Source organism: Centropristis striata, chromosome 21, assembly GCF_030273125.1.
Source record: "Centropristis striata isolate RG_2023a ecotype Rhode Island chromosome 21, C.striata_1.0, whole genome shotgun sequence".
Taxonomy (NCBI): Eukaryota; Metazoa; Chordata; class Actinopteri; order Perciformes; family Serranidae; genus Centropristis; species Centropristis striata.
Genome location: NC_081537.1, coordinates 6,123,685 through 6,178,684, shown reverse-complemented (window position 1 = coordinate 6,178,684; position 55,000 = coordinate 6,123,685). Strand labels below are relative to the sequence as shown.

Below are 55,000 nucleotides of genomic sequence, written 5' to 3'. Positions count from 1 at the left end.
ATCAAGATTAGACATCGTGTTACATTTCACAATACGTCTTGGACCCTGTTTAAACTTTTATTTAGCGATGACCACTTGCCACAAGTAAAAAGAAACCTGCTACTTTTTGTTTCCAGCTGGCAACCAACTTTTCACGTTCTTAACCAATTTATTTTTGGTTGAAATGCTGCAAATGCTTCAAAATTAGGTGTGAAAACCATATCATGTCAAGTCATGAATCTTTAACTTCCAGGTCCAAGTCCAGTCTGAAGTCATTTATTTTCCATCAAGTTGCAATTCATCAGCTACTCAAGTCAACTCGAGTCCAAGTCACAATGACTCATCTCTATATTATATCAGAAAACACATCGGGAGTGTTAATTCAACTCACAGAGTGTTAAATTTAACTTCTCATGGATTCTGAGTTAAAATTACACTTTGAAAAGTGTTAATATTTTAACACTTTAATAGTGTTTAATATCTAACACCCTTAGTGTTGTTTTATGACACCACATAAGTGCACTTTTAACTCCAAATTGTGTTATTCCTTTTCACTTTTAGTGTTAATTTTTAACATATATTGTGTTACTTTGACACATTAAAGTGTATTTTAACCCCAAAATCATGTTATTTACTTTCACTAATGTGATATTTAACAATCATTGTTTTGTTTTACGATACATTAAAAGTGCATTCTGTCTTTAGCCGAACATACAAGTCACAAAATCTGAAAATCAACTCCAACTGAAGTGAATCTAACTCAGGTGTTAACATGTAGCAACACTGGCAAAGCTTTTTGTTCACTAAAAGTGTTAAAACAACTCCAAAATCAACACTCACTAACTCAAAATGATTAACACTGAAAAAACAACACTACACATTTTTCTGTGTACTGTAAAACTAACTGTCTGTCTGCTTGTCTCCTAACAGAACAGTACCATCTGAATAACTCTGCTTACGGGCCGTTTGGACAAGGGCTTCCACACCCGCACAGCAACCACAGCACAGTAGGACTCAACAAATATACCTCCCTCAAAGCTGTGGGTAAGTCGGACACGCAAACACACACTCAAATGATGCTGAGTCCAACTGACACAGTAACCTTTAGAGTACAGTAGGCTGGCAGTGAGGGAGCCGTCAGCGGACCAGGGTCTCTTTGCCTCTTGGCAAACAGAGAGTGATCTTAAAGACGAGCCCACGCTGTTCCTGTCCATGGTGTCATAGCTCAGATCATGGAAACCGCCTCTACGTGAGACGAGTGATTGACTGACTGCAGTAGACTTTCTCAACAGTTCCTCATGGCTGATTCTCATGAATGTGGTGCAGCTCAAACACTGCAAAAAAGCCTAATTGTGTTTTTTGGCCTAAAACAGTGATTTAAGTTGGTAAAACTTGGAAATATAAATTATTGACATTTAGGGCAATAATGTAAGTTAGCACAACAAAGGAAGCCAGTTGTCTGCTCAAAAACAAGTTTGTGAGTTGTTGTTACTTATATCTTTAACCCTATAAAGCCAAGTGTATCATATTAGATACAGTCATTTTTGAGACCTCTACATCATCAAAAACCTGATGTATACATGTGTTGAAGATAAACAAACTGAGCAACAAATTGCACAAAAATACCAGATGTAGCAAAAATGATATGCAGATTCCACGAGTGGATCAGTCATTGCTGCATTAAAAAACTTCATCTCAGCAGATGTATGATGTTGTGTTATATGGAAAAAAATATGTATTTTGCATGTTTGAGGAAAAAGGAAAAGTCAAAGTCTTAATAGGTTAAAAATGTTAGGTTTTATATGTTTTTGTTAGTTCAAGAAAAACAAACTGTGAGCAACAAATTGCACAAAAAGACCTGATGTATCAAATATGATAAAGATTAGAATTCATATATGCAATTTATTTGTTTTTTAAAATTCGTCAGCAGGTTAATAAGCACTTAATTTAATTTTCTGGCAAATATTTCATGGTTCAGGCTTTATAGGGTTAAGTTGGGGTTCACAACAAGGGTCAATAGTTCTGCTAACTCTTATTTCTTTCTTGTGAAATGTGGGAAAGCGGTGAAATTCGGTCATTAGCGAAAGCTAGCGGCTAACAGATGCTAGCGGCTAACAGATGCTAGCGGTGCTGCTTGTTACAGCTACAAGAGTAGCCATTAGCGTATCAATGCTAACTCAAAATTGTGGTCGCAACATTAGCTGACATTTCATAGCAGCGTTACAATCGTGCCAATTCAGCACATTGCAGAAGTTAGCAGAAGTAAGGATTAAAAGTTAATACAATGTAAAATTATAAGTTTGTACAACTTACAGTTGAGTTGAAATCATAATTCAGAGTTGAGCAAACTCAAAAACAAAACTTAAAATATTTAGTTTAATTGTCCAACTTAAAATTTTATCGGTTTGTTGCCTTGAAATTTTGAGTTCATTCAACTTTTCTTTTTTTGCAGTGTAGCAAAAATCCAAGAGCATTGAATATATATTTTCTTTGACCCTTTATAACATATCTAAAGTCACTGTTTAATATGAATTAATAATCCATTTTTAAAAATGTAAGGTATTTTCTGACATTTTTAGAGACACTGTGAGCAACAAAATTCATTACCGTAACACATTTTTAAATAAAAAAACAACGGAAAAAAAATTCATACTTAAATATGCTCAAGGGTAGCTGGTATCACCAACATGTATTTTATTAAAATATACACATATTTTAATGCAAAAAAATTCTATCATTACCGTAACATTTAACCATTTTTTCTCATCAATTTTCATTCAGATTTTGTTCTTTATACATTGTTAAAATCCATTATATTTAATTATATTCTGTTATATTATACATTTTTAAACAAATGTTTATTTATTTTTATAAAGTTTATTAAATATTTATTGTGTATAAGTGTGGGGAAACTGACATTTTTGAAAATTACATTTTTATCTGGACGCATTACGGTAATGAATTTGTGAATCAAAAATATGTTTAAAAATATAGAAAATATTATTTTAACACAAAACAATGAATTGTGCCTCATTATGGCTATATTGTTCATTCATATAAAAGTGAAATATATTTAGTTTAATAAAGTATGTCCTTATAATCTTCACAGACAGAACTTAGACTGGCTTTATGAGAATCACCCTGTTAACAGGAGCTATATTACTGAAACCTTTGCTTTAATTATCAACAACACACTGATCTTATTAGAGCTAAAGTCTCTGTATAACAATATTTTAGCAGATGCTAACCAGACAGCAAAGGACAGAGCTCTATAATACATGTGTTCCATGTAACAAAACCTCTGGGAGCAACAATGAGGCTTTAGTGTGCGAGGAAACTACAACTGGGGCGGACATGATGAAAACTATGTGACTGCACTGAAAAAAATTGGAGGGACATTTACTTAAAAAAAGCTAGGCAAGTTTTTCCACACAGACAGTGTTTGTAATCTTTACTCAGGCTGTTTCTAAGTAATATTTATTTAATAGACCCACTTTTAAAAAAAATGAAAATACACAAGTAAATTGCAGATTCACTGATGTCCCTCAATTACATTTTACTTGAAATATCAACTAATTAAGCCAATGAACTGGTTTAGTGAATATTACTTGGAACGAATGATTCAATTTACATATAAAACTGAGGACACATAATAACAAACAATCACTAAGCAATGCACTACATGAAAAACTGCTATTTTAAAGTAAAAGCACTGAATTCATATTTCTTTGTAGAATTTATATAGATGATTGATTTTTTTCAGTGTAGTTATTGTCTCCGCTTGGTTTTAACTACACCAACTACTGTGAACCTTTAACTATACGTTACTCTTTTTACCATATTTTGTCATGAGTTCTTACAGTTGTGTATCATTAGTGGATGCGTCCTGATTTTGGTAGCTGAGTGTTCAGCAGTAGAAGCCTGAGATCACTGCCTATTTGTTACCAATATTAACTTTCCACAATTTTATCCAATTGACCAAATTTTAAGTCTAAAATGTATGCAATGCAACTGTAGTTAAAGAACAATGGAATTAACCCTCTGGAGTCTCCAAAAGCACCAAATCATGACTTCTTCATGACATCCAGACTAGAAAACAAAGCAGCGTGGAGCCCTACTGTAAATTTACCTCTAAAGTTCTAGTTTGATGATGACATACCAAGTAAAACTGGAGACAAGCTCAAATATATTTTGTATAAAATGATAGAACTGGATGGAACCCTCTTATATGTTATATTTGACACCTTTGTTCACATTTGCAACATTTCAAATTCTTTATAGAGCATGATAGTGTTTTGAAAGTTAAAAAAAAGATTCAAAATCACATTTTATGTTGGACTAAAGGACTAAAAAATACACAAAATGACCAAAAAATACACAAAATTACCCAAAAGACACACGAAATCACAAAAAAACACAGAAAATGACTAAAAAAAAGACACAAAATTACCCCCCAAAAAAGACACAAAATGACAAAAAAGACACAAAATGACAAAAAAAGACACAAAATGACAAAAAAAGACACAATATGACTAAAACATGACCAAAGAAAGACACAAAATGACAAAAAATGTTGCGCTAAACACACAAGACACAAATAAAATAGAGTCCCACTAGAATAAAAACCAGAGTTGATGACAGGATCGCACACAATCACAAGATCACATTTATGTTGGGTTTTCTTTGTTTCTTTTTGGTTTAAAATGTTGATCCAGTAAGTCAGAATAAAACATCAATTATTATTAGGTCATATAGGTGAGGTCATGCTGAAAAAAATATACCAACATGGCATTTAAACATTTTTTAAATGGTGTATACAGGCAGGATGAAAAGGATTCAGAAATGGACAAAACGGAGTTAAAACCGTCGCATTTACATTACTTTTTGCAGAAGCCCTTTATAAGAGTACACATCATATACTGCTCAAGTAATGCATGACTCATGATAATTTAATGCATAAATTACTGCAGGATGAATCATGAATTCAGACCCTTGCAGTTGCTCAGTCGTCCTGAAAGCAGAAAAGCACCTTTACTCATAGAAATATTACATTTTTCTTTTCATCAAATTCAAGATTAGATGCATGCATATACATGTTGCAGACCCAATAATGGAATATTCCACATTTACAACCTAGGCGGTTTAACAAGTAGGTGGTGTAACTGCAAAGCTACTCCAGTCTGGAAAAGAGGCTGTAGGGTTTTCACCAGGTAATCGTACAGAACGTTTTGTGTCTGTAAAGGTCACACACACACACACACACACACACACACACACACACACACACACACACACACACGTTGTTATCCGTGAATAGCAGTGGGTGTAATCCTGTACAGAACTACATTGAGTCACACGTATCAAATTAGAGCAAAACAATCCTCTTCGGGTGAGCCAAAGGCAAATCGCTGCTTGTCAACGTAGAATGTTTTAACCTTTTTTATCCATAGAAGTTTGAATGAGATTGAGTGTGATATTCGAGCAACAACCTGCTTCACACACTGTACATCAAGTCAGGGGCGCAGATGGGGCTTTTTAACTGGGGGGGACAAAGCTGTCAGCAAATTATTTCAACTCAATGAGTTATTTTTCCACTCCATGCCTTAACCAAAATGTGTTTTACATTCACAAACATTTTTAAATGAACTGTAGTGTAAACAACAACCAACATATTTACATAAATAAAAACAAGTTTGTGCATGAAATTCCCAGTGGAGCCAAACAAATTTACTGACTTGAAGCTGACTCAATGAAGGACCCAAAAACATCTCTCCTCCTTTCATCACCCTGAACATACTGCTGGGCAACTTCTTGTCTGTCCAGTCTGTGAAGCCTTTAGGACCAGTGTTTCCCACAGGATTTTCTCAGACTACGATGGGAATACCCAAACAAAGTAGTGGGGTCTGGGGGCATGCTCCCCCGAATAATTTTTGTCCTAAAAGCCTAAATTTGGTGCCTTTTGCACATTCTAATGCCACTATTCCATCTTAATCATTGCATATTTTTATTGAATTATTGTAAAGGAGAATAAAGGTTCTGTTATATTTAAGACATATTTTGACAATCTTCTTGTAAATTCTGTGGTGGACTCTGCTAACACATCCATGTGCTCTTATTGTGGTGCCTCTCACACATTCTAATGCCACTATTCCATCTTAATCGTTGCATATTTTTAATGAATTGTTGTAAAGGAGAATAAGGGTTCTTAAATGTTTTATTCAAGGCATCATATTTTGACAGTCTTGTAAATTCTGTGGTGGACACTGCTAACACATCCATGTGCTCTTATTTTGAAAACTACACGTGTTTGCTTTTATTTTGAAGGCGGGTCTAACACGTTCTTACCGTAACAACTTATGATGTGTTCAATTTACACTGAAAGTCGGAACTTGGAGCTTGGCACAATGTCGAAATTTCTGACATTTGTGTAGACCTTGAACGCACCATTAGCCGTACCACACAAAAACTCGTCCCTAGTGCCATTTGCATGAATGCATCAAGTACATTTACACTGCCTGGTAACAGCAGAGGCTTCTACAGACCTTTAGCTGTTGGCTAGTGTGGATTTGCATTTTCAGTGGCTTTAAATATATAATTGATGGCTACATATACATGCTACCAGTATATGTTCTGTAGCAGACCTGGAAAAATGTATGTAAAATACTCATGACCCTTCAAACAGTCACTGTAAGAATCAGTCCTTATTGTCACACATACAGTTTTAGCAAATGGTCTGCAAATAGAACATCCAGATATTAAACAACTTCATGTGAATAGGATTTTTATCAGTTTTAGTAACTGTTTTTTTTTTTAAAAATAGTATCGTTTGAGAAAAGATGAAACAAACAACTGTTGTTGACTTCAACTTTCGGACAAAAATGATGAAAACACACACAGAGACAAGGTTACTGTTCATGTAGCCAGGAAGCTAGCGGCGATGACCTCAGCTTTTACTTTATTTAAATAATTCTCTGTGACATTCATGCTAGCCCATGACACACACACGCATACACGCACACACTCCGGACTCAGGGCGAGGGTATTTATAACCCTTCATTGCAATGTCCCCACATCCTGACACACACATACCTTTACCTCCATCATCCTCACTCTTCCTCCCCCCCGTCGCTTTCTGCCTCCTCGTACTCCAGCGACAGAGGAATACCGCCAGTATTCACCTTGAGGCCATACTCCAATTGGAAATACTTAAATCACCAGCTTTCCCCTTTGATCTTCTTCAAACCCTCCCCCTCATCCGGACCATCCTTTGCTTTCTTTGATTCTCTCTATGTGTTATCTCTCCACTCATTTATTAAAGTCATTTTTCTGGACGAGAAAGTCCAATTTATTTGTAATTGGAGAAAAAGTAACCTGTTTTGTTCTTCTGATGGCTCACACTGACCCTTCCCACTAGGCACTGCTGTTAGACTTCATTATTTTGTCAACTTGTTTTATATCATACCATTTCATCCTTTCCTTGTCCTCCTTCAAATTTTCATCTTCTTCTTGCTCCTTTATTTCTAGTTTTCCATCCTAATGTGTCTCTCTTTTTACACTTGATCAGGTAAACTGTTTTAGTGGTGTTTCTTGTTATTATTGAGTTCTTTTTTTTTTTTTAAACAATATTTTCTATTAGTTTTCAAGTTTTACAGTAAAATTCGAACAAACAAAAGTAAATGATAACATACATAAAGAATGCCTTCATACACACACACACCCATTCACACCAGGTAAATTTGCACAAAATTATATATGTATACATACACGCACACATACATACACATGCATGCACACATATGCATACCTAAACAACATGTACATACATATATTCTTATAAACACACCCATATACAAACACAGGAATGAGTTATTAAACCTGGAAGTAAGTTAGCATGTTAGCATCCTGAGGGCTATCCTATCAAACTCAATGAATGATTAAGAATGGGTTTTTGATTAAATTCCTGAGGTCTGTGGTTAACATTAGATTAATAGATGTTTGCATTTATTTGTACGACACAAAACATGTTAGTAAATACCCCAACTTGTGAATTTTTAAGTTTTACGTGTCCTTAAAAAGTCAGTTGCTAACAAGTGGCTAAATTAGGCTACAGTGGTTGTCTTGGATATTAAACGTAATCACGCCGGACATGGATGGCAACTCTCTCACTAGTCTTCTTTACAGCCTCTAGTTGTGTGTTTCACTGCTCTTGCAAACTCTTGTAGATTGTAAAATATGTTAATAAACAATTTATCAGACTACAGATTTGCTAGCTTGTCAAAACCGCTGGTTAGCTTCTGAAGGATAACGCTTGTGACATTAAAGTCATGCAAACGTGGTGTAGTTAGCAATAGCATAACGTTAGCTTTTTACTTCTATCGGCTGCATTAACGCTTCAAACATCATTAAAGTGGTGTTCATTTATGAAGATTGTAGCCCATCAAATTTTAACATAGATAGGCTACAAAATCACAATTACTGTAGCTATCGTTAGCAAAATACAAATTGAAAGGCTGTACACTGCAAAAAAGGTGTGTCTAAAAACAAGATAAAAACACTAAATCTGAGGGAAATTATCTTGCTGCATGGACAGATAATTTCACTTGACAAGATTTCTTGAATTAAGATTGTTAATCTAGAAATAAGCATGTTGAACGCTTAAATAAGAAATTAACTCTTAAAACAAGATAAATTATCTAACACTTCTAAATCTAAAGGTTTTTTTATCTTGGTAAGAAACAAATAATCATCAGGTCACTCTGCTCGGGCCAGTTCATCGCTGCTTGCAGCTTTAATTTATCTTGTTTTAAGAGTTAATTTCTTATTTTAAGCATACAACATGCTTATTCCTAGATTTAATAATGTTAATTTAAGAAATCTTGTCAAGGGAAATCATCTGTCGATGCAGCAAGAGAATTTCCCTCAGATTTAGTGTTTTTATCTTGTTTTTAGACACCTTTTTTGCAGTGTACAGTGCTTCGTTAGTGACACTTAGTACACTACTTTTCACGGTGCACTGTGGGATAATTTGAGTCCACTATGTAGGGTATCACCATTCTCACTATACTGTGGGCAGCTCTACTGTATGGCAAACTCTCTATATAGTGTAGTGAGTAGTGAGTGATTCCAGCCTGAAGCAGCAGAATGTATTAAATTGAAATGGCTTTTACAATGTGAGCTAATTTCTCCCTTCCAAAGTAGCATGGTGTCCCTTTAAAAGTTTCCAAAATACTTTGAGAGAAGATGACATTGCTGACAGGTCGGAGCCGGGAGGACCCAACATAAATGCATCATGGATTAAGTGTGATTCAGTCGTCAGTGTTTGTACAATGACAGACTGTGTTTTCACATTGACAGTTCATTTTAGGCTACTTCTGCATGTGACTCACTGCTGCATCAGACTGTGACAAATTGAAAATGACTTGGAAAAGTATAAACAAGTTTAAGGAGACCAAATATAGCATGTGTTTGCTGTACTGGCCTAATTGTTAAAGGTTACAAACAGAGCACGCTACAGTAAATGAAAAGATTCAAAGTCTTTTCTGAGCCTGGAACCCAGTCAGATCTGCCGATTTCCTCCTGGGGTGACCCTCGCTGTGCCAATCACAACTGTTTATTTCATATAAAGGGGGGGTAATTTAATCGGATGATAAATGTCCATTAAACTCACATCAAACTGTCAAACTAGGCAGCGCTGATTGAATCCACATTCTGTTACTGTGTTGCCTATTTCTTGCCTCAAATGTTTTCAGATACACATTTTAATGAATGTTTAGCTGTAATTTGATCAGATCTTGAATTTGCATGGAGAACATGCAAATTTGCATGGGAGAACCAGGCCTAAAAGGGCCTGACTGTCAGACCCTGCTGCAGTAAAAGGAGTGGTTTTCTAACTGGGGGAAAGAACTTGCAAGGTCTGAAGCAGTGGTCCTCATATTGCAATTTTGTGACTCAACAGTAGTAACGTTACCTACTGCAAATCGGACCTGGGCAGGTCCCCGAATGCTCAAGCCTTGAGTCAAGGTCCAGAAGCGACCGGCTACCGTAATAACTGTTGTTCAAGTTTGTGCACAACATTTTTTTCTCATTCACGAAACGCTTTAATCTGGGACATTTTCGGAAATCTGGAAATCAGGGACGTCTGGTCACCCTAGACAGCAGTAACTCTCTAAAAATAGCTAACATTGGTAACAAGTATTTTTCTGATAAATGCATGAAGAGATAAAAAAAATATCTTGTGCTCATGTGACATTCCAATATAACTTTTCTTCTTTCACATTTTTTTAAATTGTAGCCCATCAAATTTTAACATAGATAGGCTACAAAATCACAATTACTGTAGCTATCGTTAGCAAAATGAAAGGCTGTACACTGCAAAAAAGGTGTGTCTAAAAACAAGGTAAAAACACTAAATCTGAGGGAAATTATCTTGCTGCATGGACAGATAATTTCACTTGACAAGATTTCTTAAATTAAGAGTCTGGTGCCCATGGAAACACTTTGTCCACAGGCACCGACACACAAAGTGAAAGTTCCTTGTAGTTGCTTCAACTGAGATTTAAATTGTGTCAGATAATACAAAATGAGCCACGTTCTCATAAACAGAAGTGATTCTACACTGCAAAAAAGGGGTGTCTAAAGTCTAAAAAGCTTATATGACATTCCAATATAACTTTTTGGTAACGCTTTATAATAAGGTCCTTAATAACCATTAATTAACAAGTAATAAGGCATTGTTCTGGCTTTAGATCCGGTAGTTGCAAAAAGCATAGTTAACTTATAGTTAACTTATAATAGATGAGCAATAAAGTATATTTTAATATCAATAAGCAAACAAAATAAGATTAATAAAGGCATGGCAAAGACATAATGGGTGGGTCATGGGTGTTTGTAATGCCATTATTAACACTTATATAAGCTTATAAACACACAATAATGTTAATAAGCATCTTGTAAGGACTTTCAAGGGCCTTATTACTTGTTAATTAATGGTTATTACAAGGACCTTAATATAAAGCGTTAACAACTTTTCTTCTTACACATTTTTTTAAATTGTAGCCCATCAAATTTTAACATAGATAGGCTACAAAAATTACTGTAGCTATCGTTAAAAAAACACTAAAGAAATAAAATAAAATAAATGAAGTTTTGAACACTTCAAAAAAGAAATTAACTCTTAAAACAAGATAAATTATCTAACACTTCTAAATCTAAGTTGTTTTTTTATCTGGGTAAGAAACAAATAATTTGCAGTGTATAACTTACTGATGAATACAACCTGGTCTCACAGAAATCCGTTAAATAGCCACGGATTTCGCTTAACTCAAAATCCGTGGAATAGCCACGGAATCACTCAAATTTCCGTGAAACTGACACGGATTTCGCTACAATGCAAGTTAATGACAGTCATATTTTTCTGGCGAGATCTTCTCCACAAAGTGATTATGTACATTCACTGAGTGAATATTTAGAAAATAAAACATATATTTCTCGCTAGAAATGTGATCAAAATCCATTTTTATGCAGAAACTAAGTCAAAATATTGATTTTTTTACTAAAAATGAGAGAACTGTCCGCCATGTTTTTTGTTCTGACCGCTGGGACCTTGAAAGTCACGTGACTTGGAACAAACTAATAGGAACAAATATCCATGGAATAGCCACGGGATATGACTGTCATTAACTTGCATTGTAGCGAAATCCGTGTCAGTTTCACGGAAATTTAAGTGATTCCGTGGCTATTTCACGGATTTTGAGTTAAGCGAATCCCTGACTTAGATGTTGCTTTTTCTCACCAACTCCTTTTCTCTGTTCCAGCTCACAGCGCGTCTCGCAGCTACTACAAGAGCTTCCCTCTCATGGACTTCTCCCAGTACCAGCCGGTGGCCCCTCCCTCCTTCCAGCCCGTTCCTGTCCCCCCCAAAGAGAAGTCGTACATCCACCAGCCGGTTTCAGCTCACCACGACCTCCACGCCCCGCTCTCCATCTCCATCCCCTCCGCCCACTTGGAGCACGCGCGCCTCCCCAAGACCACCACGCACCCGCTCCTGTCCAGCTCGGCCTTCAAAGCCTGGGAGCCCAGCGCCCGCCACGTCCACCGGCAGGCCTCCGCCCCGGGCCACGCCCCCACCACCGCGCACGGCTCCACCCGGAGACACGGCTACTCCACCCGGAGGCAGCAGAGCATAGAGAACATGACGGATCTCTTCAGCCAGCCCTACGGAGCCATGTATGTAGGAGGTGGAGGGGGTCCGGGGCAGGGGCAGCATGTACAGGGGCAACACCCACCTCAACCCTCCTACCACCACCACACCAGGCAGAAGAGCTACTCCACCCACAGCACCACTGAAGTGACTGTCTGAGCAGCGAGGCCTCAGAGAGTAACGTTGCTGCGTGTTAACTAAATGCCGGAGTTTGGGATAGTTGGCCGGTATTAAATAGGGAGAGATATTTGGATTTATGAGATGAAAAGCTGGGTTTTATTAAGTGAAAACAGTGAGATTCAGAAGAAAAAGGAGTATACCAGAAGCACCACTCGTATAATGCTGGTGAAGAATATAATTGGACTCATATAAAGTCTATGGACTGTCTTCCACTCAGGCTCCTAATGGTCACACAGCCTTCACAGAAGCTTTCATTGGGGTTGTACAGGTTTATAGTGCTAGGATAACAGAACTCTTACAAGTTCTTAGAGCTGGGAAGATTAATTTTGTCTGTGAAAAGTTTTTACATGTTGGCTTCCTGTCATATACGACAGGAAGGAACAGTGAGTTTGTGTTAGCCGGGGAACTCCGGGACAGTTTAGGAAGAGTAGGTTTAGGAAGATTTGTACACGTTGCTGGAGAATAACAACCTGGCTCATAGTCGGGTCATTAAACAACGAGCCTGGTGCTGATAACAACCGCAGCCAGAGGTTACACTTGTAAATGTTGTCTATTCAAACAGGCATTTGTGCTAAAACTAGGGTTGTCACGATACTAAAATGTTCAACTCGATACCGATACTCAGGAAAATATTCGATACCATTTTCGATACCACAAGGATAAAAACAAAGACCCCAAAATTTAACAGAAATATTTTTATTAACAAGAAAAATGCAACATGTAAAAAAATTAACAGAAGCACAGGTTAAATATTTATAATAAAAAACAGTTGTGCAAAAAGAAACTGAAACTACACTGTAAAAAATGTTTGTAGAAATTACAGTAAAACACTGTCAAATTGCATCAGGAATGGGGCGTAAAATTAAAAATTGTGTATCACCGTAGTAGGCACTTTTAATTACCGTAAATCAAGGAATAGCACAATTTTTACTTTTACTGTCATGAACTGTAGGAAACGCACAGTTTTGCTGTAAAAATATAACATTTTCCTGTAAAGTTAATGGAGATTTGCCATGATGTGTGAATGAATGACACAATTACCTTAAAAATAACGAGAATATTCAGTCTAAATTAGTTTAGACATTTTAGTTTAGATATTTAAATTTGCAGTAGAAAACCCCCTCACTGTATTTTTTACGGTGAAGTTCTGGCAACCACAGCTGCCAGTAATTTACCGTAAATTTAACAGATTATTTTTTACAGTGTATGATAACAAGCTTCAGGTCTGAGGTAGTGCAAAAAATAAATAAATACAATAAACAATAACAATTAGGACAATATTTACGGCTGTGTGTTGCTGTTTGGTTGCAGCTCGACTTTTCTCTGCTTCATTCTGGGAAAAATAACACTTTTCAGTCACCAACATTTATGTAAACTTATCAACTCTATATTTATGTATACTGACACTGTGTATACTGGGAGTATCGGTACTTTTGAAAATGAGTATCGTATCCAGATACAACGTTTTAGTATCGATACTTTTTTAAGTATCGATACTTTTGACAACCCTAGCTAAAACATACAGCTATTTTAATGTAAATGTGGTTTTTAAACCTTTAAGATGTATTTCTGTGGTTCACCTTCAGGAGTTAGACCTCAGGAACACAGATGTTTTTTTTGGTTTTTTTTCACCTTTATTGACCACAGTAGAAACTGTAACATGATTAATAAAATGTATGTCCCTCAGAACAAAATAAATAGAGAAAGTGAATTAGCATATTTTCCAAAATGCTGAACATTACTGTATGTAACAACAGGGACCTATGCTGCCCTACAAAGTATAACTGCAGTAACTATATTTTTGGTCAAAATTGAGTTATAACTAAAAATGAACTCCTTGATGTCTGTTTTATCTTGTGACAAAGTTTTAGATATTTTAATTTTGCTTTATTTCAGGGAAATAATGATATAAAAACAACAAAATCCAACTCAAAACCAAGCAGTAATTGCACTTACCACAGTCTGCTTTGGATATATATACTAATTTAATCATAAAAATAATAGAAATTATAAGTTTATTTGAAAGGGAAATTATTATCTAGATAGTGATGAAGTAAAAAAGTGAGATAAAATGATATTAAGACTAAAATATAACATTACTTCATAATATTAAGTCTGAAATACACAAATCTTTGAATCGAGTTGTTAAACACACTACCTAAAATACACTGAAAACAAAATATAAAAGCTGAAAGAAGACGACAACATTGTAGTTACTGCACTGTTTGTGCATTACTATTAGAACTTTTTACAGCTAAACCAGAGTGCAGTAACTACATTTTTGGGGTCAAAGGTCAAATAAATCATCATGATTTTTGAGCATAAAAATTACTTCATCAATACATGTAGAAATAAGTGTCATATCACTTACCTACATATAACCAATTTGGCTGGCCGGTTAAAACACGTTTTACCCTTTGCATAGTTACTGCAGTTAGACTTTATAGGGCAGTACTATATGTAACAACAGTTACCTGTACATTAGCAAGCTAACTGGACCAGAAATTAAACAGAAACATTAAATTAAAAAGTTATGTAAGGGAAAATAGCAAGCAGGTAATTTTGGTAATTAAGTCCTTGTAATAATCATTAATTAACAAGTAATAAGGCCCTTGTAAGTCCTTACAAGATGCTTATTAACATTATTGTGTGTTTATAAGCTTATATAAGTGTTAATAATGGCATTACAAACACCCATGACCCACCCATTATGTCTTTGCCATGCCTTTATTAAGTTTTATTAAGTTTGCTTATTGATATTAAAATATACTTTATTGCTCATCTATTATAAGTTAACTATAAGTTAACTATGCTTTTTGCAACTACCGGATCCTTATTACTGCCTTATTACTTGTTAATTAATGGTTATTAAGGACCTTATTATAACGCGTTACCGTAATTTTTGTGAAATAAACACAAATTGAGGGTTTTCTTAATAAGTGGGATTCAAATGTGTTTTAGACAGACAGGACATTGTGATCCTTAAACCACATGCCATTTTGTTTCAGTGCAATCATGAATCATGTCAAGGTAACACAGTTCAGGTCATTTCCAGGCCCCATAGATGCCTTTTTGTGCATTTCTTTGGAACCTGGTCTCACTAGGGAATCCGTGAAATAGCCACGGATTTGCTTAACTCAAAATCCGTGGAATAGCCACGGAATCACTCAAATTTCCGTGAAACTGACACAGATTTCGCTACAATGCAAGTTAATGACAGTCATATCCCGTGGCTATTCCATGGATATTTATTCCTATTGGTTTGTTCCAAGTCACGTGACTTTTAAGGTTCCGGCGGTCAGAACAAAAAACATGGCGGACAGTTCTCTCATTTTTAGTAAAAAAAAAATCAATATTTTGACTTAGTTTCTGCATAAAAATGGATTTTGATCACATTTCTAGCGAGAAATATATGTTTTATTTTCTAAATATTCAATCACTTTGTATGTTGGAATAGCCACGGGATATGACTGTCATTAACTTGCATTGTAGCGAAATCCGTGTCAGTTTCACGGAAATTTGAGTGATTCCGTGCACTGCAAAAACAGAAAAGTTGGGTGAACTCAAAATTTCAAGGCAACAAACTTCGATAAAATTTTAAGTTGGACAATTAAACTTAATATTTTAAGTTTTGTTTTTGAGTTTGCTCAACTCTGAATTTCTCTGGCAGGATTGTAAAGCTGCTATGAATGTCAGCTAATGTTGTGACCACAATTTTGAGTTAGCATTGATACGCTAATGGCTACTCTTGTAGCTGTAACAAGCAGCGCCGCTGGCATCAGTTAGCCGCTAGCATCAGTTAGCCGCTAACTTCAGTTAGCCGCTAGCTTCAGTTAGCTGCTAGCATCAGTTAGCCGCTAGCTTTCGCTAATGACCAAATTTCACAACAAAGAAATAAGAGTTATCAGAACTATTGTCCCTTGTTGTGAACCCCAACTTAAAGATATAAGTAACAACAACTCACAAACTTGTTTTTGAGCAGACAACTGGCTTCCTTTGTTGTGCTAACTTACATTATTGCCCTAAATGTCAGTAATTTATATTTCCAAGTTTTACCAACTTAAATCACTGTTTAGGCCAAAAAATACAAGTTGGCTTTTTTGCAGTGTGGCTATTTCACGGATTCCTGTGAGACCATGTTTGTTTTTTTGATAAGTTCCCTCCTGCTCTTCTTTTTAAAACCACATCGTCTCTTTTGCATCTCTCGCTCTACCTCCATGCGCAGCTGTTTTCTCCTCCTTTTCTTTTCTCAGCCCTCTCGGCCTCTTCTCCCACCCTCTTTCCACGACGAAGCGCTTTGCATTCTGTATACCATCAGGCCAAGCACACGGGGACAGCATCCCTGGGGTCACATTAACTCGACGGTGAGGACAATGCCACCATCACGTCAGCTCCCATCAGCCTCCATCCCGGCCGGAGAGAGAGAGAGGGAAGAGGAGGGAAGAGAAGAGGGGGGACAGTACAAGAGCCAGAGGCTGGGACTCTCTTTAGAAAAGAAGAGAAAGAGAGGAGAGAGAAGAGAAAAATAGAAAAACAAATGTACATGGCCGTGTGTTTTATTTCCTCAGGGGATGGAGAGGGGAAAGAGTCACTGTGGATTTGGGTCTCTCACTGCTAAGCTGTCTGGGTCATAACTCAGAGTGTGTGGATGCCTGTGTGTGATTTCCAGCCCCGGGGCGGTATTGCAGGGGGATTGGCTGAGGCACTTCCAGGCCTGGAGCATTAGACAGTTCTCATCTTGTCTCTGGATCCTGTACAGCAAAGGACAGCGTGCAGAGCTGCTGCTGAGACCATGCAACAGTTAATGCACAATCCAACGGACTTGTTGGTGAAAGTTTAAGACTACAACACCCTCAGGAAGTGCAGAACGAAGCGAGTTGTTAACGACGATTGCCGTGTGCAGAAATGCTTCCATAAGTTTCTGTAATCATGTTTGTGCTGAGAGAGGAGAGAGGGATTGAAACGTTTTATTAACCCTCTGAAATCTTGGAGCTGTTATGTCCGTGAAAAAATCTGGTAACGCTTTATAATAAGGTCCTTAATAACCAACATGATCTCACAGGAATCCGTGAAATAGCCACGGATTCGCTTAACTCAAAATCCGTGGAATAGCCACGGAATCACTCAAATTTCCGTGAAACTGACACGGATTTCGCTACAATGCAAGTTAATGACAGTCATATCCCGTGGCTATTCCAACATACAAAGTGATTATGTACATTCACTGAGTGAATATCTAGAAAATAAAACATATATTTCTCGCTAGAAATGTGATCAAAATCCATTTTTATGCAGAAACTAAGTCAAAATATTGATTTTTTTCACTAAAAATGAGAGAACTGTCCGCCATGTTTTTTGTTCTGACCGCCGGGACCTTAAAAGTCACGTGACTTGGAACAAACCAATAGGAAAAAATATTAACTTGCATTGTAGCGAAATCCGTGTCAGTTTCACGGAAATTTGAGTGATTCCGTGGCTATTCCACGGATTTTGAGTTAAGCGAATCCGTGGCTATTTCACGGATTTCTGTGAGACCAGGTTCTAATAACCATTAATTAACAAGTAATAAGGCATTGTTCTCGCTTTAGATCCGGTAGTTGCAAAAAGCATAGTTAACTTATAGTTAACTTATAATAGATGAGCAATAAAGTCTATTTTAATATCAATAAGCAGACAAAATAAGATTAATAAAGGCATGGCAAAGACATAATGGGTGGGTCATGGGTGTTTGTAATGCCATTATTAACACTTAAATAAGCTTATAAACACACAATAATGTTAATAAGCATCTTGTAAGGACTTACAAGGGCCTTATTACTTGTTAATTAATGGTTATTACAAGGACCTTAATATAAAGCGTTACCAAAAATCTTCACCATGCCATGTTGGTATCAGTTTTTTCAGCGTTATCTCACCTTTATGTCCTGATAATTAAATTTTAAGTTTGACTTACGTGATCAAAATTTTGAACCCGAAAGAAACAAAGGAAAACATAAAATCTGATCTTGAAAATTATGTTTCAAATACAGAAATTTACGTGTTGCAAATATGAACACAGGTTGCAAATATAACATATAACAGGTAAAATGAGGATAATATCTAGTTCTATATTTTTATACTGAATTTATTTGACATTATCTCCAGTTTTACTTGGTGGAATATCATTTTAAAAAATCTGGTATGGAGTTTCAAGGCAGAACTTTAGAAGGAAGCTGATGGAGAGACTCAATGTTGCTTCATTTTTATGTCTTCACGTCATGAAGAAGTAATGTGCAGGTTGTTTCATGAACTCCAGAGGGTTAATGTGTTAAATGCTTTTGTAGCAGCTGAATTAAGAGCCAAGCAAAAAAAATAAGTAATGGTGAAATACAGAAGGAACAAACATAATGCAATGTTACTTCATGACCAAACCCCTATTTGATGCTAAACTACATCCATATAAAGATAATTTACATTCTCGGGTCATCTCTGGGACACAGTTAACAGGTGCTACCTTAGACTTTAGAGCCACAGAACGGTTTGCAGAAAAAATGTTTCTGACGTGTCAAACTCAATTTCAATTTTTCAAATTTCCTGTTTTCCTGAGAGACATCAACTCAAGCCTGAGCTGCAGGATTAACTTTCCTCAAATCCTTTTCTATCATGTTGTGTATTAAAGAAGTATAACATGGCCACATGGGTCCAGGTACCAAAGTATAATCCCTTTTTCTGTCAAAACTTAAATATGAAAAACCAGAAACAGTGCCCACTTTTGCTTTTTTTGTTTTAAACCAAAATGGAAAAACGGATTTTGCTCTCAGCATTAAAAAAGGAAAAAAAACAAAATGAAATAACGGCCATAATTTGTTTTTTGCAAATTCCTTTTTTCATTTTTTGTTTGTCATTTATTAATATGACGGCAGACAGGAAGCAGGAAAAATAAAAGTCCTGTCAAGAGTAGCGCGCTAACTTATTATCAAGCATAAAATAAATAAAAATAAAATAAAATGAAATAACGGCCCAAATTTGGTTTTTGCAAAGTCCTTTTTTTTTTTCATTTTTTTGTTTGTCATTTATTAATATTATGGCAGACAGGAAGCGGGAAAATAAAAGTTGCGTGCTAACTTATTATCAAGCATAAAAAAGTTAAAAAAAATTAAATTAAATTAAATAACGGCCATAATTTGTTTTTTGCAAAGTCCTCTTTTTTCATTTTTTTGTTTGTCATTTATTAATATTATGGCAGACAGGAAGCGGGAAAATAAAAGTTGCGTGCTAACTTATTATCAAGCATAAAGAAGTTTAAAAAAACAAACAAACAAAACTTACCATCATACACTATTACAGGCTACTGTTCTCTTTCTACACCCATGTATGGTTCACATTTATTTTAGTCAAGTAAAACTATAACAGCTGGTTGTTTGGGAGAACGTGATACATAATTATTATTGATTATTAATTTTAATTATAACTAATGCCAGGCCTAAAGCCAGAAATGGAAGCTATCGCTATGAAAGAGTTTAAGTTTACTTAACTTTTTTTTTCCAATATAAATTAAGTAGGACATTAAAAGATTCCCTTTGATTAAATATATGTGTTATATAGCACACTCAGAACATTGTCATATCATTTAATAACAGCCATAGGCAGCGGGTGACGTTTAGGAAGACTATCTGATTTTTTTTAACTTCATTATGCTTGATAATAAGTTGGCAAGCTACTTTTATTTAGATGCAACTTTTATTTTCCAGCTTCCGGTCTGTCTGCCATCATAAATAAAATGAAAAACTTTTGTGCACCTCTGCAGTTTTATGTTTCTTTGAGTCTCCTCCTGGTTAGTAAGTGTCTCTTTGAGTGACATTTAGTAGGTGAAGGTCTCGGGGGGCCCCGGGCCCCTGACCAGTGGGCCCATCCACTTATTCACCCATGACTGTGACTGAGGCTTTTGGTAAACAACCAAACACTTTCTCTCTCACCAAACACATCTCATTCTCCTCCTCTCCATTTAACGCGAGTCAATTTCTCATTAGCGATGCAGCAGAGGATCCTGAAGCAGGAAATATTTCTCCTACTGAGGAGAAATATTTCCTGCTTCAGGATCCTCTGCTGCTTAATGTTGTGGAAATAAAATTGTTGAGATTTGCTGGTTTAGAGAAACAAAATCTGTTTTTATGAGCAAAAGAAGCTTCGTTCTTTGCCGTGAAAAAGTGCTTCCAATGTTTTTCTTGGAAATCATGCATTTTCCCCACCTAAAACAATCTTTTAATCTCTTTAATCTATTTATGATAAATGTTTCCCGTCTGTACATGATGAAACAATCTTTTCAATTTTTTTTTTAGGTTTTATGTAGTGCAAATGCCATTGGAAAAATCACGTGTTCTGCTTTATTTCTGAATATTGTGTAAATATGTTTATTTAATGAATTTTCCTATATATTTTGTTTGAATAAGGGCTGTATGAAATAAGTCATTTTAAGAGTATTTATTATAATTGCTGTTTTAACAGAATATATTATTTCATGTTAATGATTTTAGTAACATGGAACATGATGCATAGAGAGATCTACATTAGTTGTGCAATAGAGGGGGATAAAGTAGGCCTATTGTACTGTATGTCACATTATTGCAGTGGGTTTTTACACAAGTGGCAAAACACAGTGACACAAATTAACTGTAGTGTGGGACAAAGCAACTTTAGAGCCGACAGGTTGTCTAATGCATTGATTTCTTTTGTGCAATTACATAATGCTGACTGATATGTGGGACGCTGTGCAAAAACAAATAGTGGTGCAGATGAATCTGATTTGCATGCAGCAGTTTGTTTACAACTGGTTTGCACATGCAGAGATATTAAGCGCTGTGTAAGGATGCTGGGCTGTGCAATTTAAAGTTTATTTGCACCAAGTGTAAGGAGAGAACTCATCCCACCTTGCAGTATGTTTAATAAAAAAGAATATATGAGAGCAGAGCTATGATTAATGTATAAATACAAATAGCCAAATCAATCCAAAGTGTATTTGTGTGATATACAGTGTAGCATAAATATGTATATACTGTATGTACCTGTACTTCTTAATACAACAAAACTGCTAATTTATACCCAAAGTGTTCCATACAGGATTGTTTAGCAACTGATGCCACTTTTGAAGATATGAAATATTAAAGATTGTAAAATCAACAAAAGGCTATGGTTTGACTTGTGTTTGTATTAAAGAGACTAGTGCAGTGTCCGTAGGAAGTATCTTTCTGTCCGTATCATGCTTAGCTGTCAGTTCATAAAGTTTTGTTTTTACTGTTTTTTAATGGATCAAACTGGTGCAGAAGAAAGGGCTTAAATTAGCAACTTAGCATGCTAACAGTGAGCTAGCACATTACGCAGTATGCTGCACTAAAAGTAAATTAACATGAACCCAATTAGCTGATTTACTATAGGCCTACTGCATGTAAGTATCTCACATCAAATGATTATGGGCATTATGCTAAGAATTACATAGTAATGCAACATAAGAAGTGAATAAAGCAAAATCTCCGCTTAGCATGCTAATCGCGCTACAACAATGTCTGCAACTCCATAAAAGACTTACTTTTCATAAGGTACCACACCATCCAGCAAATAAACATTGAACACTGATATTTGTTGGAAACTATTAGAATATTATTGGAAAATCGAACCTTGTAGCCACTTTAAAACTCCAAAAGATAGGTAGGCTAAATAGACTTACAGATGAGATTTTTTTTGTCCTTTTTCACATCAATTCCTCTTGTTGTAGCTGCCATATATCTTTTGACTGCTGTCCTTGTTGTTCCCTAAATAGTCAATATTACTATAATACATACTAGTGCAGTGCACGTAGGAAGTATTTGTATTAGAAATAAGAAGTGAATAAAGCTAAAAATCCGATTAGCATGCTAATCGCGAATAACAGAATTTGCACATTACATGCAGACCACTACAACGTCTGCAACTCCATAAAACACTTACTTTTCATAAGGTACCACACCATCCAGCACATACACATTGAACATTGATATTTGTTGGAAACTATTTGAATATTATGGGGAAATCAAACCTTGTAGCCACTTTAAAACTCCTAAAGATAGGTAGGCTAAATAGACTACAGATGAGATGAGTCAGGGTGGAAATTCAGAGTGAATTGTGTTACTGACCAGGTGTAGGCCTATCACACAATGGGGCGGAGCTCCACTAAAAGGGGCGGGGCTAACCATAAAAGGCGTCCGATCGGAAACAGTGCAATGCTGCAACACCTCCTATGTAAATAATGATATTTTGAAAAATGAATTCAAAAATCTTCAAAATCGACGATGCACACCTTCGTGCCATGTGCAAGACACATACAAAATCTGAGGTCAGTCTGACTAACGGTCATAGAGATATGAACTAGACCAGTGGTTTCTGCTTTCACGGGACATCCAGTTTGTGTGGACTTTCGGTTTTAAGAGGTTAAATTTACACTTATATGCTAAATGACTTACTTTTGAAAAAAGCAGACATTCAAACTTGCATAAAGACTTAAGATTATTAAATCTAGATATCTTAATTTAAGAAATCTTGTCAAGTGAAATTATCTGTCTATGCAGCAAGATCATTTCCCTCAAATTTAGTGTTTTTATCTGGTTTTTAGACACACCTTTATTGCAGTGTGAAAAAAACCTAGACCTGTTATAGATTTACATTATCACAAATAAACCAAGACTTAATCAAGACTTTTTCAACCTGATATTTTAACCAGATTTTGAAAACTTAAACATTGATTTATACAGTCATGGATAAAATTATTAGATAATTGTTTTCTTCAATGAATTGTTCACTTTAAAGCCTGGTTTAATTACTTACTTTTGAAAAAAGCATTTGACATGCAAACTAGGAAGCCTTGCCATGTGTTGTGAGCTTGTAGATTGGCTTTTTCCTAATTTATAGGTAAAGATGTATATATTTAACACATTAGATTTATTACAGCCCTCAAAATTAAGTTGCCTTCGCTACCCCCCTGGTTGGGAATCACTGTCCTAGACACACACACACACACACACACACACACACACACACACACACACACACACACGCACACACACACACAGAAGCTTCTTGCTTTTGTAGATAGATGTGGGACCTTTGATTCTTTTGGGGAGAAAAATAAATCTTAATTGGGTCGGCTAAATACTCAACACAGGGAACAGACAAAGCTCCCTGCAGCCAAAAACGAAGTGACAACTTGAACTTGACAGAAACAAAACATCAGAATTAGTCAGTATGGCTTTAAGAGCCAATTTGAGATCATATGTGCCGACTCTTTATTATTATATTATAATAATAGGGCCATAATTAACAGTTATCTATTGCCAGGAGATTGTTTGACTGTGAGCCACAGAGCTTGTCCTCCAGAATAGATGGAGGTAAATGACAGTTGTTACAGTACATCTGCAATAATTCCCAAAAGGGATTTGAAGCAGTGACAATCACAAACATGTCCCAGTAACCAGAAATTCACCCGTCAATTCTACTAATGTAAACACATTAAAGATGCATGTGTTGCCTTGAGGTATCTGACGAATCAGCTGCCACCATAGACTGTATATAAATGAGCTAGTGAGCCTGTAGTGACACCATGTGGCTGCTCCGGGTACTACATGGGCAGAGCGATATCAATTCTAAGAAGACATGCAACTTTTATGAATCCAAAAATCTTGAAAACAGCAATCCAATCGATAATATTATCACATCTCGACTATTGCCCAGCAGTTTGGTCGAATGCCACTGGAGACATGTTAAATAAACTACAATGTATACAGAATAGAGCTGCCCGCACAATACTAAAGTGTGACTACAGGACAAATATTATCTCTATGCACAAGGAACTTAATTGGTTATTGGTCAAAGACAGACTATTGTACTCACTGCTAATTGTTATTAGAAATATATCTGTCCTAAAAGCACCTTTTATTTTGTTTAAAAACCTTGCTTTTAGTGCAGAGAGATAAATATATCACCAGACATGCAGCTGTAGGTAACTTTACATTACCTAAAGCAAGATCTAACGCCATCAAGCGCATGTTTCTGTATAGAGGTATGAAAGAATTTAATTCACTGCCTAAAAATATCAAACTCACCACTAACATAAAGCAATTCAAAATATTAATAAAACAGTATTTATCAAAATAAGAAAACATGGTATATTTATATGTAGTATATTTCTATAGATATATGATGTGTTATTATAATGTATATGCTGTAGAACGAAGGTGTATATACAACATATTTACTATGTGTTAGTAGATTTTGTAATGATGTATACATAGATGTAGAAATGTGTGTAATATGGATTAATATGTGAATAATTTTTGTTTTGTTTTATTTTTTATTTTTATTATGTTTTGTGTTTTTAACTGTATATTTGATACTGTTGGACCGCAGGAAGAATAGCTGTGGCTTTGCTGCAGCTAATGGGGATCTTAATAATAAACTAAACTAAACTACATCCATGGGGGTCGACATTTTTAATCCAACCAACTGCATTTTTTTTCTCTTTCTTTTCACAATACTATATTGTTAAAGTGTGGGAACAGTGATGAGTCATTCTTCAGATTAATTATTTTAATCAATTAAGACTTTTTACAGTCCAATTTATGAGCATTATAAGTGAGGCTTTGTGCTGCTGTGTAAAATTACAATCAAGACGATTTATTAATTTTAACATCCTGCAGACATCTTTTAAGCATCATCAAGTAGACATAGGTTAAACAGTATTAACAATAAATATATTAAAAATAGTAAAGAACAATCCCAAGAAAACTGTTCAGAAAGGAGAATAAAAGACACTCATGGCATCAACAATATTAGTTTTTCTTCAAGTAGGGATTTATGGCCCTGGAGTAATGCAGGCATCATTTCCGTTAATACAAACTATACAAAACTTCAAAATTTAATGCTACCAGGCACAAGTGCTGTGTATGCAACTATCTATCTTTATAAATATTCAAAGGCTTGGCAAGTAAATATGTGCAAGTGGTTGGTCCTGTGTTTCAAAAACACAATCCTCTGGTTGTTAAAGACTTCTAAATGAAGAATCTTAGGTTACATGTCCACTAAAGACAACCTGCTAGATTTGGTCAAACTGTATTTTCTACAATACTGAATACCAGTGGAACTGAATTACTGAGAGCTGTTCTTTTTTTTTTTTTTTTACTTTCACTTACTCTGGCCTAAGAGTGCAGTCCTGACATATTAATGACAAAAGGGGAAAAAAATCAAAACCAGCCTAAAAAGAATAATGATTGGCAGAACATGTACTACTATGTGTCTTTTGATAGAATCAGATGGCGATTGAAGAAGAAAAAAACAGTTATGAAAGTGAAGCGTTAAAACACAGAATTTAGCATTTCTTTGCCAAATTATAAATTATATATATATATATATATATATATATAGGCAAAAAGTTTGGAAGCAAATTTGTACAAAAAAGATCATACTTTCATTGCTATACTTTGCAACAAAATACATATGATTATTATATAGTCACTTATTAGAACACATTTTTACTATAATTATCAGGTCTTTGGGTTTTTATTGCTTAGACTTTGTGTATCCTTCTTTCCTTAATGTGTAAATCTGAACTATAGTTTCTTTACTCAGCTGCTTCAGTTTGAGCCATCTCTGTGGTAGTTTGTCAGAGATATGAACACAGTTGAGATTTATTTTGATTTTTGTATCCAAGCTCTAAAAAGCCAAATAGCTAAAGTGAATAATGCAAACTGTGATTTGTTTTTGACTTTTGCACTGAAGTTGTGACTCTTCCAAATCTTCTCAACCCTAAAACTAAGCCCTTCTTTTCTTTTGTTAACATTTATTCCGCAATGATCTGGTAACATCAATGTAAACCTAAAGGTAAATTGAGGAAAATGGTTAAATTCAATAAAGGTAAAGTATGATCATGTGGTAAACACATCAAAAAATCCAAAGAATCCATACCATACATATTGTAAACAGAAAATTTAAGTTGCTTCCAAACTTTTGGCCTGTAGTGTATATGCTATATATATGTTATATATATAGTGTATATGCTATATATAATATATATATATATATATATATATATATATATACTGTATATTGTGATTTATATTGTGATATATATACTGTATATTGTGATTTATTGTAATGAACAGCATCCCTGATGATGATGAGAGGCTCTTGACTCTGAAACCCATATGTGCACAGTAAACAAAAACACATGGTGTGTGAATGAGCACAGGGAGGTGAAGCACCATATAAGGTAAGGTGTACCCATATAAGGTATTAAACATCCGTTTTCCCCAAGCAGCAGATGCAGCAAAGGTATGATATGGTTAGTCAGGCTTTGCTCGTATAGTGCTGGTAAAGTAAGTACTGCTATACATACAAAGCGGCTTAACTGTTACATTAACATGTCAATCCATTTCTGTACTGGTCATCTATTGTAACATACTTTATAATAAACTGGCATAATGAAGCACCTCAGTACAGGATGAAGATATATATATTTTTTTTAAAGCCTTGTAAGAGTTCAAGTACAGGAAATAAGGATTTGGCCTCTAAAATATATTTAAGATCTGGAGGATATATACTGATTTGTTTAAACAACATTCACTCATGGCTGCATCCGATTTATGGCATCCAGAGTAGAAATCTACTCTTTGAAGGCCCCCTGATGTGTAGAATATGCAGAAAAAGAACAGACAGGCCTTTCCAAATGATGTCTTGTTAGATGGAAAAGTGACTTATGGCAAAGATCAAGCTGTCAACCACAGGCAGAGATATGATCAGAGTGTCTCCCTCCAACCAGAATCTCTTAAATGAAGGATTTTTTTATCGCTGTCCAGTTATGTTGTTGCCACCAGGATTTATGGCGACAGAATCCAGTATGGGACGGAGAGCCTGTCCAAAAGGCCTGAAGAGGAAACACAGTAGACAATACTGTTACACTGAAATCAAAAGGCCTGAAGGAAGTCTAAACAAAGTAGAGTATGTGAGCTTGGGAAGGGGAAGAGGAAATCATGATGGAGTCAAGGTTATAATAGTTTGGGATTTTTCATTAGTTTTTGTTGTAATTTAGTTTTAGATTTTTTTGTTTTTAAATTCAGTTAGTTTTAATTAGTTTTTAGAGTGAGTTTGCTAGTTTTAATTCGTTTTTATTTTTTGGAAATTGCTTAGTTTTTATTAGTTTTAGTATTAGTTTTTTTGTAATGGGGTATTTGTTGGGTGCGAGATTCAAAAAAGTCACAATAAATGTTTCCTTTATTTCCTTTGTCTGATCCATCTGAGCCCCAATAAGTTTATTAAGTCATAAAACCAGATAGATGAAATAGATTTCATTTCAACCAAAAAGGTTTCAAATGAAAAAAGTTGACAAAGACGAAAACGAAGGACATTTTCACTATAATTTTAGTTAGTTTTGTATCCACATAATACAGTTTCAGTTAGTTTTTTTTTTTTTAAACTCTCGTTTTTATTTTTATTTCAGTTAACAAAAATGTTTTTTCGATTCTAGTTTTTGTTATTTTGTTAGTTTTCGTTAACTATAATGACCTTGGATGGAATACAGCAAGACTCGTCTTTCAATTGAAAATAAATGACAGACAGACAGACAGACAGACAGACTTTCATGTGGTTCAATTTATAAACATGCATAATCATTTTTAAATTGATTGAATTTTTTTATTTTAAATCTTTGCCTGAAAGTAACCAAAGCTGTCAGCTAAATGTAGTGAAGTAGAAAGTAGAAAATGTGCTTCTAAAATGTATTGGAGTGGAAGTATAAAGTTACATATGTGGAAATAAATAAAGTACAGTACTCAAGTAAAGTACAAATACCTCAAACCAGTACTTGAAATGTACTTACATTCCACCACTGTTCATTTTTACTACAGTACTATTGCAAGCGATTGCTCTGTACTATTAATATTTCATAAATGCTACGATGCATGGCCATGTAACGTGTCTCAGTGTCTCCTCAGGGAGGTTTGAGTGGAACCAATCAAAGGAAAAATCCACCATCACATCTTCACACACAAGACATCAGCAATCTGGGCTGTTCACCCTCATACTTGACTGTATGTGCTGCGATTTCTTTTTTTCGCCTACACCTTTTTTAACTGGCCTACTTTCATTTAGTGTTTGTATCTTTACTTGTTTATATCCCCTAACAAAGCTGTTCTATTTCTGAGAAAAGGCCTGTGAAGGACTCACACCAGTATAGATTGGAGATAAATGACATTTAACAATAGATACCAACTACAGTGTCTGTATTCCTCCCTTTTACACTCATCCCTTTGATGCACAACATGGGTCTAAAGCAGGGGTGGGCAATTAATTTCCCCAAGGGGCCACATGACCAATACCACGAAGGTTGCAGGGTCCGGGCCAAAACTCTGAACTAAATTCTGCTCAATATTAATTTAATCGCTTTATAAAATACAGTAAATTATCTGGTTTTGAGCTGCTACTGATAAGAATACATGTTATGATAAAACTGTTAATGTGGAGTAAATCAAATATAGCAGCAAAAAGTAGTAAATACTCCAATCACTATATCACTAGTCCATTTATTTTAAACACAACTGTAAATGTCCTTTATAAAGCTTCCTATTTGTGTTTTTGTATTATATAGCTTGTTTTTCATGTTTGTACATTTTCAAGGTGTTAAACAATGTTGAGGTGCTTTTATTTTGAAAAAGTGCCGTCCTGTGTGAAACAGGTGCTTTCATTTTGAAAGGTAGTGACAGGAAATAACCGGTAGAACGGTTAAATGAAAAAACGAACGGTAAATAATAACGAGTGCGTCGTAATTCATATAAAGTTGATATAAAGGATCATTAATGCTTCTATAGTGGCTGACTGACAGGACACAAGGTTTGTTAAAGTTCATTTTCTTCTGTCATATATATTAGTGGCTATATTTGTTGTCTTAACTATAGTAAAAGTGTTGTTAGCTAGTGCTAATGTTTTCTCAAATAACTTGTTTTTGATCATCATACATTGTTTTAATTTCTTACTTTCTGAATAAAAACCCCTTTTTGTATCACTACGCTTCTAATGCACAACATGGGTAAAAAATTCATTATGGGGTATTGTGTGTATAATTTTAAGGAAAAATGAATTTAATCAATTTTGGAATAAGGCTGTGACATAAAAGTGAAGCGCTGTGAAAACCTTCCAGATACACTGTATGTGTGACAAAATGATACATAAACATGTTAAATATATTAAATATATGAGTGTTGGGCCCCTGTTACTGCTAAAGTAATTATTTGAAACAAATTACTATTATTATAGTATTAGGTCATAGGTCATTTTTGACCCATGTGTGTAAAATTGATGTAATAATACAAAAACGATTTTACTTCATAAAGTATGAAAGGAAAAATCGATATAATGATCAGTTGTAATAATAAAAATCTTCTTATTCATGTTTAGTCAGACATCACCTGGAATAACAGCAGCCAACAAAATGAATACAAAGTGCGCTCAAGAGCGGTTTTCTGTTTTTTTAATGTCGAGCTACAACTAGTCTAGTAATAAATGAGTCAGGTGACAGAAAAATAATAGCTAACTTTATTAGAAATCGATTAATTATTTATTTGTTTTATATGATATTAAACTGAATATCTTTGTGTTTCAGACTCATAAAACAAGACATTTAAAGATGTCATCTTTGACTTGGACATTTTTCACTAATTTCTGATATTTTATCGCCCAAAGGATTAGTTAGGAAAATAATCAGCACCTAACAGCATTTGAACTAGGGCTGGGCGATATGGCCCTAAAAGAATATCACGATATTGCAGGCTATTTTTGCGAAAACGATATTCTTGACGATATTAGGAAATACTTAAAAAGATAGAAAATATGATTTTTTTTGTAGTCTGTATAAATAATTAAAAATCTAAAATGTAGTTTGAAGTGCAAATCTCAACAGTTGCCAAATACAAAAAAATTTACTCTTGACTCTTGAGTATGAGCAAATAATAAAAAATAACCAGTTAGGGGTTCCGGGGGCATATTTTAAGGACATTTTGTAAAGGAGAATAAAGGTTATTGTATGTTTTATTTAAGGCATCTTATTTTGACAGTCGTCTTGTAAATTCTGTGGTGGATTCTCTTAACACACTGTGCTCTTATTTTGAAAGCTGCATGTGTTTAGCGACAGGGAGTACGTCACTTTTTGTGATTTAAACAACTTTAACCAGTAGGAACGTTGCCAATATCATGATATGCATTTTTTTTAACCATAAAAAAAATATACCGATATTATCGTGAAAGATACAAATATGGCACACCCCTAATTTGAACCACTATCCTGTCTTGAACTGAATCCAAGTCCACCTAGTCACTGTAGCCAAATGTGTCGCTATCTACCATAGAGAACTTGCAAAGATGGAAACCAAAACTGCTTTAAGTTACAACCGAGTTCTCCAGCACTTTGGCTTAGGTTTGGAGTCATAATGGTATCAGATTTATATGTATTACATTATAATATCAAGGTTTCTTGTGTTGAGTCAGTATAAGCAAGGATACAGTTGAAGACAGAGAGAAAAATGAGAAGAGCATTGGCGATGTAAGAACAGTTTAATGGCGTTCATTGACTCACGTGGACAGCACTTCAGACGGGAGGTCTGTAATGTTCGGTGGGATGGTTTGGCCCGTGAGGAACTGAGCCACCTCGTTGCTGAAAGTGTTGCAGTTGTGCTCAAACAAGTTGTACGTGCCACATCTGTGCACCAAGAGAATGCAGAAGAGAGAAAAAGAGACATGAATTTAGAGGCCAGACAGGGTGGAAAAGATCGGTTGAGGAGCAGAAAAAGACAAGACAGACATTTTTAAAGAGGGATTAATTAACTGAGAGTTGTGTAAATTTAAATGATATACATTTTAAGTAAACTGGATTAAAGATAATGTCAAAAACCTTTTTATTACGCCCAAACCATTTGGTAAAACCAAGAGCAATTTCCACACGAAAATGTGGTTATATTCCTGACAGATTAGGGCAGCGGTAATGCATTTGCTTCACAATTGTGTTTTTTTCACTTCTTCTTCGTAATTCTTGATATAGTAGTTTGAACTAGAAAATTTCCTCTGGGGAAATTTTGAAAGGGCCACAGGGGCTACTGCCGGTGTGTGTACACTATGATGAGATTCTTCAGAGATTTCAAACTATGCCCTTTAACCTCAAAGTGTGTGTGTGTGTGTGTGTGTGTGTGTGTGTGTGTGTGCGTGTGTGTTAGTAATTAAAATCACATAAAGTTACTGTGTGTGTGTGTGTGTTTGTGTGTGTGTGTGGAGTGTGCATGCTTACGCGCATGTGTGTGTGTGTGTGTGTATCTGTAACTGTAATCACATCAAAGATCAAAGGCAATCAGATCAAAGCAATCAACAGAATTAACTGGCACCTGTTCCACCTGTTTTCTCCAAAAATGATCATGGTCATTGAACAAGGATTGATAAAAAACTATATGACCTATCGAAACGTGGATTAATACACCGATACACAAGACTTGTGTCTACTGTTTAAAGTTTAAATGGAGTCTCTAGGTGAAATTATGCCGGAGAAGTAGACGTTTCAAAATCTCCAATTATTGTTCTTTTTCACTCATTTTTTGTCGGCCGTCCCATTCATTTCAAAGCAAAATTTTGGGCAGTTTTTCACGACTTACGTCCAGGACGTTGGTGAGCCTTACCTGTATGTGGACTCTTCCAGTGAAGCCAGGTACTCCATAAATAGGTCCTCAGGCACCTCAGTGGAGCCCAAGCCCAATATGGCGTCCGGCTGACCCATGGTGGTGCCACCCTAGGATGCAACACATACACCTCATTATGCCTTGTCCCAAACAATTTGACCTCTTGATAGTTTAATTCCTAAGTGTTTGCATTTTCCTGTGCAGCACATAAGTGTCAACCTGTTTATAATGCATGCTCTTTGTATTTGAGGAGAGGATGAAGCAGATACTTACAGGTCGACAATTGTGGATGCCTTCTGCCATAAAGAAGAACTCCTTTCCATGGACCACAATGCCAGTGTGCCTATAAAAAACCAGAACATCTTATTCCAATAAGAGTAAGCCTATGACAGTACTTAACCACAGTTAACAGGATATTTAATGTAGGGCTGCAACTAACGATTATTTTCATTATCGATTAATCTGTCGATTATTTAAACAATTAATCGATTAGTTGTTTGGTCAACACAATGTTGAAAAATATCAATCAGTGTTTTCCAAACCACAAGACGACGTCCTCAAATCTCTCGTTTTGTCCACAAACCAAAGAGATATTCAGTTTATTGTCATAAAGGAACAAAGAAATATAATATTTAGGGGAAAAAAGTTGCAAATTTACTAGATTAAAGTGGCAAATCTACAAGAAAGAAACCGCAGATTTAAGAGATTTAAAGTGGCAAATCTGTGCGAAAAAAGTCACAGATTTACGAGAAAAAAGTGGAAAAAACAACAACTTTTTTCTTGCAGATTCACCACTTTAAATCTCATAAATCGGCACATTTTTTTCTCGTAGATTTTCCACTTTAATCTAGTAAACTTTTTTACCATTAATTTGTGATTTTTTTTTTGGTCACAAATTTGAGATTTTTCCTCACAAATTTGCAACTTTTTTTTTTACCATTAATTTGAGATTTTGTTTCTCATAAATGTGTAACTTTTTTACCATTAATATGAGATTTTTTGGTCATAAATTAGTAACTTTTTTTTCAAAATATTACCCCCCTCCCCCGGGTCCATATGTTGTTGTTTTTTACATATTCCACAGTCCACATTCTGGCTGTATGTAATACCCTCCAATATTCTCTAGGGTTGAAATTTGGAATTTGCAAGTATTTCAATGAGTGCCCTATTAAGGGTTAATAATCGATTATTGTTTGATTAATCGAATGATTGTTGCAGCTCTCATTTAATGACAAAATAAGTCTGTAAAAAGCTCTACTCACCAGATCCCATCAAGCTCTCTCCCTGTAATGATAAATATATATATATATATATATTATTAATTCAGAATGGACTTGTTAGTTTTATTAGTTGGCAGGAACAGGGCCGGTTATTCCTACAGGCCACCAAGGCGGCTGCCTAGGGCGCCAAATTGGCAGGGGGCGCCCTTAAGCACACATCTTTGTTTTAACAACATTGATTAACGAAACATTTTTTAAAAAGCATGGGCAATAAAACCCTCATTGAATTAAATGAACATGCCCCAACCCATATTTCGAATGAAAATGTAATATTATATTATATAAAATATGATACGTGCATGGGTGTCGTCACTCGTCATGACGATGCAGTTGCAAGTCACAAAACACTAGAAGTAGATCACGCTAACGGTCATAGAAGGTCAACTAGCAAAATGAAAAGGACCAAACTGTCTGGTGCACAGGGGCGAAAACGAAGAAAAGAGGAGGAGGAGAATAATATATGTATGTATTTTCATCTCAGACATTAGTTCCAAAGTTTCTAAAAATAAAAATGTTCTGAGACCATTACCTTGCTTGTAGTTCATGTATCAAATATTAGTGTACAGCATAATACATATAACATAGTGTACCTATATCAGAATGAATATGAAGGGGGGGGGCGCAAAATCTCAATATCGCCTAGGGCAGCCAATGGGCTAGAACCGGCCCTGGGCAGGAACTTCATATCGCAGGCCTGAGGCGCATCCCCGCTCTCTCCTGGTGTGTCCCCCGGCCTGGGCGCACTGCCTCCGGCTTTCAGGAAGCAGCAGGTAGCTCGTCAGAAACTCACCTAACATGAGAGGACTGAGCTGGCGGGCCATGCCTCTGGACAGGTCGTAAATGTACAGTTCCACTGGGTAAGAGCTGGTTTGGTCCATGTTAGCAAAGAGGAATTACTTCAAAATGACAACAACAGCTAACCTGACACTAGAGTTAGTGACTCACTCCCACCGTGAGGTTGGCTAGCTTGCCGGGTAGCTAGCAAACAAAACTTTAAATTAAAAACAAAAAGTTTTTCGTGGAGCTGTTACGGATATAAACAAAGGCTACAGTCTACTTCATATGAAAAGTAAAATGAAATAGCTGCTATAAATGTCCTAGTGACAGCCCGAAGTTGCCGGTTGACAGTGCTGTGTCACTGTCACACTGTAAACAATAACAGAACTGTCAAAAAAGCTTTCCGCCAGCCGGTCGAGCCTCCTGCCAATAAACCCCGCCTACTCCACTAAGATTGGCCAGTATCTTTGATTGGCAGGACAAGCGCCCAATAGACGATTAGCCTTTTCTTACGCTTTATCAGCGTGCTCGTTCACGTACCTGAACGCGCAATGGAACCAATATTGGAAGAACCAGGAGAAAGGGAGACATTTATATAAATTACAGTTAAATTAATTAATTAATTAATTAATTAATTAATTAGTAATTAGTAATTAATTAATTGGTAATTAGTAATTGATTAATTAATTACTGTAAATTACAGTACATTACAAAGTGTAGTAGGAGAGGTGGGATGTTATGGAGACAACCGAACAGAGCAAGTTATCATGAGCAGAATACGAATAGGACATAGTAAACTGAATAATACACTTAGTATAATAGGAAAACATCCAACGGGGCAGTGTAACTGTGGGGAGATGGAGACAGTGGAACATGTGTTGATAGCATGTGCTGGATATGAAAGAGAGAGGGAAGAGATGAGGATCGGGCTGCGGAGGGAAGGAATGGAGGGAAACAGTTTCAAGAATTTAATAGAATGTGGGAAAACTAAGGAAGGAAGGAGAAACATCATGAGATTCCTTATCTCAACTGGATTAATTAAAAGATTATAATAAAAGGGAAATGAGAAGGAAATAAAATCCAGCAGATGGCGGTAAATGCAACATTAAGGATGCCCACTGCCATTAAACTCCAAAGAAGAAGAAGAAGAAGTGATTATTCCCATGCAACAAGAGGCCTCACAAACCATAGTCACAAACAGCTCAAAGGTCAATGACAATTTGGACCAGCAGGGGGTTTGTGAGCACATGAAGCCTCAAGATATGAACCTTTTCTCGAACCAGTTGGCTGGAAAGGTTCAAGGCTTCATGAGGCTTCATCTACCCATCACTATAAACAATAACATAACTGTCAAAAAAGCTTTCCGCCAGCCGGTCGAGCCTCCTGCCAATAAACCCCGCCTACTACACTAAGATTGGCCAGTATCTTTGATTGGCAGGACAAGCGCCCAATAGACGATTAGCCTTTTCTTACGCTTTATCAGCGTGCTCGTTCACGTACCTGAACGCGCCAGCCATTGAAACTAGTCTGGACTTGTGGACAGAAAGAAGCAGACCACCGCGGCAAGTGACTGTATGTTCATACTGTAACCTAATACCTTTCATGTTGTCGTTTTAAGTCTATTTAGTCTGTGTGCATCATTACAAACATGCATTTGTTAACCAAGCGACGCCAGAATATCAATTATACTAAGCCAACAGTGGCTAATTACAAGCTAAGCTAGCTACCTTAAACGTTGCCTGAATGAAGATGAAATCTCAGTTAACGCTAATTATATATTAAGATTAATTAATCTTGATTTTAAAAAAAATATGGTTTGGTATTTTGCACAATTATTGTGTTATGAATATATTAGGACCATGCTTATGTTCGGTTAGGTAGGTATTTGCTGAAAGTTTTAAGGAGCACAAAGTTCCACAGGTCAATAATCAAATGTCGCGATAGTATTCAAGCTACTTTATGGCTTCTGCTGTTGTGTCTTATTGAACTTCTGAATCATTTGACAGGACTAGAAGCAGCACATATGGCAGAGTGGAACGCCTTCTACCGGAATGAGGATGATGAGGAAGAGCAAGAGGATGGAGAGCAATCTGGAGGTGAGATCAAAACCTCCTCCGCCACTTCAGCTAACATGCAAATAGTCTCACTGTTAAAATAATCGCCTAAGTCATTTGTTGTCAAAATTGTTTGTTTTTTTGCCTAAATCATCTCCTCATGACGCCAGCCACCTATGGTACAATCACCCACATCGTCAGTTGATCAGATCATGTGATTTTACCCCTTTAAGATAATGGCCTATGTCAAGTGTGTGACTTAAGTGGATTTATTATGCCTAAGTCAAAATAAAATGTGACTTAGGCAATTTTTTGAACATGCCTTTGTGACTTAAGCAAGATATGGTAACACTTTATTTTGAAGGTGTCTACATAAGAGTGACATGAGCGTGTCATGAACATTAATGACACTTTGAAGTAACATTAATGCTCATGATACTTGTCATGTCATGTTTCTGACAGGCTTGTGTGACTCTTATGTAGACGCCTTCAAAATAAAGTGTTACCATATCTTGCTTAAGTCACAAAGGCATGTTCAAAAAATTGCCTAAGTCACATTTTATTTCTCTTAAGTTACATAATTTACACACAGTGTTATTACTATGCCGATAGCCATCCTTTGTTACATTCTTCTTGAGTGAAATTATCAATAAATGTCATATGTTACACTTTTTGTGAAGTTTTTTGTGTTTCCTGTAAAACTTAGTTTCATAACATGTCATTTATGAAACTTGTAATCACATAGCATTTGATACCAAACATTGTCTGAGACCTTAAAGTTACAGAATAACAAATGCAAACGCTCTGTCTTTGTTAGGAGAATATAAGATCACAGGGAGAGACAGTTTGGTCTTCTTGGTGGATGCCTCCAAGGAAATGTTCATCAAAGGAGAAGATGGACAGCCCTCCAACTTTGACATGACCATGCAGGTTAGATGGCCATTTATCTTTTTGTCTTTTTTTTCCTTGTCTTTGTTGGAATAACAAAAAATTAGCTGTAAATCAGGGGTGTCAAATTCTGGGGGCAGATACCAAATTATTATATTACTATTGTAAATTAATGACATTGATGTGTTTTTTTATTTGAAATTTGATTTTGCATGTCTGCACTATTTGGTTATATATTGTATGTTTATAAGCGTTGCTGGTTCCATATTTAATGTTAAAGCAAAACATGTTTGGCATATATTAAAAGGTTTATTTGTTCAATGTTGGCCCGCGATTTTATTCAAGTTTTAAATTTTGGCCCATTGTGTATTTCAGTTTGACACCCCTGCTGTAAATCATCCAATTTATTTTTTCATGGATTGGAGGCCCCCGAAGCTTACATCTTTGATTGTTTTTGTTCTCATATCCCCCCGTTGTCTGATGATAATAAGTGTCTGTCCCTGTAGGTTGTGCGCAGTGTGTACAGCAGTAAGATCATCAGCAGTCACAGGGACCTGGTGGCTTTGGTTTTCTACGGCACAGAGCAGAGCAAAAATCCTCGAAACTCCTTCAAGCATGTTTACGTTTACCATGATCTTGATGAACCTGGTGAGATGTCCCACTTCTTAAAATAACACATGATCACATTTTATTTGAAATGCTGTTGTTTTGCTGCAAACACAAATGTGAGCACAGTTTGTTACTTACTATTGTTATTTGTTCCATATGTTATGGTTTTATTGATTACTTTTAATAATAATGCATGTGAATATAAGCTTTAGAAGAAAAGGAAAGGGGAAAAATTGTACTGGTGTCCTCTATAAATTGCTAAACAGATCTTTTGCACTAAATCTACGCACGACACTTTGCTATGTTATTAATATCATTACTATTATTATTATTATATATACTGTTGCTGCCATTACTATTATTACTATATACTGTAATATACTACTATTATTATTATACCGGCCTTATTTATTATTATTATTATTATTACTATTATTAATATATATTATATATCATATTATTTTACTTAAAATCACTTTATTCATATTGTTCATTTTATTTTTATATTGTTTATTATCTATTATTACATATTATATTATATATATTATATTATATACCGTACTATTATTATTATTATTATTATATACCGTCTAGTCACTATATATATATATATATATATATATATATATATATATATATATATATATTGTATTTTATTGTACTTGAATACCGGACTGCTGTGACAACCGAATTACCCTTCGGGGATGAATAAAGTAATCTATCTATCTAATCTGTCTATCTATCTATCTATCTATCTATCTATCTATCTATCTATCTATCTATCTATCTATCTATCTATCTATCTATCTATCTATCTATCTATCTATCTATCTATCTATCTATCTATCTATCTATCTATCTATCTATCTATCTATCTATCTATCTTTTCCACAGGTGCAAAGCGAGTGCAGGAAGTAGACGCTCTGTGGGGGCAGAAAGGTGCCCAGCTGGCAGCAGAGACCATGGGCAGCGGGGAGACGTCATTAGGCGACGCCCTGTGGTGCTGCGCCAACCTCTACAGTGACATCAAGCTTCGCCTCTCACACAAGCGGCTCATGATCTTCACCTGCAGGGATGAACCACACGGGGGCGACAGCGTGAAGGACCGACAGGCTCGCACCAAGTCCGGCGACCTCAAAGAGACCGGTACGTCTGGAGTGGAGGCTGTTCATGAAAATCTGTTATCACTATGTTGTTGTTGTGGCTGCACTGTCATGACGCGTTGGTTTATATTGGGTTAATATTACTATTTATTTTATTTTTTAAAATTTATTTAATTAGTTATTTTATTTATTCTTGTTTATTTGTTTTCTCTCGTTACCGCTTCTTGCTTTGTTTGCCTATTTATTTTCATTGTGTGTTACATATAAATGAGCCATGTTATTTATTTTTATATATATGTCGTAGCATCTGCCCCTCATCCACATACACACACGCGCACACACACACACACGCACACATACACCTGTGAAGCCTCTGTGCAAATCGTTTATCATTCATGTTTTTCTTTGTTGTTGTTCGCGCTGCATGTCTACCGTCTCTACTTGTGGTCCACATGGTGTAGTGTATTTGTCTCTCATGTCACCTGTTTGTTACGTCATTTCACCAATAAAAAAACAAAAAAAAAAGGAAAAGAAAAAAAAGAATCTGTTATCACTATTTTGGATTAAAGCTCTTCCTTTCTATCTTAGGTGTCATCATTGATTTAATGCATCTGATGAAACCTGGCGGCTTCGATGTTGCGTCCTTCTTTCGTGACATCATAAGTCCACCTGAGGATGAAAGCGAGTTGGGTCTGCAGCTGGAGGCATGTAACAAACTGGAGGACCTCAAGAAGAGGGTGCGGGCCAAAGAGCAGAAGAAGAGAGCCATGGCCAGGTAGAGATAAGCTGAGGCCGGTCACGATGGTCAAAATATCGACGTATCGTTCGATATATAAGAATGGACGCGATAGTTTTTGTGGATTCGCTAATTGTTGTTTACATAAGCCATCAACTTTTTAGCCAGTCGAGCTGCTTCTGTCCCTCTCCTGTCGCTCAGCCTGCTCCTCCCCCACACACACACACACACACACACACACACACACACAGTGCGGATGCTAGCCAAGCTGAAGCATAGTGAGTGTGTTACTCAAAGTCAAGTTTCCTCCAACTCCAGAAAGTTTGTTGGAATAAATAGAATTGGTGCCAAAGCCGGTGTGGGAACAGTTCGGATTTCACTGTTCAGCTGTACAATAACTGCGGCCACCGTCGCTAACTGCACAGCAACCGTCGCCTTTGTAAACAAACCAGCATGCTAACTGTACACAAAGTGTCCGCCGCTGATCGTAAATTAAACGGCGTCGCTAACTGTGCACAGTATCCAGTGCTTGTTGTAAACAAACGGAGGTCGCTAAGTGAACACATGCTGCTGCAGCACATACACACTGTACTGCTACAGAGCTAACTGTTAGCCTGTTAGCACTGACTGTCCTGCCTCTTAAAGGAGCCACGCCTCTCTTATAGTGGACGCATTATAATGCTGACTTTTTATGCTATTTCAATAATACTGCAAATGTTTGACAGGCAGTAGGAATTGCCAAAAAATCTCAGAAACAAATGGTTATATATTATTTATAATATTATAACATTTATCTCAGTGCAGTTTCTGTTAACAGAGCCTGAGAGTCTATTTTATTTGTTTTGATTGTAGTTTATTTATTTATGTTTTATCTATCTAGGATGTTTTAATATTTATTTTCCACATTTCAATTCCAGTGTTAAATATTCTTGAGATTTAAAATTTTATTGCTGTGGAAAAGGAAGTACTCCACATACTGTCATTTATCGTGATAGTTTCTGGGAAAATATATCGTCCTAAAAAAAATGTTATTGTGACAGGCCTGGATAAGCGGCACATTCTCTTTCTTCTTCCTCTGTGGTTCATCTTTGCATCCTTTTAATCACTTGTCTCCTCCTCTCTGCCATCGTTAGGTTAAACCTGTGTCTTGGTGAGGGAATAAACGTAGCTGTGGGAATGTATGCAACTGCTGTGTCGGCTCGGAAACCACCTCCCGTCAGACTTTACAGGGAAACCAATGAGCCGGTCCGCAGCAAAACCCGAACCTTCCACACCCAGACTGGCAGCCTGCTGCTGCCCAGTGAGATAAAGAAATCACAGGTAAGAGCACTCTTGGTATATGCTCATTTTGGTTTGGTGGTCTCATATTGTGTGTGTGTTTTTTTTATGTTTGACAGCAAAGCTTTCACCACCCAGGTCTGTTTGGTTAGTCTGAATCAGAGTGAAATTAATGCTTTTAGTTTGTTTTGTATGTAGTCTGGTTTGCTTTCACGGTGCATAAATATAAGTGGATAAAATAAAAAATAAAGATGGGAGGAGGGGGCCGTCTACGAAAGCAGAGGGCTGTAAAATATACTTGCGGTTTTATTTCTTATTGTTAACCCTCTGTGGTCTGAGCCTATTTTGGCCGTTTTGAATACTTTTGATTTTGCCCTTCATCTACCACATAAAAAATGTTTACAATACCCATATTTGGCATCCATTTTTTCTTCACCTATATGATCTGACAATTATTTTCTCACTTTAACCAACTTGAACATATTGAGCCCAAAATTCATGAAATTCGAGTTGAAAAATTATACAGTTTACTACAATAAAAACCACAAATATGCTCAATGAACTGGTTTGGAACTTGAAAATGTAAACATAGGATGAAAATATGAACACATAAAAAGGTAAAAATGTAAACATAATAAAACTGTATACAAAAAAGTCCCATAAAAACATGTATATTTATAGGCTTTTTTCCCATTGTTAGCTGCAACTCTTCAAAACAAACTTTGTGCAAAATTACACAGAGAGCTTCACCAACGCTCAAATATTTCTGTACTATCAAATTAAAACTATCATATCTTTGGTTTTACATGACCTAGGAATGTCAAACAAAAACTGGGAGAAAGTTTCAAGTCTGAACTTTGGAGTGAAGTTGATAGCAGCGCTCCATGTGACCTTGTTTTTTTGTTAAATGTCACATGATTTGATCCGGATGCCACCATCATAGACCCCAGAGAGTTAAACACAACAGGCAATATCTTTTAATTAGGGCCGGGACTCGATTAAAAAAAATTAATCTAATTAATTAGAGGCTTTGTAATTTATTAATCGCATTTTAATCGCTTATAAATATTTGACCTGAGAACAGTGAGAAGTAATTTTTTTTCACATGGATTTTTTAGTATACCATTGAATAATGACTGAATACATAAGCTTAAGCAACAAAAATATTGTTTATTTTTGTTCAAGTCCAACAGACCAGTGCAATTTTTGCCATTAAGAGTAGAAATAGCATATTTAGAATATTTCGCTCTCATCAGCTTCTTCCTTCATGTTCACTGTGGTTTGTTGTTGTCTGAACTCATCAACGCTAGTTGGTGCTCCAGTATAATCGGTCCGCCTGAAACTCATCCAGTGAGAAACGTTCCGCGGTGCAAAAATAAGTGTGATTAAAATGCGTCAATTTTTTTAACGCGTTAATTTTGGTGTAATTAATTAATCTAAATTAACGTGTTAAAGTCCCGGCCCTACTTTTAATATATGGACTTGAACTTGATACGTTTTTTCAGTGATTTTGTTCCTGTTTGTGTGTGCTGTAGGTGTACGGTAAGAAGCAGATCGTGATGGAGAGGGACGAGGTGGACACCATAAAGAAGTTTGATGATCCCGGATTGTTTCTGATCGGGTTCAAGCCGATGGAGAAGATCAAACGCCACCACCACATAAAACCTTCTGTCTTCCTCTACCCCGAGGAGGAAGAAGTGAAAGGTGGCTATTGACAGTGAAAGTCTTTAACAGCATCTCCTGTGTTTGCTGAGCTCTAATATGTCTGCTGTGTGTTCCTCCTCAGGCAGCGCGTGTCTGTTCTCCGCCTTGTTGACAAAGTGCGTTGAGAAGAACGTGTTCGCTTTGTGCCGCATCATCTCTCGCCGGAATTTCCCGCCACGATTTGTCGCCCTGGTACCACAGAACGAGGAAATCGACGAAGGGAAAGTTCAGATAACACCGCCAGGTAATAATACACAGCTGGGGGGGTGTATTCAGAGACCCAGATACCGCTGTATTTGGCTTTTCTAAGTGTCTAAGCAAGCTGGGAAACTACAGGTATATGTCAAAAAATTAGAATATCATGAAAAAGTTCAATATTTTTTGTCCATTATTTCATAAAGTGAGACTCATACATTATATAGATTCATTAAGCGTAGAGCGAAATATTTCAAGCCTGTTTTTCTTGTTATTTTGATGATTCTGGCTTAGAGATGATGAAAAAACAAAACTCAGTGTCTCAGAAAGAAGAATTAGAATATTGATCAGAGTTTCACTTTCTGAAATAATTGACAAAAAATATTGAACTTTTTCATGATATTCTAATTTTTTGAGATGTACCTATAAAGATATACAGTAGGCTACTTCAAACTAATAAGAACTAAAAAAAAACAAAAAAAAAAACTACATTGTACCCTTTTAAAAGGTAGGTGGAAAAAAGGAAGAAGAAAAAAATGTATCCACTTGTAAGCAGTCACTTGTTGTAAGACGCATAAAAGCTTCATAATTCATAAGTGGGGAATCTATGAATGTAATTTATGTCAAAGAACAAAACATGAAATCTCTTTAAAATCTCTGAAACGTGTTAAATATAAAGTTTATTTCAGACGTGTCACCAAAAACCCATTGACTTGGAGACGAGGGAACTGGAAGTTCTTCATGCTTCCACAAGCTAAAAATGCTAACTTATCTCAGTTTTTTAGGACTCATTCCTGCGTACCTGTATATTATAGTGTAAGTGTGAGGCAACTCATCATGTCTCTTTGTTGTAGGTTTCAACGCCATCTATCTGCCATATGCTGACGACATTCGGGCTCTGGATGTTCCTCAGAACCCGTCAGCCTCACAGATCCAGGTGGACAAGATGAAGGAGATCGTCTCCAAGCTCCGCTTCAAATACAGGTAGCTGCTCATGTCCTTTATCCTTTATCAGGCGAAGAACTATATTTGGTAACTTCAGTGGATATCAAAATGGGGTTGAGAAAAAAGTTGCAAATTTACGAGATTTAAAGTGGCAAATCTACAAGAAAAAAAGTCGCAGATTTAAGAGATTTAAAGTGTTGAATCTGCAAGAAAAAAGTTGCTTTTTTCCCACTTCTTTCTCGTAAATCTGTGACTTTTTCCACGCAGATTTGCCACTTTAAATCTCTTAAATCTGCGACTTTTTTTCTTGTAGATCTGCCACTTTAATCTAGTAAATTTGCAACTTTTTTCTCAAAATATTTTTATTTTGGATATCCGCTGAAGTTACCAAATACGGTTCTTCGCCTGATAAAGGGTTAACAGAGTTCTGAGTGTAGAGATTGTTTGGGAGGTAACTAGGTAGGGCTTGCTCTTTTTAGGGTTCTAGCAGTGACCACAATGGTGTGTCGGTCAGGACACAGTGAAAAGATGAGGAGGCGTAATGATTGTGAATCCTGGTGTCCTCCAGCAGTTTATTTCAACTTCAACGTCATCAGAATCATTACACTCTTTAGCATTGTTAGTTCTGTAATAACAAACAAAACACATTTCCCATTATTACTCAATAAAGAAATAATAATTACAGGCCATAACCACCTCAAATACAAACTCGGCAGGAAAAATGGGAAGCATGCAGCGAGTGTCTGAGCCTTTTAACAGAGATGCTTCTGTAATCCTAAAAAGACCAACAGTGGGTCATTTATATGTCATTAGTGTGTTGTTTTATCACTTCAAAGTGATGTTATTCTGGTGGGACATACATTTTATTAACTTCACTTTAATTGACTAATTTATACAGCATGACCACTTCTTCATTACAATAACAGCTTCTTTCAGTTGTTGTTTTTCTGTAACATGTTTTCATTCTTTGTAATGTAATTTAGGAGCGATGCTTTTGAGAACCCGGTCCTCCAGCAGCACTACAGGAACTTGGAGGCCTTGGCTCTGGACATGTCGGCTCCAGAGGACATAGAGGACCTCATCAGTAAGATGCACACAAACACACTTTCAGAGATGCTCTGATGCAACCATCTCTTGTCCCTTTGACCCACACTTTCTTTTCCTCTGCCTCAGTGCCAAAGGTGGAGCAGATTGACCAACGTCTGGGTCCTTTGGTTGACGACTTTAAAGACCTGGTCTACCCTGCCAACTACAACCCCGAGAACAAACCAGCTGCCAAACGCAAAACAGGTCAGAGAGTTGTTTTTTTGTGTTTTTTTTTCATGAAAAATAATTTAATAAAGATAACCAAGGGAATTGAAAATCCCTTAAACAAGCCAGTTGGCACATTTTTTCTATTGCAGAGGTATTGCATGTGGAACAATGGTGATATTTCCATTAATAACTTTTGGGTGTTGCTAATTTTAGTCATGAGTCACCTGCTCTGTAGAGGAGCCGTTTTTTAAAAACTTTTTTAAAGTTAAGTTTAAATTGTTCTGCTTGATCACATTTATTGAGGACTGATGATTTTGAAATACATCTTTGGTCATTTTGTTCTATACTGCCCTACAACGTCTAACTACGCAAAGAGTAAAACTGAGGAAAAACTGCTTAAAAAATGTTTTTAAATGTTTTTTAACTGGCCAGTCAAATGGGTTATAGGTTACCTACCTATGTATATGTATATATATATATATATATACATACATATAAGTGAACTTACCGTGGTCTGATTTGGTTTTGAGTGGGATGTCGTAGTTACTGCAAGTTTTATTTCTTTATTTCTCTGAAATAAAGCAAAACTGAAATCTAAAACTTTGTCACAAGATAAAACAGACATCAAGGAGTTCATTTTTATTTAGAACTCAAGTTTGACCAGAAGTGTAGTTACTGCAGTTAGACTTTGTAGGGTGGCATAGCACAGTAGAAATCTTCTTTTGACTGAGTGTTTTCTCCATTTCCTGCAGCTGATCCCGGAGGCGGAGCTGAAAAGAAACCCAAAGTGGAAATACCAGAAGAAGAGCTGCGGGCGCACGTGCAGAACGGCACCCTGGCGAAGCTGACCGTGCCCGTGTTAAAGGACGCCTGTAAGCAGTTTGGGGTTCGGACCACCGGGACCAAGAAGCAGGAGCTGATTGACGCTCTGATCGCCCAGCTGGGCTCATGAGGGGTTACTATAGCAACGACTCTCAGTGCCTTCATGAGCTGCAAGACTTGTTCAGATCTGTCGTAGCGCTTCAGGTGTACAATATCTTCTGCCACATTAGACACAACAAGTTCTGGTAACTTTGTGATCCATTTTGAAAGCAGGTAAAAGGTTTTTAAATTGGCTCTACCCTGCCCTACAAAGCCTAACTGCAGTAACTACATTTTTGGTCAAAATTGAGTTATAACTAAATATGAACTCCTTGATGAAAGTTTTAGATTTCAATTTTGGTTAATTTCAGATAAATAATTATATAAAAACCACAAAAAGCAGTAATTGCACTCACCACAGTGTGCTTTGGATATATATACTAATTTAAACATAAAAATAATAGAAATGATAAGTATATTTGAAAGGGAAATTATTATCTAGATAGTGATGAAGTAAAAAAGTGAGATAAAATGATATTAAGACTAAAATATGACATTACTTTATACTATTAAGTCTTAAATACACACATCTTTGAATAGAGTTGTTACACACTTTTAAACACACTGATAACAAAATTAATTTTAAAATGTTGATTCACTGAAAACAAAATATAAAAGCTGAAAGAAGATAACATTCTAGTTACTGCACTCTGTTTTTACATCACTATTAGAACCTTATACAGCAATGCAGTAACTACATTTTTGGGGTCAAATGTCAAATAAATCATCATGATCATGAGCATAAAAATTGCATCAATACATGTAGAAATAAGTTTCATATCACTTATCTACCTATAACCAATTTGGCTGGCCAGTTAAAAAAACGTTAAAAACTTTAAAGCAGTTTTTCTCAGTTTTACCTTTTGTTAGTTACTGCAGTTAGACTTTGTAGGACAGTATAAATGTGACATTTGGGATGAACCGGGACATTGTTAAGTGTTCCCTTGATCCTTTTTTTCATGTGTGTTGGTTCATGGTTCAGTACAGCTGATTGCAGTACTGTAGGTGTGTCAGTCCCACATTACATGAATATTGTGCTTTTAAACAAACTCCTTGAGTGTGGTTGATATAAGCCAGCAAAAGAAATAAAAAGATTAGATGGGAAAAATTGGTCTTGTTATGAATAATAAGGTCCTGACAGTCAATATAATGGGAAACTAAAGAGATAAAGAATTGGTATTGCAAAACAATAGCGTAGTTAGGGCTGGGCGATATGGACCAAAAGTCATATCCTGATATATTTAGACTGAATATCGATATACGATATATATCCAGATATTTTTATCGCAAAGTGAGAGCAAATGTTCATTCAAAGTCAAAGCCAAATATGACATGTCACAAGTAGTTTTATTAAAACTGATTATTTAAGTGAACGTAAATACTGTATAACAACAGGAGTACCTTTTAAAAAAAAAAAATTAAAAATCAAAGCTCCATAAAGTGCACATTTAAAAAAAAAATCTTAGATAATTAAGGATCACAGTGCATATTTGAACTATATCGATATATGCGATATGGTCTAATTCCATATCACATTTAAAATATATCAATATATTGCCCAGCCCGAAGCATAGTACCTCAAAATAACTGATATAATTGGTAAACTTGGTATCACAAAATCATTCTTCATTGCTTCTCATTTTTTGAGATAAGTCATTGTTTTGACGTCTCATTATAATGATTTCCATTTTTTTTTATCACATTGACAGAAATGGTTGCTTCCACAAGTTGACGTGTGCTACAATATGTTTTTTAAAAAAGTCTGTACATTGCATTTGCATTAATAAAACCAAATTGTTTTTACCGCCCTGCATCTTGTCTGTTTTATTATAATAACCATGAGTCAGTATCCTGTGCATGTTAAGCAGCTTTTCCAGTTCTTCCTGCAGCAAGAAAGGTGTGTTCATCCAAAGAAAGCATTATCAGCATACCTGGACCTTTTCACTGCATTGTTTTGTAACACAGCACAGCATAATAAGAGCAGTGTTCCTGTTGGGGGCAGGCCTGCACAGGCCAATGTTTCTCCACAACAGCAGGAAGAAAAGATCTCATACAACTTTGACCTCGTGAGTTGCGTCAGGTTTTAACAGAGAGGAGATTCTTTGGGGAGGATTATCTTTCTACACTGGAGGTAATGAAGCTTTGCCATTGCTGTGTGTTTCAACAGACTTTTTTTTCCATTAAACTGTATTGTATGTGTTGAGTTTTCCTGTCTAGGTTTTCTGTTTTGGTTTTACCTTGTTTTGAAACTGTGCTACATGTTAACACATGAGTGATTACGTAGCTTTTCTGAGGTCTGAACTGACTGATGTGAAAATAATTCTAGGTATATTATTATTTGATTACATGTTTAATTCTGATATTGTTTAATTTTCAGTTGTGTAGTTTGTTTGTTTATACCGGGTGTTACTTTGAACTTTTAATGCTTTTATTTTGACAGTTCTGAGCAGAAGTGAGGTCATAAAGTCTCGCTAGCTTGACACCAACTGAAATGGAGTGTCAATGTGAAAAGGACGGCTCTGAGGATGCAGGTGAGACAATTAATATATAAACATAGATTTGAAGAAACTATAAGAACTATAAGAAAGTATTATTTATAATTTAACTTCTCTTTTATGATTTTACAATTAAAATAGGCACTTAATGAGATGTCCATTACTCAATTATCTCTTTTTTTTATCACATATTTTAATATTGTGTCCATAACGTCAGCTTCGCGGCAAAATCGGTTAGACTTCCGGTTTAGTTTTTCAGAATAAACATGCAAACGAGCGCTTTGAAGAAAATGAACAGGAAATTAAACTAGCTAAAAAAAAGTTTTGTAAAAAAAGTCGTTAGGGTTAGTTAGTTAGTTAGTTAGTTAGTTAGTTAGTTAGTTAGTTTGTTTGTTTGTTTGTTTTGTATTGGTTCCCCACTGTGTGCATGTGTACTTATTCTATACACTGCAAAAAAAAGGTGTGTCTAAAAACAAGATAAAAACACTAAATCTGAGGGAAATGATCTTGCTGCATGGACAGATAATTTCACTTGAAATAAATATAAATAAGCATGTTGAACACAACACAATAAGAAATTAACTCTAAAAACAAGATAAATTATCTAACACTTCTAAATCTAATTTCTTTTTATCTTGGTAAGAAACAAATAATTTGCAGTGTAGGCACATGCACACATACAGCAGAATTAATTCAATAGGGTTTTTCATTCTGCATTTCCCAGTTTTGTGAAAGATAATCCCCATGTTAAATTATGCTATGTACAGCACTGCAACTCTAATGTGTTCCTCCTCCTTCCTCTGTTTAGGCTGGTGGCTGAACGGCAACAGCGCCCAGATGGGAGCTTTTACTGTGGTGGGGTATCTTCTCTACAGATTCTCTCAGAGTCAGTCACTCACAGACACACACGTCCATATTCATTTGGAAAAACATAACGTTCACCTGCAATATAAGCCATATTGTTTTTATGATCGCTTGACCTGTCCTCCTCAGAGATAGTGAGTCTGGGAACGAGATTGATATTGTTTTAATTTATCAGTGTGGTTTTGATAAGAACAGACATTCCTGATGGATTTATCAGGGGCCAGCTATGCATCCTGGGTCATTCTCAGTTTACTCATCATAAACAGAAATCTTTAACTCTATGGAGTCTTGGGCTATTTCGTCCATTTTTTAAGCCTGTATACACCACTTAAAAAATGTTTAAATGCCATGTTGGTATATTTTTTTTCAGCACAATCTCACCTATATGAGCTGATAATAATAGATTTTTATTCTGACTTACTGGATCAACATTTTGAACCATAAAGAAACAAAGAAAAACCAACATAAATGTGATCTTGTGATTGTGTGTGATCCTGTCATCCAACTCTGGTTTTTATTCTAGTGGGACTCTATTTTATTTGTGTCTTGTGTCTTTTTTGGTCATTTTGTGTCTTTTTTTAGTCATTTTTTGTCTTCTTGTGTCCTTTTAAAGTCATTTTGTGTCTTTTTTTGGTCACTTTGTGTCTTTTTTAGTTATTTTGTGTCTTTTTTGGTCACTTTGTGTCTTTTTTTAGTCATTTCATGTCTTCTTGTGTCCTTTTAAAGCCATTTTGTGTCTTTTTTTGGTCACTTTGTGTCTTTTTGTGTCTTTTTTGGTCATTTTGTGTCTTTTTAGTAATTTTGTGTTTTCTTGTGTCCTTTTAAAGTCACTTTGTGTCTCTTTTTGGTCACTTTGTGTCTTTTTTTGGTCATTTTGTATCTTTTTTTAGTCATTTTGTTTCTTTTTTAGTCCTTTAGTCCAACATAAAATGTGATTTTGAATCTCTTTTTTTACTTTCAATACACTATCATGCTCAATAAAGAATTAAAAGAAGTTCTATTATTTTATACAAAATATATTTGAGCTTGTCTCCAGTTTTACTTGGTATATCATCATCAAACTGAAACTGGCCTCATGGAGTTTACAGCCAGAACTTTAGAGGTAAATTTACAGTAGGGCTCCACGCTGCTTTGTTTTCTAGTCTGGGTGTGATGAAGAAGTCTGGATTTGGAGCTTTTGGAGACTCCAGAGGGTTAAAGGATAAAGCAAGCGATACTATATTTTTTTTGCAGTGGTCAGCAAATCTTAGAAAAGACCAAACAATAAATCAATCATGACCTCTGCTGTTATACTGAGTCTGATTTCCCTGCAGCTCTCCCGGCTCTGATCCGATGGCCGATTCGTCTGTTCTGCTCCCTAACCGGTGAGTTTAGTTAGTGATGTGTCAGAGGTCAAAGGTCACCCTTTCTTAACCCTTTATCAGGCAAATAACCACATTTGGATTTCTACATCACAGATAGTGAGACTGTGGCATCTGACCAATCAGTAAATCACACAAGATTCCAGCTTTCCTTTATTGTCATTGTATTAAAAAAGTATACAATTACATTCACGTGTGCTTCTCATATATAAGGTGCTTTAAAAAAGACATTCAGACATTACGCATATGTAATAAATAGTTTAGAAAGATAATAAATAGTTAAAGGTAAAAGATAAAGTGATGATGTATGCAGATGATGTGTTATTGTCGATTTAGGGTTGCTGTGGGAAAGAGACTATAATAAATATAATAATATAGTGAATTCGGGTAATGTGGGACACTTTTTGCAATTTTGACTTTGTTATATTTTTCTAAATTTAAAAATATTTTATGTAATTTCAGTCAGAGTAGACCAATAATGAAGGTTTTGATGACTATATTTACTTTAAGCAGGAAATAAACCAGCCAAACCTTAAGTGTCCCACATTACCCGAATCCACCCTAATAATGACTCAATTGACCTCGATTTGCAATATAAAAATGAAACATTTTGCAAAAAGTCTTGTAATATTCTTCAATAACACTTCAGGGTTGACATTTTTAATTTCCAGGAGTGCCCTTTAAAGGGTTAAAATCATAAACAAAGGATAAAAAAAAATTAGATTAGACTTAGAAGACGGATCACCAGACTTTTATGTCTCACTTATCTCTCAGGGTTTCTGTATGTTTGTGTATTATGTGACATAAAATGACCAGAACATTAATGTGTGCTGTTGTTTGTTGTTGTTGTTGTTGTTGTTGTTGTTGTTATTGTTGTTGTTGTTGTCCTCAGGTCTGTCAGCTCTTTGGGGCTGGGTGGGCCGCCTGGTGGGAACCCTGCGTGGTATGAAATCCCTCAATTCTGACCCGAAGGAATAAGTGTCACATTTTTCTCTACAAATTAAAAACGTCATATGCTAACTTTTTTTATTTATGTCTTGTGTGTCAGGAATCCAGAGCCTGTGTAAATGGCTGACTGGAGTTTGGCGTTTTTTCGAAGGTAAGTGCTTTGTGCATTTACTCTTCTCAGAGCTTTAAATGGACTTTTGAAGTGAAGGTAAACAGGTCAGGAGACAGTATGAGTCTGTATATTTGGTCGTCTTAGGAAGTGACTTAAACTCTATGGAGTTTTGGGCTATTTTGTCCATTTCTTAATCCTTTCCATCCTGCCTGTATACACCACTTTAAAAATATTTAAATGCCATGTTGTTGTTGTTTTTTTCAGCACAACCTCACCTATATGACCTGATAATAATTGATTTTTTATTCTGACTTACTGGATTAAAACATTTTGAACCAAAATGAAACAAAGAAAAAACAACATAAATGTGATCTTGTGATTGTGTGTGATCCTGTCATCATCTCTGGGTTTTATTCTAGTGGGACTCTATTTTATTTATGTCTTGTGTGTTTAGCTTAACAATTTTGGTCATTTTGTGTCTTTGTAAGTCATTTTGTCTTTTTTGGTCATTTTGTGTCTTTTTTTGTTCATTTTGTGTCTTTTTGCGTGTCTTTTTATGTCTTTTTTGGTCATTTTGTGTCTTTTTTGGTCATTTTGTGTCTTTCTTTGGTCATTTTATGTCTTTTTTAGTTCTTTAGTCCAACATAAAATGTGATTTTGAATCTTTTTTTTAAACTTTCAAAACACTATCATGCTCAATAAAGAATTTGAAATGTTGCAAATGTGAACAAAGGTGTCAAATCTAACATATAAGAGGGTTCCATCCAGTTCAATCATTTTATACTAAATATATTTGAGCTTGTCTCCAGTTTTACTTGGTATATCATCATCAAACTGAAACTGGCCTCATGGAGTTTACAGCCAGAACTTTAGAGGTAAATTTACAGTAGGGCTCCACGCTGCTTTGTTTTCTAGTCTGGATGTCATGAAGAAGTAAATCGTTGGCACTTTTGGAGACTCCAGAGGGTTAAACAGACACATGACAGCAATTTAGTATCTGAGTGGAGTCGGGCTATTTTAGTGTACATAATAATTATAGGCCTATAATTAAGCAACTGACTTACAATCTGCTCTTCTATCAGCATCCTCCTCCAAGCTCCAGTGGCTGATTGCTGTCATCACAGGTCAGTTCACCTTTACTTTGTTAAATGTTTCTGCTTTTTATTGTTTGTTCTGTTGAAAGTAAGATATTTAAAACTTGTTAGTTGGGCTGAGAATCACAGCTTTACCCCAAAGTGCTTTATTATTTTCCTAATAAAAGCATGCAGGGAAGAAAAATGAAGGGAAAAAATTACCACTTGAGGCTGGCTCCAAAGGGAGTCAATGTACATAGACCACCATGTTAAAATGTACAACTTTTTTTTTTTTCCTGTTCAAGAAAACTGTACGAGGGCTGAATCTTTATACAGGCCCCCTATTTAATTTATGTTAAGGCTTATAGTTATGCATAATTTAGGGTTTGCCATCGGTGATGTCACAAGGACTATGTCCATGTTTTAAACCAGGGATGGGCAACTGGAGGCCCGGGGGCCACATACGGCCCGCACCCTCACTTCAAGTAGCCCTCAGTACAACTACATGCATTTGAGCATGAAATCTTAAAAGTGCAGTGTAGAAATGCACAAAATTACTTCTTGCATTAATGTTGGTCTGCTGTTCTTGCACTGAAAAAAAAAGAAATCACAGTCAGTGGTTATTTTTTATTTGCTTCAAACCTTTTGTATTCCTATTTATACTGTTATACATGCATTTGAGCATGAAATATGTTAAGTTACTGCACTGTAAACATATTCAGGGTTCGTACGGGTGCTTGAAATCCTTGAAAATGCTTAAATTTTAATGTTGTATTTTCAAGGTTTGAAAAGTGCTTGGATTTTGGATAAAGTGCTTGAAAATGCTTGAAATTCTTACTGTATTTCTCTTGCAATCTGACTATAGATAATCACATGTTCAATGAAAAAAATACTAAATTGAATATTGAGATTAGCAAACTGTACTTTTGGTTGTTAAAAGTGTAACACCATTGCTGTCGGTATGGTTGAGTGAAATTACCCCTTTTAGCATGTAAGTACTCATCTAAAACATGCAACTTACAACCGTTTTAAGGTCCTGGAAAAGCTTGAATTTGACCACTCAAAAAGTGTATGAACCTTGCATATTTAAAATTGCAGTTTCATCATATCTGGTTAAGTGTACGGTCCTATATGTGGCCCTGTGGTAGTGAACATGAAAAGTTGTGGCCCCCTGCAGCATTTAAGTTGCCCACCCCTGATTTAAAGGCAAGGCAAGGCAAGTTTATTTATATAGCACAATTCGGACACAGGGCCATTCATAGTGCTTTACAGGGGCAAGATTAAAATACATAAAACACATTAGAAGACATTTAAAAGCGAATAAAAAAAAAAAAGTGAATGAATAAAACATTTAAAAGCGAATGAATAAAAACTACAGGTTAAAATGGAAAGAGAAAAGTCTTCAGACTTGATTTAAAAGAGCTGAGAGTTGCAGCAAACCTCAAGTTCTCTGGGAGTTTGTTCCAGAGATTTGGTGCATAAAAACTAAATGCTGCTTCTCCTTGTTTAGTCCTAACTCTTGTGACTGTAAGTAGACCTGTCCCAGACGACATAAGGGCTCTGGACGGCTCATAACGTATCAGCAGATCGGTAATATATTTTGGCCCTAGACCATTTAGGGCTTTATAAACCAACATTAATATTTTGAAATCAATTCTTTGAGTGACAGGAAGCCAGTGTAAAGACCTCAGAACTGGGGTGAACTATCAATGATAAAAGCTTGTCACCTCTGCAGGATCACCCAGAGATGGAGGACCGGAGTCAAAGATGGATCCGACCGTATCCGGCCTCAGGCTGATCCTCCTGGGGCCCACAGGTGGAGGCCGCACCTCCCTTGCAGATACTTTGTTGGGAAACAGTGAAAAAAAAGTGCCCATGGGTCCCCAAACGGAGAGCACCAAGAGAAGGGCAGTGATTGATGGGAGAGAGGTTCTAGTGATCGACACCCCTGATTATTTGGGGTCGTCATTGGGAAACAACAGGAGAGCCCGGGAGGCTCTGAGGAGCCTTCAGCTCTCCGGTCCTGGACCGCACGCCTTCCTGCTGGTGGTCCGAGCTCCAGGATCCAGCATGGAGGTGGACCAGGATGCCGCTCGGGCGATCCGGGCCACCGTTGAGCTGTTTGGAGCCGGGGTCTCCGAGTACATCATCCCAGTGTTCAGCCATGCAGACCGCCTGGGAGGAAGGAGAACCGTAGACCAGCTGCTGGACCTGGACTCTGGGGGGCTGAAAAGGGCTCTGTCTCTCTGCGACCAGAGGCCAGAGTTGGTGGACAACAGGCCAGACTGCCCCCCAGAGGAAAGGAGGGCGCTGCGCAGGCAGCTGGTGGAGCGTGT

General features: G+C 36.1%; 4 protein-coding genes across 4 annotated transcripts in view; 3 read left to right on the top strand and 1 right to left on the bottom strand.

Moving 5' to 3' along the window:
- Window positions 1–12,337, top strand: part of shisa8b (shisa family member 8b) — a 57,312-nt gene extending 44,975 nt beyond the window's left edge. Inside the window, exons 3-4 of the mRNA XM_059324909.1 lie at window positions 910–1,023; window positions 11,793–12,337. Of these exons, the coding sequence (XP_059180892.1) occupies window positions 910–1,023; window positions 11,793–12,337 (659 nt within the window). The remainder of the gene's footprint in view (window positions 1–909; window positions 1,024–11,792) is intronic.
- Window positions 12,338–26,806: 14,469 nt separating this feature from the next.
- Window positions 26,807–34,542, bottom strand: desi1b (desumoylating isopeptidase 1b). The gene is made up of 6 exons (XM_059324824.1): window positions 34,138–34,542; window positions 33,330–33,351; window positions 32,341–32,410; window positions 32,068–32,177; window positions 30,981–31,103; window positions 26,807–27,281 (listed from the first exon to the last, which is right to left on the bottom strand). The coding sequence occupies exons 1-6, from the start codon at window positions 34,223–34,225 to the stop codon at window positions 27,200–27,202; spliced, it is 495 nt and encodes a 164-aa protein (XP_059180807.1). The 5' UTR covers window positions 34,226–34,542; the 3' UTR covers window positions 26,807–27,199.
- A 1,567-nt stretch (window positions 34,543–36,109) lies between these two features.
- Window positions 36,110–46,501, top strand: xrcc6 (X-ray repair complementing defective repair in Chinese hamster cells 6). The gene is made up of 12 exons (XM_059324816.1): window positions 36,110–36,220; window positions 36,996–37,108; window positions 37,573–37,714; window positions 38,570–38,821; window positions 39,367–39,553; window positions 40,648–40,834; window positions 42,328–42,496; window positions 42,579–42,740; window positions 43,546–43,675; window positions 44,620–44,720; window positions 44,810–44,926; window positions 45,643–46,501. The coding sequence occupies exons 1-12, from the start codon at window positions 36,148–36,150 to the stop codon at window positions 45,840–45,842; spliced, it is 1,833 nt and encodes a 610-aa protein (XP_059180799.1). The 5' UTR covers window positions 36,110–36,147; the 3' UTR covers window positions 45,843–46,501.
- A 1,382-nt stretch (window positions 46,502–47,883) lies between these two features.
- Window positions 47,884–55,000, top strand: part of LOC131959608 (GTPase IMAP family member 6-like) — a 7,585-nt gene continuing 468 nt past the window's right edge. The window contains exons 1-8 of the mRNA XM_059324818.1: window positions 47,884–47,942; window positions 48,252–48,342; window positions 49,115–49,192; window positions 50,484–50,534; window positions 51,424–51,474; window positions 51,580–51,630; window positions 52,674–52,715; window positions 54,400–55,000. The exon at window positions 54,400–55,000 is cut by the window's right edge and continues 468 nt beyond it. Coding sequence (XP_059180801.1) covers window positions 48,303–48,342; window positions 49,115–49,192; window positions 50,484–50,534; window positions 51,424–51,474; window positions 51,580–51,630; window positions 52,674–52,715; window positions 54,400–55,000 — 914 coding nt within the window. The 5' untranslated portion in view covers window positions 47,884–47,942; window positions 48,252–48,302. The remainder of the gene's footprint in view (window positions 47,943–48,251; window positions 48,343–49,114; window positions 49,193–50,483; window positions 50,535–51,423; window positions 51,475–51,579; window positions 51,631–52,673; window positions 52,716–54,399) is intronic.

Coding starts and splice junctions, on each gene's coding strand:
- xrcc6 (XM_059324816.1), top strand. CDS start 36,148: ATGGCAGAGTGGAACGCCTTCTACCGGAATGAGGATGATGAGGAAGAG. Junction 37,109..37,572: donor ACTTTGACATGACCATGCAG/GTTAGATGGCCA, acceptor CTGTCCCTGTAG/GTTGTGCGCAGTGTGTACAG. Junction 42,741..43,545: donor AGTTCAGATAACACCGCCAG/GTAATAATACAC, acceptor TCTTTGTTGTAG/GTTTCAACGCCATCTATCTG.
- desi1b (XM_059324824.1), bottom strand. CDS start 34,225: ATGGACCAAACCAGCTCTTACCCAGTGGAACTGTACATTTACGACCTG. Junction 33,352..34,137: donor GCTCAGTCCTCTCATGTTAG/GTGAGTTTCTGA, acceptor TTATCATTACAG/GGAGAGAGCTTGATGGGATC. Junction 32,411..33,329: donor AGAGAGCTTGATGGGATCTG/GTGAGTAGAGCT, acceptor GGTTTTTTATAG/GCACACTGGCATTGTGGTCC.